Source organism: Eutrema salsugineum, unplaced genomic scaffold, assembly GCF_000478725.1.
Source record: "Eutrema salsugineum unplaced genomic scaffold, Eutsalg1_0 scaffold_11, whole genome shotgun sequence".
NCBI lineage: Eukaryota > Viridiplantae > Streptophyta > Magnoliopsida > Brassicales > Brassicaceae > Eutrema > Eutrema salsugineum.
Window position 1 is genome coordinate 1,547,485 of NW_006256901.1, and position 71,352 is coordinate 1,618,836.

The window sequence follows — 71,352 nt, forward strand, 5'->3', positions numbered from 1 at the left end:
AATAAGCTATAAGATAGAAACGATAGCGGTCATTTTTATGTAGTGGATAATGTTCAATAATTTCTAAAAAAGTACACAACATCATACTAATACCTTGAGGATGATCTTTAATAACATTTGATCTGGAGTTATGTGGCCGTAATCTGGAATCATTAGGCTCATTTCCATACTTTTGTAAACCCTTATTTTTTTGAGTTGTTGTTTGAGGTCTTGTTCGGATTCTCGTAACTGTTAATGAAAAAGATAAGAAAAGTATAATATAAGCTAACTTGTGCTGAAAGCTGTTTGTAATGTACATAGAGTTGATAACAAACCTTGAGAATTTGTGACGTCAAACAAAGGACTTCTAGAATCATCTAAGTTATTTAAAACAACAGAAATTATGAACACACGCTTAGAAAATGATAATCATATGAGATCACACATACAAATTAACAAAAAACCATTACGACATCTACCTGATTGGTTTGTTATATCGAATAATGTATCAGTATTTTGTTGATTTGTGTGGGTGATCATAGATGAGATATCAGCAGATGGTGAGTCTTGGAATTGCCTTCGTCTACCGCCTGAACAATATATACGGTAAATCATGGTTTTAATATGTTCAAAATAAAATGAGTAAATATTGGTTATATATGTAGAAAAATACTCAGCTTGATAACACATTACACTTTTGTAAGGGTGGTGAGGTTTGAGAAATCTTAGGTCGGCCACCTACAGAACATGATACGTAATAAGTATATTTATTTTAACAGAAGATTAAGTATTAAACATTAGGGATTTTGTTAATATGTATACACAAAGTTTAGTACCAGGCATAGTACTTACGTTTTCGGACGGATGAGAAATCATCTTCATGTTGAATGCATTGACTTTTTCCATTGTCACTTTGCGTTTCATTAGAAGATTGTCCAATACTTGAACACCTACGTCTCCCACCTGATTGGACATGCAATAGTTAATATCTAACGATCATATAAACAGCCATATGATTAAATATTAACTAATGTTTCAAGAGTGGAGGTGAGTTCTCCTTGTTAGATGAGTTATGTCCAGAAGCCATTTTTGAACTTCACATGCGTATGATTGTTTGAATTTTGAAAACAGTCGCCTAGAAATCTATGTAATTATTTTTCAATAAAAAAGATCTTGTTTATATTAATTGGTTTCCTAAGATTACGTATTGTTAATTCAAATTACGGTTATGTCATTAATTTTTCAAAACGAATATACCTTCCTTCTATGGGGAAAAATAAAAATTCTGTGAATTTATAAATAAATGTATATTTCTGGAAAAAGTCATTAAATCGAAATATTTATTGTTATCCCCATTTTGCTATCTTGGTATAATTGATATTTATTTTCTAATAATATGAGATATCTCATAAAAGCGTACGTATCTTAATAAAATGCATATATTTCTATTTTCAAATATATTGCTGAATATGATTGAGCCAGATTAAATTTCCATTTGACATACTTTTCTCCAATAATTACTAAACTTATAAATTTACATTTAAATTTAGTAGCTCTGCGATTCGGTGTACATGATTTGTTGATTCAAAATCTACATTGCGTTGTTAGGTTCGTAATTGCAATAAAAGAGGATTATCTAGAAAAACTGTAACTTTGAGCATCATGTAGAAGATAACATATGAGGATAATTATTTGAAGCAGGAATACAAATATTCAAGAACATCATGTAGAAGATAATAAGATATTTCTAAACCAAACTACATGCAGAGACATATTGCTCGATCTTTCAGAAATTTAAAATTCTAATGGAATTACTTCCTAGGATGCTTGTTACTCATGGATTTATCGGAGGCGTCTTCACAAATGTTGTGATTATTCAACTGATTGTTTGCATGGTGTGACGATCCAAAGGAAGTATTACAAATGTTCTGAAAACATTAAAGATTAATTGAAAAACGATTTTAAATTTAGCACAACTTCAAAATTGTTGTAAACCAAGCCGTATATTAATATATACATTTACGGAAGACATATTACCTCTGATCTAGAATCCCACTCGGTAAGGGTTAAATCCGAATAACCCTGATCAGCGTGAACAACTGCTTGGTTGTTTTTAGGCAAACCTATAATTAAAAAGAATATATGGTTAATACAATACTGTTTCAAGATTTGATAAGTGTATATATTACCGAAAACATACTTATTTTTGAAGTCTTTGTCAGTATCAAACATAATTTTAGCGGAGTTGAAAGAGTTCGATATTGAAATAACACCTAAAAAAAACATAATCAAATTAAAAGATTTCGCATAACTTGTTAAGAGTTACAGACAACTTTGTGGACTATAAGATATTGAGAACTCACGTTTGAACTCTTGAATACGGACAAAGCGCATCAGACAGACAATGACAGATTCCATATGCTGTTTAATGTACTCAACGGTCATCAATGCATATTCTCCACATAGTGTACATTTAAGGTGAAAATCGCTTGAGCATTAAGAAAATCAGCGACGCATGTTAAAAAGATTTTTAAAATATAAGAAAAATATTAAAACTTACTTGGTATCACGTAGTGTAATCCACAATTTGCCGATTCTTTTGCCTTTAATTTGAACAAATTCAATACTCTCCACCGTGATAATTTGTCCAATAACATCTTCAATAACAACATCAAGAAATTACTAATAAAGTAAAACATGAATGTTTAATAGAATTAACCAATAAAAAAAACATACTGAAAAGAAGATTTCTGTTCACCTTGCCGTCCTTGATACGCTTGAAATCAGTCAAATATTTTTTAGGCACTATTGCTGGAAAATCATAAATATCATACGCAACGGTTGTCCGCCAGAAATAAATCTTCAATGGCAAAGAAGTAGTCCTAAAAACACCATGGTACTCTCTTAATAAAAAGCAAGTAATAGAAAGAGTTTTCCCTTCAATAAGAAGGCCCATGTGTTTTTCGAACATTTGTTCATTGCTGGCAGCCTGAATCCTTGATCCCTATTATGTCGAAGTTTTTATCACTATGTAGTTCAAATATAAAATCAAGATGGCATAAAAAATTAAGAGTTAGTAAATGACGTACCTCCTCATCAATTAAAATCATTTCGACTCTAAAACATGAATGTTTGTTAATCACTTTCCAGATGTAACATATCTTAGCCCTAACTTGCTGAATGGTAGTAGGATCTAATTTAGCAAAAGGAACATTAGGAGCTCTATATAGGCGTACTATAGAAATTTTGAGAAGAGGATGGTATTGTTTCGGCCTTTTGGTATGATGCTATATATATGGAAATCAATTGAGCTGAAGAAACCTTAAACTATTAAATTCAAATTAGAGAATATTCGTATTGTAGTTAGAAGAAGTAGGTATAGTTCGGGAAATGTTTTTAAATTCAAATATTCAAATGGAATGAATTGCCATAGATGAGCGGTAATTTAGATACAAAATCTTACTAAATAAATAGAATTTAATATCGAAATATTCTATATAAGTGATAAATAGTTTTTAAAAACCAAATTTTCAAAAAATTTATAAATGGGCTTGTATGACGTATAAGGCCAAATGGTGTTTTTAAAATACAGATAAATGGGCCGGGTCGGGTATAAAGATCCGCGTGTTTATCCGTTTATGATTTTCTCTTTTTTTTGTTTTTCTTTAAATCAGAAAAACTTGGACATAAATTACACATCAGCATCAGCATCCAATGAAATTGCGCAGAGCTAGCACCCTTGCCATGTCACATTTGACGTGGAATAAATGTCATCATTGACGTTGGCAAAGGAACTTTTCTAAGCCAATTAAACTATAACAAATCGGATTTTTTCATTAAACTACATTTTCATTTAATATATAGCATACTAACAAATAACAAATGATGATTATATTAATTTTTATGAAAATATAAAAATATAAATTTGAAATAGTTGAAAAGAAAAATCTGTGTGTTATTTGCAGGTATTCACCTAGTATATAGAAAAGACGAAGAGTAATTAAAGAGAAGATGAAATACTCTTATTTATAGTGCAGCTTCATTATCTACATTATCCCAAGTTCTCGATGTGGGACAAACCAAAAGGTGAAATGTTCCTACAGAATTCCTACAGTTTTTTTACAGATAATATTTCATCGAAATTAGGTAGAAAATTTCTGACAAAATATTCACCATCATAACGGTCAATTAGATCCTATTATTTTTCTTCCAAATTTTGACCAAATTGTCTACGAATATAAATATGGTAGGTTATTGGTAGGAAATACCCTACCATTTTTGACGCTTTATTTTCGTAGAAAATTTCCTATCAATTTTCCATCACTTCTATTTTTCGTCATAATTGCTTAGAAAATTAGTTATAAAAATTTCCTAACAAATATTTTGTCAGGATTTTCGTTGGAATATGAGATGTTTTTTTGTAGTGTTCTAAACCAGAAGAGTTTAACATGGAGGAGGTTTCTTAGTTTGGTCTGTTTCTCAGTTTAACATGGAGGAAGTTGCATTGTTTTCTTCGGTCTGTTTCTTTAAAGTGCTTAATTTATGTTTATTGCTGCCTCATGAATCTATGTTTGTCATGGTGGCTTATTATTGAGGGAATGTAATAACAATTTCAAATAAAAACATGTTGGATGGAAAGATCTTATATATAAAAGTTGTTCAACTCTCTCTAGCTGAGTGACACATCAGCGCTGGAAAGAGTGACACCTGTCCCAAAAATTATCTCTACTATTAATGCATAAACAAACTATAATTTAATTTTCATTATGCTAAAAATATTAAATCATCAGAATAATTTAAGCTAAATTTAAATTTAAATTAAACATCACAATGTATAAACAAAAATAATTTGAGATTTTAGTTTTGTCTACTCTTTTTTTTCTATGTGATTTATTTATATTAATTAATAAAGATAATTTATTTATAAAAAATAAAGAAAAATGATAAGTAATAAAACCAAAAATGAGAATAATAGATAAGAAAATTTCAAACAACTACTGAAGAACAAGTTTTTTAGAGTTAGAAAACCACAAAGCACAAAAGAACATTCATTAAACAATCGAAAAGAAAATAAATTATCAAAAATAAAGAGAAAAAATGACAAAATAGAAAAGAAAAAGAATATGATAACAAATAAATAGAATCAATGATATATGTGAAAACAAAACATGAATATGGTAAACTGCAGAAAATAAAAATGATCGAAAAACAAGTTATGAGATAAAAAATAAAAAAATAGGTTAAGAATTTCAAACAACTGGAGAATAAGTTTTGAGATTGCTAGATTGAGATTTCAAAATTATTGCTAGATTGAGATTTCAATAAAAAAAAGTTAAAAAATAATAGATAGAAATATTATTAGAGTCATAAAAATATTTAAAAAATCACAAAAAAAAAATTGACAGTTGAACAAGAAAATTAAAAATATAAGTAAAATATACGCACGGATTCTCTCCTAGTAATTATTAAAAAGTGAATTGGCCAATTTTTTTTTTTTTGAAATGTTATTACATTCCTGCAATAATAAGCCACCATGATAAACATAAATTCATGAGGCAGCAATAAATATAAATTAAGTACTTCAAAGAAACAGACCGAAGATTAATACTTCCAAATTACTTCCATTTTCTTTCGGTTGAATTCCTTCCAATTTTTTACGAAACATTACCTACATATTTCTTACGAATTACTCCTACCATTTTCTTACCATTTTTCAGATTTTGTAAAAAAAATGAATTTTATAAAATCAAATATTAAAATTATTTTCAGAAATTAAATTTCTATTAATGATGAATACTTATCAATTTAATTATTAATAAATAGCCTATAGATATATATATATATTAAGTAAATCATTTAACTAGATCGATGTTTTTAGTAAAATTATAAACTTTTTATAAGTATTAAGTATTGACCAAATGATGAACCTACTAATTAAAAGCTATATATATATACCAGTCATTATAAATATCTAGTTAAATATCTAGGCGAAAAAAATAATCAGCTTGAATATGTCAAATTTTCTCCATTAACAGTAGTTAATTTCTCATTTATTGCCTTAATTGTTTTAGAAAATAGTGGTGCCATTAAAAAATATATTTATTTGTTGCCAAAATTATATTTCTATCTCCGTTTTTGTCTCAAAATTAACTAAATAGATTTTTTTTACATACCCCCAATCTCCTCTTTCTACGTATGCCCACAATCTCCTCTTTCTATGTACGCCCACAGTCTTCTTCTTCTTCCACTAACAATCCTTATTGCTATATTATTTATGAAAATAGTTTCTGACATAGTCTTTAAAAATATAGGTTTCGAAAACGATGAATTCTCGTTCATCTTTTAAAACCTTTAGATGCATATATTCTCTCATTTTATATCCTCTTCTGTTCTGATTCTTTAAAATATTTTCTATGTTATTTTAATTTTTATACTCTGAACATGTTTACTGCAGTTTCTAGTTGGGTTTCTTATTGAATAAAAGGGCTAAAAAAATAGAAATGAAATAAGCAACAAGGAACCTTTCTTATTTTCGGCTTACAAAAAAGGGTTTCTACTGCCAAGTGTGATCAAATAGAGATTCAAAAAATTGTTCTTTAATGTCAGGTTCCTTAATGACAGGTGTCACACAGTGCAAGAGAGCAAGAGCCAAAAAAAGACTGACTCATTTCTCTTCTTCGAGGCAGTGAAACAATTTTTTCTTTTTTCATGAAACCCTGCAAAAAACATGATTTTAAGCAGAGTTAAATAAGTTTCTTAATTTTCATTTACTATTAAAATATTCATTAAGAAACCTTCATATGGTTTTTTCATTACATAAAAGTACCCCAAAAAAAAATTCTCTTATACTAATGGTTGTTCTAAAGCCAGTTAAAATTATCATGGATTTTTTCAGAGATTTATAATTATGTTATTATATTTTGAATTTTGTAGAATGAAGATGTATTCATACACGATCGTAACTCAAATGATTTTCTAGACGTGGAGAACTTATCCTTATTTTACAAGTGGATGAAGTAAAGAAAACAAGAGATATTGAAGTTTTGAAGATGAAGGAACAATGTTCAGAATACAATGGAATTATGAAATATAAAAAAATTATAGTTTGATTGTGATCTCAGTTCTTAACTTATCAATTTTTTTTTTGTGATATCAATTTTTTTAATTTATATTCTGATGTATTTTTGTTTTTAAATTTTAATTCTTATCTTATCAAGATCTTAATAGATAAATATTTTGTTATAAAGAAAATAATAATTAATTAATAAAAAAATACGAATATAATTTAAAATAATAAATTTGTCATTAATCAAATAGTTATTTCAAAAATAATTATTAGAATCACTTATAAAGATTGATTTTAATTTTAACATCAATTACTTATAAATGATACAAATAATAACATCATTTATATTAACTGATGCAAAAGTTAACATCAATTATTTGCAACTGACACATATTAAAATCAATTACAATATTTATGACAAGTGAAGTAAAATATTTGCATTATCACTTTCAAAGTCACTTTTATAAATGATGTAAGTAATGAAAATATTTAAAATAAGTGATTTTAAACACACTTTTTGTAGTTAAGTTATTGTAAGGTGAAATAATTATTGGTGTAAGTTATAATTTTTTTTTAATAATGATGAAAAAGATATTAAGAAAAAATTGTTAACGAATGAAATTCACTTTTTTTTTTTCTTTCTCAACAACTATTTTTCATTATCCAATTTAATTTGTTCATTACATCGGTTTAATTTATCAACAGAACTACAAAGAGATTTGTACCCAACTTGGAACTTTGATAATGTTTGACATCGAGATGAACAAGTCCAGAATTTTTTTTTTAAAAAAGATGAATGTTAAAATATCTAGTAATATTAAAAACTGTATAACATAAACTGATTTAAAAAAAAAATATTCCATGCATATGCTATACAGAATAGTGATAAAAGAACACTATTAAATATACTACAAAATGCGTTTAGCATCATCTTTTACTTTTCATGGAAGCTTGATCCATTCGATAGTTTTTTTACCGGTATGTGGCCTTTCAAAGAAATGTTTCATGTAATCCGAATATACAGTGCTCTTGTACAATGGTTTCTCACCATTCTCTAGCACCTCAGCTAGTGGCTCGATAGCAGAATCATTATTCGGTCCACAGTAAAACGCAAACGAAATCCGGCTAAGAAACTGATTAGCCATCACCACATGTTCCACGCTCTTGTACCGATCGTTGCTCAAAATCTGTAGTATGTCTCCAATGTTAACCACAATTGCTCCCCTAACTGGAGGGACATGGAGCCACTTGTCACCGTATCGAGCATAAAGGCTGCCTATTATGTCGTCTTGGAGAAGAAGCGTGAGGGTGTTGATGTCGGAGTGACGACCAGTTCCTACGGCGAGCTTCGGCTCGGGACACTCGGGATAAAAGTTGATGTTCATCCTCAAAGTTCCCATTAGGATTTGTTCTTTGGAGTGGTCTATGCTTGCGTTTAGATTGTTCATTAGTATTTCAAGAATATTCTTACCTATTGGCTTCATCCTATGAGAATGCTTTACAACTTCGTCCCTGCCACATATCCATATCCTTGTTAAAACCTTCATCTACATTAACTATTCTTATTTCTTTACACGTAACTTCAACTGTTGTTATTTACAAAAACTAACAAATATATATAAATTTTAAGGAAAGATGAGTGATGGTTTTTTTTAAAGACAAAAAACCCCAAAACATTGTTTGTGTGGACAATTTGCTTAAAAACTAGGTTTTCGATTATATAAGAAGACGATATTCCAAAAGTTTCAATGGCCATAAAATCAAATTTTGAAAAAACTAAAACCACAAGGCCTAGATTTATAAACCTCTGAAATTTATCTAACCAAATAGCTAGTACGTATACCTGCACACAGAAGGCCACGTGGCAGCAAAGTCGACCAAGTGGGGACGAAACTCAAACTTGATAAAGTCCCTCCACTCCAACTTAGCCTCCTCGTAAGGATTGAAACTTGTCATGTACCAAGCCGTTTCCGACACCGAACTTCCTTTCCAATATCGTTTCTTCTCCTCCGCCGGCAAATCGAAAAAGCCACGACCAGCAGCTCTCAGCTCGTTTAGCTCATCCACCGACACTCCATGGTTCACTATCTGAAAAAACCCTAACGTTGCGGCTGCCTCGCAGATCTCCTCCGCAACATTTGGATTTTTCCAGTCAGAAACGTCTATTACCGGAATCACCGGTGATAATAAACCGTCTTTTCCTTTTCCGGTTTCTATTATGAGTTTCTCAGTGGTGACTCTATTCTCCGGAAGTTGAATGTATCGTGAGGGCAATGTCTTTGGGGATATAACGTTGACGAGACCTTTCACTCCGTTACGTTGGTTTACTACGAAATCAGTAACGGCGACGTCGTTGAGTCTGTTAGGAGGCATTTTCTTCTTCTTCTTCTTCTTTTTTTGTTTCTTTTGTTCTTAACATGAGAATCTATAATGAAAAGGCGAGTTTGAATTCTTTCTCCTAGTTGTTAATATATAGATCAATAGATGCATGCATGATCATCAGTTTGGTTAAAGAAATATTGATTGATTGCATGTCATTTAATTTGGACAGCTGGGCAACACGTGAATCACGTTCAAGAGGCCCACGACGAAGCTTAGGTGATGTATATTGTACGTAGTGTAATGACACGCGACACTGTTTTTCGTCTGAAAGCATGTAGCGATCCCCTTCCTCCTCCACGTACACTCAGAACTACGTACACCATTTAGGATTACAAGTTTTACTCATAGTATTACCTAGTTGCTCTTGGCAGTTATAGTACTCCTCATTTCTATTTCCAACCACTGCTGTTTATAATAGATTTACAGTAATATTTAAGACAAAAAAATTTCGTTCTATATTTATAAGCAAAAAAATATAACATTTCTTTTTTTTCAAGGATATTGATGTTTTGACAAATAAAAAAATAACATGGTAAGATGATTATTTGTAATCTATTAAGATCTCGATGGTTTTAAATGTGGATACAAACCTAATATGGATTTGGAAAAGCCTATCAACTGGAGGAAGCCCTCTCGATGGCCTCAGCATGAGACCAGAACCAGTAATGCCGTCTCCACCTTGTTCTGCTTGCAGCAAAAGGGCACTTCTTCTTGCCAATAAGCGAAAGAAACGTCTGATCAAACCTTGTCTCAAAAGGCGGAAGAGCAGAAGAGCGAATCCTGATCCTGAGGACTAGTAGTCATGACGTTTCCAATTTTTTTGTTTCGCTTTAATCTTATATAAATGTGTTTTTTCCTCTGTTGGTGGCAACCCTTTTTTTTGTTTGACATGGAACATCCCAAAAGTTGTTTAGGTTCAAAGATTAATCCCACGAGGTTTTGCAATTGGGTGGAAATATTCCAAATTTGAAATGCGGTTAGGTGGCAAGGGGACTCAAACCCAAGACTCTCCCATTTAGAAATTACCACTGGGCCAAGGCAACTTGGTTGGGCAACTCTTTGGTCGTACCATTCCATTCGCATGGATACGTGTTACTCTTTCCTATGATGTTAATAGTTGTTTTCGTTTTCTTTTGTTTGGTGTGCGCAAATAGTTTTGGTTATTTTGTTATGAAAAAACTGTTTTTGATTGATTGACATGGGCACAAGCTTATTACACAGCTCATTAAATGGAAGCATTAAGTTTATCTAAAAACTTTTTTTGAAACACATGTGCTCGATATGATATTATTGTTAAGGGGATCAACTTGGAAAAGCTTATCTAAAACTTCCGGAGTATCACTTGTGTAGTTGTAGGTAAACTCTGTTTAACTACAAATGTGATACTCAAAATAATGTCATTGATGGTATTTTTTTATTTCCTTCTGCACGTGATCGTATAGCGTTAAGAAAGTAAAGAGGATGTAAAAGGTTAGCAATACACAAAGCCATTGCAGAAAATGAGTATGGGAAAAATGATGTGATTGTCACTAGATTCTAATGGATGATGATGATTCCACGGCCATTTTGATCTCGTTTTTCCACCCGTCCATGTTTCTTGAATCTGTTGGCCTAGTGTTGGGTACGCTTTACTGTTGGGTAGGATTTATAAAGTTAATTACGAATTCAATTGCCAGAAACAGTGCTAATACTTTGTTGAGCTTAATGGACTTAGATCATTTGGGCCTCGGAGGTTGTGTGTTGGGCTTCTAAGGGTGAAGCTGGAAACGACGTCGCCTAGCTCTGGTCTTCTTCATCTCGGATAAGTCAAAGCCGACGTTAAGTTGCAAAGGATTTAAGGTCAACGGTGAACGGCGTCTTCAAGCATCGGTATACTTAGCTGGCTTGCGAGAGTGTATCGTGTAGAGTGAGAGATTTCTTTCTTGTAGAGAGAGTTCTAGTGAGAGAGTGAACAATCTGTAACAAGTGAGAGAAAATCTCGAGAAACTCTGTAATATTCTCCGACGTAATGGATTTTCAGGAAAGCGGTCCCGGCGTGAGTAGGCTGCAGTCGCATTGACGGTGGAGGCCGAACACGTTAATTTCTTGATGTTGTTTTTTATTTTCGCAAGTTCAATCTAGTTCTTAATTCAAATTAGAATCGTGATCGGAATTTAATCGGCGACTTCATAGAAGTGATCGGAGATGGTTTACCAACAAGTAGTATCAGATCCAGGTTCCACAGCAGCTCAGCGATCTGGTGCGATGTCGTCGTCATCTAAGTACGATGTCGATAAATTTGATGGATCTGGTGATTACCTAATGTGGCGAGAAGGATTGATCGCTCATCTTGAGCTTCTCTGTCTCTACAAGCCAAGCATCATGGATCCAAACAAAGCGAAGGCACTACAAGAAAACAGGTTTTTAGCGACGAACAAATCAATCGCAAATCAGTCGCTATAAGTGGTTTTGCGACTGAGTAGTGACTAAACAAATTAGTCGTTAATTTAACGTCACTAAAATAAAGAATCGCTAATCAGTCGCAAACTAATGACTAATTCGCGACTGCTTAACGACTACGTCATTCAGTCGTTAAATAGTCGGCACTTAGTAGTTAATTTAACGACTAATAAGTGACTGCAGTTATGACTAATTAGCGACTTTTGATTCGGTCGTCGGAACGTCGTGTAATGCAGTCGCTAATTAGTTGCGAACTTTGTGACCATTTTGCGACTGCTTAGTGGTCGTGAAAATTCAGTCGCAAAATAGTCGCAGTATATAACGACTGAATCATGACTACTTTGCTTTCACTTTAGCGACTGTTTGAAGACTGATATCACCAAAAACGTGATGTTTTGTTATGGTTTAACGACTGATTTCTGACGAAGTCGTCACTACTTTACGACGAAGTTGTGACGAATTTGCGACTACATAGATCAAACGGATTCAGGTTTGGTAATCCATTATATTTCCTATTTTCATTTGATCAAATTTGTTCATTACACCAAAAAGCTAAACTCGAAATCAAATAATTAGAAGAACTTGTAAAAGCAAATATATATTACATTAAACATAGGCATTGTTCCAAAATACCAAAATAGACATTGTACCAAAACATTGTGATCAAAATACCCAAATAATACATAGCATATCATTGTGATAAGTTCTTAAAGAGAATAAAGGAGCAAAGAAAAACAGAGGCCAACCAGAACCTACGGAGTTGTAGAGTGATTAGGTGAAGGCATTGGATTACTTGAAACTTGATTTGCAGCCACAAAATCTAAGAACCCTGGATCAGTTTGAGTCAAGTACCTTTCCACCAGAGCTAACTTGTCGATTCTGGCTTGTTGCTCAGCAGAAACTTTGAGAAGCTCTGCCTCACGCCTTGAGTTCTGATCTGCTTGTTCTTCTATTAGGCGTTGAGCTTCTTGAAGCTGCTCCTCGAGACCCTTGTATGTTGCCGAGGTTCCTGGGTACTTCCTTTTTCCAGTCGTTTGTGAGAGGCTTCCAATTCCATAAGGAATGCCTCTTTCATTTGTGAAAGTCGCCTGCAAAACAGTATTAGAATAACAGAACTGTCAAAATCCAAAGAATAAAAGCATATCATAAAAGACAATGTAAAAAAAGTATTTACCTGAAGAAAGAGTTCATTTTCCTCTTCTACGGACAGCACCACAGGCGGTGATGTACCATCTGAAGTCTCGGAATCTACCCCAAGATCAGCCATCTTTTCTTCCAGTTTCTTCTTATACGCTTCAGCCAGCGTCTTGGACTTTCGGTCTACAAAAGTGCCATCCGATTTTGTATGAGTCTTGATGAAAACTTCACCAAGACTCACCGGCCTTCCAAGTTCTTCTTCCTGCAATGAAAAAAAAAGTCAAACAAAAGAGTTTAAAGATGTATAGACATAAGTGATGAATGAAAAGGGAAGAGAACTAACCATCTCTTGTTGGATTTGTATGTACGACTTCTGGCCTGAGAAGTGGACATGAGGTCCAAGACCATCACGTTCAGACATCCTTGCAGCTGATGTAGTGGCACTCTTTTCCTTGGCTTCTTCAGTGTTCCAGTATTCATTCATTTGTTTCCAGAGAGTGTCGCCAATCCAGTTGGGCTGCTCCCGAGTAGTCCTTGCCTTGCTCACCATATCCTTCATCCGATTGAGACAAATGCTCTCAAACTTTTCTTGGACAACACCGGTTACTAATGGATCCCAGGTGTGTGTTTTCTACATTAGAAACATAGAAAATGGTATTAGCGAGTGAAAAAAACAAGTCAAATTAATCAAAGGAGAAGAAACGATGAAGTCTTATGCCACAAATGCCTAAAATGCCTCAAATGAATCAAATGAGTAGAAGATCTTTTAAGCGAGCCTAAACTAAGAAACATCTAATCTAATGCCTCAACTAACTCAAAGAATGAAATGCCTCAATAACTTCAAATGAAGCAAACAAACAATTGCTATAAATAACTCAAACGACTCAAACAAACAACTGCTTCAAATGCCTAAAATGACTGAAAATCATCAAAGAAACAAATGAGAATAAGAATGAAATACTTACCGAAAATTCAATGAAGTACCGTTCTTGTCTCTCTCGAGGCACACAGGTCCAGCTGTAAAAGGGACCGTCGAACTTGTTTGTAAAGATCTTGGTGATCTTTCGGGTAAGTTTAGATTTGTCCCGACCAAACCTACAAAGTCAGATACAAACAAGTTACCAGTTATCAAAACATACATAATTGTTACCTAATCTAAGCAACGAATTCGCATACAACACCTAAAATCAAGTTCCAAACCTAAATTTGTAAACTAAGCAATGAAGTCGCATACCATGTTGAAACCTAATCCGAGTTCCACACCCAATCAAGTTCAAACCTAAACAACTAAACTAAGCAATACAAGCTGAAAATGAAAGCATTACCATGTTGTATTAGGCTTCGGTAAAGGAGATAGCACTGTGGTGAAAGCTTCCCTTCCTGGTTGTGTAAGAAAAGCGTTCAGGATTCTCTGATGGTCAGGAGCGAGATCGGGGCTGAATAGAGCTTCTTCACCGTCGTTGTGGCCTTCATGGGAGTGCGAGTAAGTCCCTTCAGCATGCGGAGATGTTTCTTCTTCAGAGATTGCGGCTGGTCGGTGTTCGGAGTTATGGGAGCTTCGGGGTTGAGGCGGTTGAGTCGACGGAGCATTAAGCGGCAGAGAAGAGCTTTGATGTTGGCTGCGGTTCTGGAACAGATGCGTCGGTGGTGGATAATCTCTCACCGAGATCGACGGTGCCCTCTCCGGCTGAAGCAGTGGTGGAGACTGGTTAGACGGCGACGGAGTGAAGGCGTATCGACTTGGGAGAGGCATCTTTGCAGTCGATGCCTTTCCACCTCCTCTTCCTTTCTTCGAACGACGAGTAACCATCGGTTTGTGGGTTTCGGATCGGTGGAGAAGAGAGAAAGAGTGAAGATAAGAGAGAATCGGTGTGGGTTAGAATTTAGAATCGAAAAACAGGTTGAGAAGAGAGAATCGGTGTGAGAGAAGAGGCGGAATGATCGAGAGAAGAGAAAGAGGAATTAGGGTTTAGTCGTTTAGATCGACTAGAGGGAAGAAGAAATTTTGTTAAGTGTTAGTGGGCTTAGGATTTAGTTAGTGGGCTTCGGGTTAATTTAGGGTTAGTGGGTTAATTTTAGTTAGTGGGCTTAGGATTTAGTTAGTGGGCTTCGGGTTAATTTAGGGTTAGTGGGTTAATTTTGGTTAAGTATGGTTTAATTAGGTTTTATGGGTTAACCAAATTTTAATCTGGTTTGATATGGTTTAGTTTTATGGTTTAATTTTGGTTTTAAGATTAATCTTAATCTGGTTTAATTTTGATTTAGTTAAATTGATAATATCAACTAATATCAAATGATTTAAACAATTTAAAAAAAAAATGAAATTGGTAATGTTCATCTTAATCTTCATCATATTATCAACTAGTTTAAACAAAATAATTAGTAAGGTTCATCTTCATCTTCATCATCATCTGAGGATGATAAGTTACACTGAAATTCATCAGCTGGTTCTGCATCTTCAACATCAAAATCAAGATTTATGGAGTTTACTCCGAGTACTCGATTATCGACCACAAGATCCTCAATTGTAGTCAGCATTATAGCATCATCATTTACTTGTTGTAAAAGAGTTGGTTCTTTCTCTTCATAATCTCCATTAATGTTTCCTCTTGGATTTACTTTTACCACGTTCAACCACAATTGCTTCGGTTTCTTTCGGTATGGATAGGGAATATAACAAACTTGGTCAGCTTGAGAAGCTGTGGAAGATCAGCAAAATAAAAATATTCTTTCAACAAAAAAACATATATATTTTAAGTATATATATATATATATGTATCAACATACCTAGGATAAATGGTTCGTACTTATTGTATCTTCTTGATGAATTAACGTCAGTGACGCCACCATTGTTTCTTCGTGTGCCTCTACCAATAACAGGGTCATACCAATTACATTTAAAAAGTGTAATTTTCAAATTTACCATTCCCTCGTACTCGAGTTGTATGATATCAGTTAAGATTCCATAGAAATCGGCTTCATCAGATGCATCCGTATAATTTTCTCCTTTCACACATATCCCATAGTTACAGGTTTTTCGGCCCACACTATGCTTCTGCGTATGAAACAAATATCCCCTAGTGAAGTAGATGGGCCACGTTTTAGCCTTATTCACTGGCCCATGAATTATATCTTGAACCCAAATTGGAAAAGAATTCGTGGTATTCCAGTAAGTTACCTGCATATATATACATGAATGTTATCGCTTTTAAATTAGATAGTATGCAATATACATATATATATATATATATTGCTATATGTATATGAATTAGAGTTAAGCATATATAATCTTTCACCCATGCTGGATATTCGGCGGCTCGTTTTGCAGCGAGATCTTTTGTGAAAAGATCTGGAAATTTTGCACATATATAATCTTCAAACATTCTGTACAAGACAGACACATACATGTTTATATGAGAACTCATGTGGAATCTAGTAAACATGTTGAATCTAATAATGTTAATTCTATATACTTCTCAAATGGCTGAAAATATTCGCAATTTCGCAAAACATATGCATGTGCAATTTGATGGTCTTCTTCTGAAAGCCATATTTCGTGCATTTGCCCACTAGGACGACCTATATGAGTAAATATAGCAGGAACTCCAGGGACGGTAAAGATTGGGACTTCACCTTCATTGAATCTTGTTAGCCTGAACAAACAAGACAAAAGTTTTATTAGTAGAATTTGTTATCTTCTAACCCTATAATTATTTATGAATATAATGAGGACATAACCTTGATTTTGTTTGTATATGTGTGGCAAAATAATGCTCTGTAAAATAAGCGATCTCGTCATTGATATATGATTCAACAATCGATCCTGACGCATATCATTTGTTCTTTGCTTTTGCTTTCAACTTCTTGAAAAACCTTTCAAAAGGATACATCCACCTATACTGTACAGGCCCTCCAAGTTCAGCTTTGTATGGCAGATGTATAGGCAGATGCTCCATTACATCAAAAAATGATGGTGGAAAGTTTTTTTCCAAGTTGCATAGGATTAGTACTATGTTTCGTTTCATAATTTGGACGCGATTTTTTTGCAAAGTTCTAGAACATAAGTCACGAAAAAAACATCCAATCCCTACAATATTTCAAATAAATTAGTTAGTTTGTTTATATAGTAATCATATTGTAGAGATATAATTGCGCAAAAGAATAGGTTCGTACCTGATAATGCAAGGTGAACGTTCCGATCTAGGAGTTCTGCAAAGATAAACGGAAGTAACCGCTCCATAAAAACATGGCAGTCATGACTCTTCATACCAGAAAGTTTTCCCTTCTCTATATCAACACAACTAGCTAGATCAGATGCATAACCGTCTGGGAATTGTACCGCTTTCACACATTCTAGTAATCTTCTTTTGTCAGCTTCTTGCAATGTGTATATAGGAAAAGGAGCTGCACCATTACCATTAACATGTAAGTGTGCCCGATCACAGAATCGTTGTATATCCAATCTTGACTTGATTGTGTCTTTTGATTTACCCCCCACACTCATAAGAGTATTCATGATGTTGTCAAAAAAATTCTTTTCTATATACATCACATCAAGATTATGCCAGAGATTAAGGTCCCTCCAGTACGGCAACTCCCAGAAAATATTTTCTTTGTGCCAGTTGTGCCACTTACCATATCCAGCCTTCTTTTTTTCATGACCATTTCCACCGCACTCAAATGTTCTACCAGGATTCACAGATTCTATCCGCTCAGAATATATTTGCTCAGCAGTCAAAGACTCTGGTGGGTAGTCACTCATGCCTTTACCCTTCAAAAAGTCTTTTTTATTTTTTCTTAATGGATGATCTTGTGGAAGAAACCTTCTGTGACAATCAAACCAACATGTCTTCCTTCCATTAGGGAGATAAAAAGCCTTTGTATCTTCCATGCAAATTGGACAAGACAATTTACCATGAGTAGTCCATCCTGATAACATACCGTATGCTGGAAAGTCACTTATCGTCCACAGCAGCACAGCTTTTAAATTAAAGTTTTGTTTCAGGGACACATCATATGCATTCACTCCAGTAGACCATAGATCTTTTAACTCATCAATAAGAGGTCGGAGGAATATATCAAGACTGGCTCGTGGATGATTTGGCCCTGAATTCAATATTGTCAGGAACAAATACTCTGTCTTCATGCACATACCAGGAGGTAAATTATATGGGGTCAAAATCACAGGCCATAAAGAATGATTACGAGACATGCCAAATGGATTAAACCCATCTGTACATAATCCAAGATAAACATTTCGGGGTTCTTCAGCAAACTGAGGATGTAGATCTTGAAAATATTTCCACTCAGCAGCATCAGAGGGATGTGACATTTCTCCATCCTTGGCTTGGTGTTCATCATGCCATCTCATAGCCGCTGCTGTCTTCTCGCTCTGATACATTCTCTTTAATCTATCAGCTATAGATAGATACCACATACGACTATATGGTATTCTGGTTCTTGATCGCCGTCCTTCCTTGACTTGCTTATATCTTGGTGCTTGACAAAATTTACAGTTCTCCTAATGTTCGTCCTCTTTCCAGAAGATCATACAATTGTTGATACAAACATCAATTTTATGAAAAGGAAGGCCTAGGTTTCCCATCAATTTCTCTGTCTCGTAATGAGAACTGGTTGCTTGATTTCCATCTGGTAAATACTCAGTAAACAATGCGGCCCATGAATCCATACATTTTTCACTCATATTATAATCTGCCTTATTTTGCATGAACCGAGCAGCTAAAGATAACTGTAAATGCCCTTCATGACAACCATCGTATAATGGTTTTTTCCCAGCTTCTAACAAGTCGTAAAACTTTTTGGGATGGTTACGTACAGGTTCTTCTACATTTTCATTACTCTCATCTAGACAATAGCTATCATCTTGACGAAAATTATCACAAAATGCATCATTCACCATATCCACATATCTATCTTCAGCTATATTATCCATTTTTTCTTCACTCCCACTTAGATGACTGTTATTATAACTAGTTCCATAATCCATAGTTATTTCTTCCCCATGCTTATACCAAACATAATAATCTGGCATGAACCCTTTACTATATAGATGATTCCAAATCTTACTCCCCAACAAAAACTTGTTGTTTTTGCAAACACTACAAGGGCAGAAAAATTTACCACAATTGCTTTGTGTTATAGTCTGATTATTTGCAAAATTCATGAATTGCTCCACTCCTTCTATAAACGCATCCGAAAAATTACCCGTCTTTTCATCGATTCGGTTATACATCCAAGCTCTAAAATTATTATAATTATAATTTTCAGACATTTTGGAAATTAAAATTATAACTCTCTTTCTATTATAAGAGTTTTTTTTTTCTTAACTCTTTTTTCACCTTTTTTGTAAGAAATATTTCTTACAGCTAAAGGAATTTTATAAAGTAACTACCAAAATGATAGCAAGCATACTAATGAAGTAGAACGTAGATGGGATCTCAATATATAGAAAATTTTGTGACTAATATGCGACTGTTTTGTCACTATATTGCGACTGCCAACGGTTCGTCGCGAAAAACCGGTACAACCACCCTAAAACGTATTACACGTGTTAAATAATACCGACTCGCCGCATATGTTGCAAATTAATCGCAACTTTATCGACGTTTTAGCGACTGATTAATCGTGACTACATATTAGTCGCTAATCCATCGTTAGATAGCGACTAAGAAGTGACGACATTCGCAATCACTATTTAGCGACATTTTGGCGACTGATTTTCTGCAGTTGTAGGGTCGTCGTTAATCAGTCATTAAGTAGTCACAAAATTTAGCGACTACATTATCAGTCGCAAACCGTAGTCGTTAATTAACTGTTTTCTTGTAGTGAGGGGAAGGGAGCTAAAGATGGAGATACATGGATAGATTCAAAAGGTGATGACGCAGAAGCCTGGCAAGAAGCGCGGTTGTGTTGAGTCTTACAAACACCGTCCTCAGGAAAGTCGTCAAAGATCAATCGGCAGACGGTATGTTGAATCAACTTGATGAACTATATAGCTCAAAGTCTCTTACAAGTAGAATTCATCTGAAGAAAAGGTTATTCGGTTTTAAGTTGCATCATAGTCTTTCATTAGAAAGAAATGTAAATGAATTCTTGAGACTTATTGCTGATCTAGAAAATGCGGAAGTAGTAATCTCGGATGAAGATCAAGCAATAATGCTGTTGATGTCCTTACCTCCAATGTTTCAGAGTTTAAAGGATACTCTGAGATACAGCAAGGTCACCTTGACATTGAAAGAAGTTATCTCTGCGATCAAGTCAAAAGAGCAAGAATCAGGCTCAAATTCTAAGGAACAGAAGGGAGATGCAGAGAGACTCTATGTCAAAGATAGACTTATGTCTAACTGGGCCAAGTCGGATAAACAAAACTTTCTCAGAAAAATAAGAAGGTGAAGTACAAGGATAAGACTAAGAAAACCTGATGGATCTGTGGGGAAACCGGGCACTTCAAACTGCAGTGTCCCAAATGTTTTAAAGATGGTATGAAGAATCAGCAGCAACGCGGTGAATCATCATTGATAAACGACTCTGGTGAAGTTAAGGTTGATATGTTGTTTGTTGAAGAGGTTCTGAATATCACTGTAGCTGATCTAGAGACAAGATGGGTCATTGACTCTGGTTGTTATTTTCATATGACATTGAGAAGAGATTGGTTCCTGGACTTAGATGAGAGCAGGTCTGGGGAAGTTAGGATGGCCAATGATACGGTATCAAAGGTGAGAGGTATCGGTTCTGTGAAAATCATTAACGAAGATGGATCACAGGTCATTCTGATTAAAGTCAGGTTTATACCTGAGATGAAAAGGAATCTGATGTCTCTGGGAACTTTGGAGGAGCAAGGATGCTCGTATTGTTCCGAGAATGGAAATCTCAAGATTAAGAAGGATGGCAGAGTGGTTTTACAAGGCAAGAGACATCAGTCCTTATATTTCTTGTGTGAAAAAGGGAAACTACAAGAAGGTGGAGCTTGTACAAATGCAGTAAGAACTGATGATACTCATTTGTGGCACAGCAAGCTTGGACATATGAGTCAAAAAGGACTCAATTTATTAGTCAAGAGAGGATTACTAGACGGTAAAAAGGTTTCTCAGCTCAGCTTCTGTGAAGATTGTGTTTTCGGTAAAGCTCATCGGCTAAAGTTTGAAACAGGGAAGCATATTTCAAAGTGTCCTCTAGACTATGTGCATTCGGCTCTGTAGGTTCATCTTATGTACCGAAGTCATTGGGAAGCTGTCAGTATTTTCTGAGTATCATTGATGATCATAGCCGTAAGGTGTGGGTTCAGTTCCTTAAGACTAAAGATGAAGCGTTTCTTAAGTTCAATGAATGGAGGATAATGGTTGAAAACCAGACAGAGAGGAAGCTTAAGAAACTTAGAACAGATAATGATCTTGAGTTCTGCAATATTCAGTTTGATACTATGTGTAAAGAGAATGAAATTCTGAGACATAAAACAGTGGCTTATACTCCACAGAAAAATGGAGTGGCAGAGAGAATGAATAGGACTATTATGGACAAAGTCAGAAATATGCTCAGTGAATCAGGGTTACCAAAGGTATTTTGGACTGAAGCTGCCTCAACTGCAGTTCATCTGATCAATAAATCACCATTTACGGCGATAGACTGCAGAATTCCTGATGAAGTTTAGTATAATACAAAGCAAAACTATGGTTATCTTAAACGGTTTGGCTGCATTGTCTACGTTCACCCAGATGAAGGTAAGCTAAACCCACGAGCTAAGAAAGGGGTCTTTGTGGGATATCCAGCTGGTGTAAAAGGGTTTAAGGTGTGGTTAATCGACGAAAAAAAGTGTGTGGTCAGTCAAAATGCAATATTCAAAGAAGATGTGCTGTATAAGGATGCAATAAAAGTTCAAAAGGAGAGCACAGAAGGTAACCGAATGGTGAAGCTAGAAGTGAACTCAGAGAGGAACATGTCTGCAGGAAATTCAGACCAAAGTGACAGAGTTCAAGAGCAATCTGACACAGATAGTGAGCCAGAGGTAAATGAAGATGGGGAGATCATTGAGATGCCTCCAAGTCTCGAAGACTATCAGTTGGCTAGAGATAGAGCCAGAAGAGAGATTCGTGTTCCGATGAGGTACAGGGAGAATCAGATGGTGGTGTATGTGTTTATGACCACTGATGAAAGAGAATCTTCTGAACCTAAGGACTATTTTGAAGCTACAAAAGACAAGTACTGGAATAAATGGAATGGGGCTATGAATGAGGAAATGGTCTCATTAGCTAAAAATGGAACTTGGGATGTGGTTGAGCTTCCTGCAAAGGCTCGGGTTATAGCAAGTAAATGGGTATACAAGTGGAAGGAAGGCATACCTGGAGTGAAAGAGCCTCGTTTTAAAGCCAGGTTAGTGGCAAAAGATTTCACACAAAAGGAGGGCATAGATTACAATGAAATCTTTGCACCTATTGTGAAACATGTCTCTATAAGGGTTTTGCTTGAAATTGTTGCCCATGAATACATGGAACTAGAGCAATTAGATGTTAAGACAGCTTTTCTGCACGGCGAATTGGATGAAACCATATACATGAGGCAACCAGAAAGATTTACAGAAAAGGGTAAAGAGAATATGGTGTGTCTGTTGAGGAAATCTCTTTATGGTTTGAAGCAAAGCCCCAGATAATGAATCATTCGTTTAATCAGTTTATGAAGGGGATCAAACTCAAAAGGAGTGGACATGACAGTTGTGTATATGTGAAGAAGCTTGCAGATGGAGAGTATATATACTTGTTTCTCTACGTTGATGACATGTTAGTAGCTTTTAGAAACAAGCAAGAGGTCAGTTCATTGAAGGCACAGTTAAGCGATGCTTTTGAGATGAAGGATTTGGGTACAGCCAAAAAGATTTTGGGCATGGAGATCAAGAGAGACAAGACAAACTTCAGAATTGAGTTATCTCAGAAAGGGTATATCGAAAAGATTCTAAAGCTGTTTCATCTTGATCAAGCTAAGTCGGTTAAGACTCCCCTCGGAGCTCATTTCAAGTTGAAGACAGCAGCTGAGGAGGAGCTTGAAAGTCAAATGAAGTATATGAGGGATATTCCTTACGCAAACGCCGTAGGAAGTGTCATGTACACTATGATTAGAACAAAGCCTGATCTTGCATATCCGGTGGGTATGGTGAGTAGATCTATGGCAAATCCAGTTAAGGATCATTGGTTAGCTGTAAAGTGGGTGCTGCGGTATCTGAGAGGGACTTCAGATACTAGACTGGTGTTTGAAAGAAGCAAAGAGCTCAAGCTAAAGGGTTATTGCGATGCAGATTATGCCTCTGACTTAGATAGGAGGAGGTCTATAACTGGGTTCGTGTTTACTTTCAGAGACACTGCTATTAGTTGGAAGTCAGGTCTACAGAAAGTTGTGGCGTTGTCAACCACAGAGTCAGAATACATTGCTCTAAATGAAGCGACTAAAGAAGCTCTTTGGCTTCGAGGTTTATGTGGTGATTTGGCTATAAACAGGAGCAGGTGGAGTTGTTCTGTGACTCTTAAAGTGCTATTGCATTGTCAAAGAACAATGTCTTCCACGAGAGGACAAAACACGTGGAGACGAAGTATCATTTTATTCGAGAGAAGATCGAAGAAAACAAGATACAAGTCACGAATATTCCAACTCAAATAAATCCTGCAGACATATTTACTAAGGTCATTCCAGTGACTAAGGTAGAAGAAGCATTGAAGATGCTTTGCATCTGTTCCGAGTAGAAGGAACAAGGTTCCGGGACCGCAAGGAGAGCTATGGAGAAGAAGGAAGAAGAGTTGAAGCAGAATTGCAGAGTTTTGAAGATCAAATGACACTAAGTCATTAGATGGAGATTTGTTGAGCTAAATGGACTTAGATTATTTGGGCCTCAGAGGTTGTGTGTTGGGCTTCTAAGGGTGAAGCTGGAAACGTTAGACATTAAGTTGCAGAGGACTTAACGGTCAATGGTGAACGGCGTCTTCAAGCATCGATATACTTAGCTGGCTTGCGAGAGTGTATCGTGTAGAGTGAGAGATTTTCTTTCTTGTAGAGAGTTCTAGTGAGAAAGTGAATAATCTGTAACAAGTGAGAGAAATCTCGGGAAACTCTGTAATATTCTCCGACGTAGTGAATTTCCGGGAAAGCGGTTCTGGCGTGGATAGGCTGCCGTCGCATTGACGGTGAAGGCCGAACACGTTAATTTCTTGGTGTTGTTTTCTATTTCCGCAAATTCGATCTAGTTCGTAATCCAAATTAGAATCGCGATCGGAGTTTAATCTGGTGACTTCATAGAAATGATCAGAGCTGGTTTACCAACATACTTGAATCAAATTTAGATCATCAGATATCGATCATATCAAGTCAAAGTTGAAATAGAACAAAAATTAATATAAATATCTCAAACATGTACAAGAAATTGAATTATCTTGTTTTTTTAAGACGATTATAGTGAACCATCGTAATTTGGATTTGAATCCGATTTATAACATCGAAACATCACTAATACAAATCAATAAATTATAATCATTATCAAAAGAATTATGTATTATTATTACTCTGTTATAAAGATCTTATTAATGAATAATATTCTATTTAAATTATTTGGGGCAATGATAAGCGCAAATACACCCAGCGCTGGTTTTCGTCTGAAAGCATGTAGCGATCCCCTTCCTCCTCCGCGTGCACTCAGAGCTACACCATTTTTTATCACAAGTTTTACTCATAGTATTACCCAGGTGCTCCTGGCAGTTATAGTACTCTTCATTTCCATTTCCAACCACCCCTGTTAATTAAAGTAATATTTAAGACATTAAATTTCAGTTTTCATATTTAAAGTAATAAATAGGGATATAGCATTTCTTTTGTTTCAAGAATATTGATGTTTTGACAAATAAAACAAAATCACATGGTAAAACACTATTTGTAACTTATTTAAATGATTTTAAATGTGGATACAAACCTAGGACGAAGATGGTGAAGACAACTAAAACGATGAATGTGAATTGAAAGTGGTTGCTCATTTTAGATGTTGACTGTTGATTTTTTAAGAACTTTGAAGATAAATAATAGATTAGTCATTAGTGTGTGTATATATATAAGGAGTTAGGTCTATATTATTTTTAGACAAATCTATTTTAATTACTGTACCTCCTTAAATAGTGATTTGATGAATCTGGTTCTACGCAAAGTCCATATAATTGGCTAATCAGATATGTAAATGCTTTTTTTTAACACTGATTTATTATTATTCTATTATAAATTAGGGCTTTTAGTGAAAAAACCCCTCAACTAAGTTTGAATCGGATAAAAACCCCTCAACTATTTTTGTAACGTAAAAACCCATCAACTAAGTTTTTGTAATGATTTAGCCCCTCCGTGAACAGCACCGTCAAATCTTAACAAATCGTTCTTTTTTTAGCAAAAACTACACGATTTTACTATAAACAACAAGTTTTTTGAAAGCCAGATATAAGAATCCAATATTAAAACATAATCACTCTAAATCCTAAATTCTAAACCTAAACTGATGAATCCTAATTTTGAAAGTGTGATTCTAAGTAGTTTTTATGGTTTGTAAGTCAATTGGGTGAGATTGGAAATGATTTGTTGTGTTGATTTAAACGAATTTGAGAGAAAAACCCTTGAATTGAGAGAAATATTTTCGCAAATTGGGAGAAAGAGGAGAAAGAATCACAAACCTGAAGCTTGGAAGAAGATGAGGCAGCTGTTTTAATTTGATGTTTAAAACCTTGTTCTTCTTCCTCCAACAAATTTATTTAGAAGAAGAATTTAAGAGTTTTTCAAATTGAATGAGGAACCCTAATTTTTAAATTGAGGATTTTTAGTTTCAAATCGATTTGGGGTTTTCTTTTATTGAAGTCATTTCGTTTTTTAATAAAATACAAAACATCATGTTTTCATTTAACTGTAATCCGTTAAGATTTGACAGTACTGTTCACGAAGGGGCTAAATCATTACGAAAACTTAGTTAAGAGGTTTTTACATTACAAAAATAGTTGAGAGGTTTTTATCCGATTCAAACTTAATTGAGGGGATTTTTCACTAAAAACCCTATAAATTATGAGAACTATTACATCGACAATTCTTCAACGGACAAGTTTCTCGCCTGCAAACACGCCAAACGGATATGTAAATGTTGCTACTTCCTTATAGAGTATATTTCAGATTTAGTTAAAAATTGTGAAATTTTGTCAAAAACTATATATACATCTAGTTTATAATAGATACTAGATTACATTATGCATAATACATGGTAAAAGATAAAATGTGTATATACAGTAGAAACTTTATAAATTAATACTCGATAAATTAATACACCATAAATTATTAAATGTTCATGGTTCTGAGTTGGATCAGTTCAAAATATTACACAATTCAATAAGATAATAAGATAATAACTTTAACAAAACTCCTACGTAAATATATGGTCTCATTGTTATCATAAATTAATAATTACCATAAATAAAAGTTGATATAAACGTGAGATAATCAACTAAAATATGAGTTTAATGATATTTATTATTTATTTTATATTGAAGTCTTTTTAGAACTTAATTTTAATTTTTGAAAGAATTTTTTAAATATTATAAATTCAAAGAAATTTTCTTTTAAAATTTAAAATTAATAAAAATTTTTACTTAAAATCCATAAATTAATAATTTTATAAATTAATAAAATACCAAAGTCCCAACATTATTAATTTATAGAGTTTTTACTGTACTCTTAAATTAATAACATATGTAACTATAATCTGTATAATTAAGTTTGAAATTAAGACACCGTTTATCTATTAATTAAGTTTTGTAACTTACAATAAAAAAATTTAAAATTGATTTATATTATACATAAACAATTTTTCTAAATGAATGAGAGGAATCCAGAAACAAATTTCAAAACACCTGAAATACCCAAAAATATATCCGAACTATCGGCTATTTTCTCCCGAATCATCCCAAAATACCTGAAAAAAAATTAAAATTTTTGGGTTTACAATTGTAATTTTAGATATTTTGGTTATTTCAAGTCAAATACACCTAATAATTTTGCGTATATAATTTTACTTGGGATACAAATTTTGATATTGATTTGGTTTCAATTTTCTTCAGATATCCAAAATGTATTTAAAAGATAAACTATTCGATATGAATGACTATCTGATTCGATTTGATTCGGTTATGGATAATTTGCTCAAGGAAACATGGTAGAAACACATTGGGTCTATTGGCTTTTGAATACTTGGCCTAACGTCAATGCTTACCCCTCTCATCACATACTTTTCTTTACTTTGTGTAAAAGTTCCTAAGAAGGAAAAAAAAAACAACATTGGAGGCTAATGTGGCAAATGTTCTCTGTTTTCTATCAAACCCATACAAGGTCTAGTTTCCTCGTTATAATTTGCATAAGAAATCAAAAGAGATCAAAAGAAAGGTTTGCAAAGAGAAGAACATAATTTGTCCTAATCTTAACAAGAAAGATGTTCAAGAGCTTGTGTTATCATCTCAAAGTCAAAGATTCTGTATATCGACATTCTCTTTTAATGAGTTTTTACATGATTTAAAACTTACTTTTTGGATTATAGTTTATTCTTATAGATATAAGGTTAGTCCTATATAATGTCAAGAAGAAGGTTTGTATATGATTTAAAACTTACTTTTGGATTAGACTTTAGTCTTTTTGATTGAAGGTAAGTACTTTCTATTTATAATTTATATATGCAAAAGTTATGGAGAAGAGAACAAAAATTAATACTAAACAGGACTATTGTTCTTTAAGATTAAAAATAACATTAATATATGAAAGCATGAGAAAAGCTGATTTATCTTGTTATTTAAGATGTTTGTAGTGGCCAACCATAACTGAAATCGCAGTACGGATTTGAATCTAATTTATAACAAGGAAACATCACCGATACAAATCAGTAAATTATTATCTTATTTTTACTCTATTATAAAGACTTTATTAATTATATCGATTTGAGTTTAGGGTTTAGGACAATGATAAGCACAATAACACGGAGAGAAGGTTTTTCCTTTTATGCATGTAGCGATCCCCTTCCTCCTCCGCGTACACTCAGAGCTACACCATTTTTTATCACAATTTTTGTTGTTAAGATTATTCAGTTGCTCCTGGCAATTATAGTACCTGTCTCTTCCAACTATTCCTGTAAATTACAATAATATTTAAGACATCAAATTTTAGTTTTTATATTTAAAGTAAAAATATAGCATTTTATTTGTTTCAAGAATAGAGGCTGATGTTATGATAAATGAAACAGAATAACATGGTAAGACAATATTTTGTAATTTATTGAAATGGTTTTAAATGTGGATACAAACCTAGCACGAAGAAGGTGAAGACAAATAAAACGATGAACGTGAAATGAAAGGGCTTGCTCATTTTAGATGTTAGAAAATGAATGATGATGTGTTAAGAACTTTGAAGAGAAAAGAATTGATTAGAGTGTGTGCGTGTGTGTCTGTGTATATATATATAAGTTAGATCTATCTTATTTTTAGACAAATCTATTTTAATTCATGAAACTCCTTAAAACTGTGATTTGAATGGATCTGGTTCTACGCAAAAGTCCATATTGTTGGCTAGTCAGATATGTAAAAGCATTAGATCCGCTCTTATTGGTCTTTCCTTTAAATATTTTTTTCAATATAATAAAAAATTGTGAAATTTTGTTCAAAACTACATATCTAGTTTATATGACATTACGTTCTGGATAATAGGAGGTGAAAGATAAAATTTCTATATTATAAAATTGATAATCTGCATAATTAGATTCTAAGAAACTGTTTAGTTATCCAGAAAGTAAGTTTTATAGTTTGCAGTTAGAATATTATTAATTAATTTGCATAAATAATCCATGTAAGGGGTGTCATTGGGAGATTGATTTATGAAAATTTTTAGAGTAAAATTCTATAGCTATTAGTTTGTAGATTTTTATATTCATAATAAATTTCACTGTTATTCGTAAATGGATTATAAAAAATTTATTATTATTAATATGATGATTTTCATAATCTAATCAAAATTTATTATTATTCAAAAAATTTGTATTCTATAATTCTGTTATAATATAATGTTATTGGGATAATGTTTCTTTACAATTTAACTCATAAATCATAATTTTCAAAATACTACCTATATCTCTTGAATTCTCAAATTCTGTCATATCAAATCTATTATTAAATCCACAAAATTTCTTACAAATTTTACAAATCCAATAAAACTCTTGAAGATTTAACAAATTTCATGACTTTTAAAATCAATCAAAATTTTTATAAATCCAACTCCCAATAACCCTACCTAAGTAAATGAGAGGATTCTAGAAACAAATTTCAAAATACCTCAAAAAAAACTTAATTATCTGCTATTTTCCCTTATTACCCAAGATTCCTCGAAAAGAAAATTAAGATTTTTGACTTGATAATGATAATATTTGATATTTCTGTTATTTCAAGTCCAAATACATCTAATAATTTTTTGCGTTATAAATATATTACATATACCCATATGGATCGAATTGGTTTTAATTTTGTTCAAATATCCAAAATGGTTTTAAAAGAGAAACCATTCGATATTTATAACTATCCGCATTTTATTCCTTCTAATAATTTGATTCGGTTTTGATAATTTGTGTAATATTCCAATTTTTATTATATATGAAAAGACTTATAAGAATTGATTTGACTATTTATGTTATCAAAGTGCACTTAAGAGAATTCTAGAGTTAAGCGTACTTAAAACTGGAACAATTTCACGATAGGTGGTTTACCGGAAAGTGGTCTGCAGTATCGTGTGAGTGAGGACAAAGTATGGAGAAATATCACGTGGTGATTGCAAGGATAGTAAACAAGTCTTACGAGCCTCCCGGACTAACGCACCGATCGTCAGACAATGGTAGGCCAGCGAGCCTAGAAAATAGGATGTTGGGCTCACAAGCCTAGAGAGAGGACGGTGGGTTTACTGGGAGGAATGGTTAGGGCGTTCAGAGTTAATAGACAATCCAGATGAAAAGCGGAATCAGAGTCTCATAGATTTGATAACCAGTCTGGTTTCCGGAAGGGAAAACGGAAACGGGGTTTCACAATTTGGTATAGAAAAAACGGTTGAAACATATTGGGTCTATTTGACTTTTAAAGACTTGGCCTGAAGTCAATACTTACCCTCTCAACACATACATAATTTTCTTCACTTTGGGTAAAAGTTCCTTAAAAAATATGTAAAAACAACAATCGCTGGAAGCTAAAGTGGCAAATGCTCTCTGTTGTCCTATCAAAACCATACAAGGTCTAGTTTCATCGTTATAATTTGCATACGAAACCAAGAGTGATTAAAAGAAAGGTTTGTAAGAACATATTTTGTCATAATCTTAACAAGAGATGTTCAAGAGTTTATAATGTCATCTCAAATTCAAAGATTCTGTATATCGACATTCTCTTTTTATTAGTTTTTCCATTCTTTAATCAGAAATTAAAAGGACAAACAACACAATTGTGTTGATTCATCATTAGGAAACAAAACGTCATAATTTTTTTTATTACATGACTAAAAAAGCAACTGAAAAAATTTCTAGTAAAAAATTTGTCAAAAGGCTCAAAGCTAAATTCTCTTAGGATTAAAATTTACACACAAAAACAAAAATCAAGCAAAAGTAAAACAGAGCCATTTCTTGACCGTTGGTTTATCACCGTCTTGTTTCCTCTGAGAAGTCGTCTTCGTCGAACTCCTTCCCGTCTTTTTATCTTCACCGGCTTTGCTGAATATCACCGTGAACCCATCCGCCGTCGCCGGATCATTCACATCCCATTCCCCGAATTTCGGCAACGGCCTTCCAGCGTCGTTCGATGCCATTTCCGATCAAGAAAGTAACAATGTCTCTAATCTCTTGAGAACACACAAAAAAGAAAAACAAATCTTGTTCTTCTTCTTCGATGAGTTGATGTTTTTGTTTAAAGGGTCTGGCCCACGATGCAAATTTATAATGGAGAAAATACAGATAAGTAGGATTTGTCTTTGAAATCTTCCTACGAATTGGACTCGTTTCATACACGGAAGAATATTCCATTAGCTCCTTTGTTTTTCTTTTAATGTCTTTAAAATCTTTGTGAGGTACAAAACCGTTGGCCTTTCCGCGTATCAAAGCTAATTAAAGCAAATACCATATCCATGGCTGATCTGTTTTCTTCATTAATCACACGGTAGTTTTACAATCCCTCTCATCTTTCTTTCCTTATATATATACCAAAAGACAAAGCTTTTTAAGTTTTCCTTTAATGGCGATCACAAGCTTCCCATTTCATTAGCTCTTTTCCTCAACAGATACTTTTGTACTTTTCCTGTCGAGGTTTTAGGTAAGTCCCCGAAAACAATAGTCTTTGGAGCCATGTAATGAGGCAAATGATCTCTACAGAACTCAATAATCTCCTCCGGTTTAGCACCATCAAACCCATCTTTAAGCTTCACGAACCCGCAAGGAGTCTGTCCCCAATGATTATCCGGACGTGCCACAACAGCAGCTTCAAGAACCGCTTGGTGGCTACACAAAGCTCTCTCGACCTCAACGGTGCTTATGTTCTCTCCTCCTGAGATGATCACATCTTTTAACCGATCTTTGATCTCAATGTACCCGTCCTGATGCTTCACAGCGAGATCACCACTGTGGAACCAATCTCCCTCGAAAGCCTTTTGTGTAGCCTCTAAGTCCTTGAAATATCCACTCATCACTGTGTTTCCTCTAAACATAACCTCACCCATGGTTACACCGTCGTTTGCTACAGTCTCCATTGTCACCGGATCTTTCACCTCAAGCCCTTCTAAACCCAAATGCTGCACTCCTTGTCTAGCTTTAAGCTTAGTTCTCTCCTCCAAAGAAAGACAATCCCATTCCGGTTTCCACACGCAGTGTGTCCCTGGACCGTACGTCTCTGTCAAGCCATAAAGATGAGAGACATTGAAACCTAACTCTTCCATCTTAGCAAGGATCTGAGGTAAAGGCGGTGATCCACCGGTCATAACCTCGACTCTATGAGGAAGCGGTTTATGTTCGGTCACAGGAGAGTTCACAATCATGTTTAGCACCGTTGGTGCTCCTCCCATGTGTGTCACATTGTGCATAGCAATGTTCTTGAAGATGAGCTTAGGAGTGACTTTCCTGAGACAGATGTTTGTACCTCCCTGAGCCGCTACTCCCCAAATGAGACACCATCCGTTACAATGAAACATCGGTACTGTCCATAAATAGACAGGAGAGACAGACATCTGGTGAAGAAAAACAGTAGCGAGAGAGTTGAGATAAGCTCCTCTGTGACTATACACTACGCCTTTAGGTCTCGAAGTCGTCCCTGAAGTGTAGTTTATACTGATTGGATCCCATTCGTTTCTCGGTTTGATCACCTCGAAATCGCTGTTTCCTGATTTAAGCAGAGATTCGTAATCATAATCAAACGAGTAGTTTGATGCAAAGCTTGATGATTTATCATCATCTTCATCATCATCATCATCATTAGACTGAGAGATCAAGACAAGCATTGGAGCTTTTCTAGTTCTGTCTGATTTAGCAAGAAGATCAAGAGCTCCATGTGCACGCTCAAGTAACTTAAGATCAACGAAGAGGATTCTCGCCTCCGAGTGTGCGAGCAAAACCGACAATGTCGAAGCATCGAGTCGAGTATTGAGCGGACAGAGAATTAATCCAGCCATTGGAACAGCGAAATGAAGCTCTTGCATTGCTGGAACATTCGGCGCCAAAGCTGCAACCTAAAGGATCCACATTTACCAAAAAAAACCTAACCTTTCGGATTTTTCAAATCGAAAAATCTAATCGGAGCAAGAAATTGAACAAATTTAGAGACTTACCACGTCACCGGGAGAGATTCCGAGGTGGGTCAGAGCAGAGGCGAGACGGAGACAGCGTTGATATGTTTGGAACCAATTGTGCTTGACGGAACCAAACACAACAGAGGTTTGGTCTCTGTAAACCTTGGCGGATCGCTCCAAGAACGTGATTGGGGATAAAGGGGAGAAATTGGCCGGGCAACGGATCAGACCCTCCATCGTTCTCCATGATTCCGGCTCGGAATCGTCGGAAAATCCGCCGGAATACGAGGTTGAGGAGAAGGAAGGACGGGTCAAGCACGGTCTCTGAAAACGTGGGCTGAGGATTTTCAATGCTCTTTTGGTTAACAAGAATCTCATGGTTTAACACTCTGAAATCTGAATTGCCTCTGCTTGACTTCTCGAATTCAAAGTAGAATTTGATCTGATTTTGTTGCGGGATCCAAATTAGTAGCTTTATGAAGATAAATCATGCCTCGTGATTAACGTTATTAACTTTGTAATGTGCACGATAATCTGACAGGAAAAATGCCAAGAAAATCTTGGACTTTATCCATTTTTTTTAACAAGAGTCTCGTACTAAGTTGGCAGTTCGATAGACGTTTCTTCATTGCCATAGAGTCCGACAAATCTTGCCAGTGAGTGATTTTTTCGAGATGATTTTTACCAGACAATTAAGATCTTTGAGAAAGGTTTAAAAGCTTGGGGGTTCTAAGCGAAACTCATCTCTGATTGTCTTTTCTTTACGTCCAAAATTAATCATGGCCCCAAGCACAATCTTGATTCTTGAAATACCAAATACCATAACTTTTTCTAGGATTTAATTGGTTGCATCAACAACTGCCGTTGCAAACGAGCTGCAGAAAGTATCACCAATCAGCAAGACTAATTGAAATCTATTATATTAAAACAGAAGTATATTTAGTACTTGCTTTCAAACACTCTTAATTTTTTTTTTAAGTGTTTAAAAATAATTTTAATAATTATTTATATTTAATTTCGAAATTTAGTTATTAATTTAAATATTTTTAGAATTCCTTAAATATAGGTAATTTAGATTTGATTTGATTTGATTAAAAATACTAAATTAGATATTAATTTAGATTTGATTTAAAGATTCTAATTTAAATAATTTCTATACTATTAAACATTTTTATCAAAAATATCTAGAATTTTCGAAAAAAAAATTCACATATGAAAAATAATTGTCATATTTAAAATATTAAATATTGATAATAATGTAAATGATATGATATTTATGTTGTTTATATAATATATTTACGATTATGATTTATTTACAAATTAATAATAAAATAATAGGTAAAATTCAAATGTATAATTTAAATATTAAAAATATATTTTTTAAAATTTATAGAACTAAAAATATATATAAAAAATTGGGTTAAAAATATTTTGGTAACTAATATCACTAATTTTGAATTATACATGTATATCGAAAATATATTTTTCATACAAAATCAAAACAGAAAAAATTAAAAATTATTGTATACATTATAATATGGTTTGAAAAACCAGTTGTACACTCCTTTCGTTGATTAAATTTTAGAAAATTATAATGCTAAATAATACTGTTAATACATCTCAAACTTTTAATAAATATTTATATTATACGGTAATATGAACGGAAAAATTAGAATTATATTTTTATAATAGTTCATTTTGAATTAATATTAGCAGACGGGTTAAAATTATATTTTTATAATCATAATTAATTTTAATACTATAAAAATATATATAAACACAAAATCAATATTTTCGCATATTAAAAAATATATTTATAAAAATAATTATATATAAACTCAAAAACACAAATTATATTACAAAATTTGTTAAACAATAAAAAATATTTCCGTGCGGATGCACGGGGTTAGAATCTAGTAAGTGTTTAAAACCGTAACTTAAAAAACATTTGAAATGAGTGGTTAGTGTTGGTGATATGCTCCGCAATCCGGTTCGACCCGGTACAAATCCAAATCAGCTCAATTGAATCTGGTTTACGGCAATTTGTGTTAGGATGGACCAAGCCCGACCACGCCGGCCCAACATCGAGGAAAGACCCAACAAGTTAAGTTGGTGATCAAAGGAGCTAAACCTAAGAGCCTCCTAATCCGCAGTAGTATAAATAGAGAAGATCTGGAAGGGGAGCTCCAGATCTCCGAAGGTGAATAGTAGCCAACTCATTCATCTTGTATTAGTTCCCGACTCGGGTCCAGTTGTACTCATTATCTGAATTAATAAGATTACTGAATTACCCCTTTTTAGTTGATTAACCGCATTCAACAGTTAGAAGTTAATTTGGGTGGTTAAAAATTAATTTGAAGACGTTTACAAATAGCTAAAAAATTGACCATTTGGAGCATTAACCAGGAGTTGTGGACAATGTTTTTTTCTTCTTAATTATATTTATAGTTTTGTATTGTTCTTTTTTGTAAATTTTTAATGATGCACTGTAAATTCATTTTTTTTGTGTATATGTGTGTTGTTTTTATTTTTGCATTTTGAAAGTATTATTGCAGTAATAATAATAATAATTTATGTTTACTCAAATTTATATTATGAAATTTAAACTATATATCATTGCATTATTTTAATTAAATTATAAACAAAAATCACTAATAATTTTATATAATAATACTATTCAACCACTATAATGTTATCAATCTATTATATTAAAACAGAAGCACTTTTAGTGTTTGTTTCCAAACATTCTCAAATTTTTTTTTTAAATATTATATATATAAATTTAATTTCGAAAATTAAATATTAATTAGATAACTAAAAATTTCCTTAATTATAGGTTATATCTATAGTCTATAGATATTAATTTAAATAGACTTCCTTAAATATAGGTTAGATTTAATTTAACATTTGAAATTTAAATAAGATTTTCAGAATAACACATATGATTAACAAACATCTTATTATATTTTTTAATCATATTCTATCAAACTAAAATTTCACATATTGAAAATAGATAAATATAAATATTATATAATAATTTGATGGGACAAGTTAAATTTTTTTTTATAAATGCGGATTGAGTTATCAAAACATGCAAGATGTTAGGAGAAAATAATTTCAAATTTTTAAATATTTATACTATAAAGTAATATAGACGGGTGTGTTAGAATTATGGTTTCATAATCATAGTCCTTTTTAGATTAATAAAATAAGCGAGTTAAAAATATATTTTTATAATAATGATTATTTTTTATTAATAAAATAACCGAGTTAAAATTATGTTTTTATGATCATGGTGGTCATAATAATACTGAAAAAAATTTATCTAAACACAAATTTATATCACTTATTAAAAAATTATATTTATAAAAAAAAAAATTAAATTACAAATTTTGATTAAAACAAAATTGAATCGTTTTTATTTTGCACAACCATTCAAAATATTTAAAAGTGGTCACTAATCAAATCCTTAAATATCGAATTTTGGTTAAAGATTGCATACTTTTTTCTCAAAACAATAGTCATTAGACCATAATAAATTTGACTAAGGCTCATTGGGAAGCTGTAAAATGGCATATTTATTTGTTTCACATAGTTTATATTTTGCTATTCTCATAACTTATTCGTACGACAATTTTTCATTTTGCAGATTTTATCCTGCAAAAACATTATTCCGAAGCTTTATTCGTCCATCATTCTCGATTATGCAGTGTTACTAATTGGAGCCTAATTTTTAATTTTTATTAGGTCTGCGTATTATATTTTAAGTACATTTGGTTGACAAGAAGCATTTAATATAATCTAATATTGTAAACTATAAACAACTTGGCACCATTAGTGGGTCTCTCTCTACCTTGTACAACATTCATATTCCACTTCTCCAGGAATACTATTAAGATTCAACTAAAATTATCTCTGGATTAAAATACAATTATCTGTCTAAGAGACCCTAAACACATTACGAACTTGGACTCAATTACGGCCGCGACCAGATAAGGCCAAAGGAATAATAAAACAAAATAAGGGGTTAAATGATATGATATCGTAGAACCACCATTCAAAGCGGTGAACACACTGACACAACACCAAGACTTGAAATCAAAACGAGAAACCAAACAGCAACGACCATCAGGAGCAGAATCAGAGTGAATGAAAGGACCCGCTTAGAAAAGGAAAAAAGGGCTTCTTTCTCAGTTTCTCATCATCATATCCATTAAAGTAGCCTCCTTTACCTTTCTCCGTCTCTTTCTGTCAAATCAAAAGAGTTGTGATTGATCTTCTTCGTCTTGTTCTTCTATTCCTGGAATTGTATTCTCCGGAGATGAACGGCGACGAGCGTCCCTTTGAGAATGGTTTCGATGTTTACACCAAGGGAACGCACAAGTCGGAGTTTGACCCGATTTTTCTGGATTCTGGTTCCGATCCTATTTGGGATGCTATAAGAGAAGAAGCTAAGCAAGAGGTTTCCTCTCAATTTTAACACTTTATGTGCATCATCATCGATTGTCATTCAGAAGAAAAGAGAAATGGTTTTTATGGTTTCAAGACTCCATGTTAATCCACAGTTTTCTTGTTGGTTGATGACCCTACAGAACAACAAGACTTTTATTTTTGTTGTTTAATTGTAACAGTGTCCATTAGGGTTTAGTCTTGTTTGTCTCGTTGAAAGTTTTGATTTTTAGTCAACCACTGATCATCATCACATATTGACTTTGTACAATAGTTTAGTAAACGAAATATTTGAGGTTAACTTGATGTTTTCAAGTGAGTGTTAAACATTAGAAAAGTTGTTTGGTTAAAAAGGAAGAAACTTGGAGAATAGTGCTAGTGTTATACGCTATCTTTGTAGATGTTGCGAATCTTACAATGATGAATCTTGTTGTGGTTACAGGCAGAGAAGGAGCCTATTCTGAGTAGCTTCTTGTATGCGGGCATCTTGGCACATACATGTTTAGAGCAAGCTTTAGGATTCGTCCTGGCAAACCGTCTCCAAAACCCGACCTTGTTGGCAACTCAACTCTTGGATATATTTAATGACGTTATGATGCATGACAAAGGTATTCAGAGTTCGATTCGCCATGATATTCAGGTACAACACTCATCTAATACATGTTAAAGACATGGTTTTAGTTTGTTTTTGTTATGAGCCTCAAATCAATGATTGCAGGCATTTAAAGACCGGGATCCCGCTTGTCTGTCTTATAGTTCTGCTATTTTGCACCTGAAGGTAGTAATTCTTTACTTGAGTCTTTAGAGATGAAACAGCTCTCACATGGATACGTTTTGTTCTTACAGGGCTATCATGCATTGCAAGCATACAGGGTTGCTCATAAACTGTGGAATGAAGAACGGAAACTATTAGCTCTTGCATTGCAAAGCCGAATAAGTGAGGTAGATTTGGTGATCATTGTCGTTTGGTTACTGAATTGGTTTGCATTTTTCAGCCCAATGTCTGATCTGTGCTGTGGGTTTCTCTCAGGTTTTTGGAATAGACATACATCCAGGTAAAGTTTGATGAGCCTTTATGTATAAACTCTGCAACTAGGAAGAAAATGGAGGAACTGATTGCTGGTTATACAAATTGCTTTTTTCTTGTAGCTGCAACAATTGGCGAGGGTATATTGTTAGATCATGGAACTGGAGTGGTCATAGGTGAGACTGCTGTGATAGGCAACCGTGTCTCGATCTTGCATGTAAGCATCTCTTCTCCAAACCTTTGCCTTGAAGTTACAATGCTGAGATCATGATTTTTCAGTTTTATCACGGCTGGTTATTACTGTCACAGGGTGTAACTTTAGGAGGAACTGGAAAGGAAACCGGCGATCGTCACCCAAAAATAGGCGAAGGTGCATTGCTTGGAGCTTGTGTAACTATACTTGGAAACATAAGCATAGGTCGTGGGGCAATGGTAGCTGCAGGTTCACTTGTGCTAAAGGACGTTCCTTCGCATAGGTATAAAAGTGAAAATATCTGAAAAAATCGTTCATTGAATATTTGTTTATAATGAACCATCCGTTTTGGGTTTTTGAAGTGTGGTGGCTGGAAATCCAGCGAAACTGATCAGGGTCATTGATGAGCAAGACCCGTCTCTGGCAATGAAACACGGTGAGTTTACAGATTCTTGTATTCTTCTTGCTCTGTGTTTCTGTCTCGCTCGGTTTTAGTTATTGCCTATTCGTGGATGAATATGCAGATGCTACGAAAGAGTTCTTTCGACATGTAGCTGGTGGTTACAAGTCGGCAATATCTAACGGTAACTTACAAAACTCGCAATGAACTCCCATGACATGAAAGAATATATGAAATGACTGTTCATGTGGGATCTCTGAACTTCTTAAAAACAGGACCATCAGCTTCAACAGGAGTTACAGAGAAAGGACACACTAACTGCACAACATGAGATCCCTGTATACATTTGCTTATCATCAAAAGCTAATATCTCAGCATTTTCTCAATAAGTTGTTTATTCAAAGATTTTGATCTCTGGAAGTTTTTCAGTTTATCTTCCTTAGTCTCAACGAAATGAGACTAGCATAACAGTGTAAATGACTCTTGCTTGAACATGAAATCTAGCATACGCCTAGATATTATTACTGAAAAAAAGTCCGCAGACAATTGGAATTCAAGTAACAAAAACTCAAAATCATAAGCATCAAAGCTTATAAACACTCGAAAAGATGACCCAGAAAGCAAAAAAAAGGAAGATGAAGAATTCAAGCATGCCTTGCCTGGAAATCCTTCATGAAAGCAACAAGCTTTTCGACACCAGCCAAAGGCATTGCATTGTAAATGGAAGCTCTCATCCCTCCCACTGATCTATGCCCCTTGAGCTGCACCATCTTCTCCTTAGCAGCTTCCTTGATAAACTCTGCTTCAAGTTCCGATTTCTCCAACGTGAAAGGAACATTCATCAAAGACCTCACAGACTTCTCAACGGGACACCTGAAAAACCCTCTGCTCTCATCAATGGCGTTGTAAAGCAGCTCAGCTTTCCTCTGGTTCTTCTTCTCCACTTCCTTTAATCCACCTTGCTCCAACAAATCATCGAACACGAGACCACACATGTAAATCCCGAAACACGGAGGCGTGTTATACAACGAGCTGTTCTCGTCGTGGGTCTTGTAATCAAGCATCACCGGAGTGATATCACGAGCGTTTCCGATCAAATCTTTCCTGATTATCACAATGGTGACACCGGAAGGACCAACGTTCTTCTGCGCACCGGCGTAAATCACACCGAATTTCGACACATCCACTGGCTTCGAGCAGCAATTGGAGGACATATCAGCGATTAAAACACCATTAGGGTTCTTAGGAACTGGGTAATCTTTGAATTCGACTCCATGGATAGTCTCATTGGCGCATATATGCAAATACTTGGCGTGCGGATTCTGCTCCAATCCATCAAAAGACGGGACTTTGGTGTATTTCTCGGATTTGCCTGACCAAATCACTTTCGGGTTGCAATATTTCTGCGCTTCCTTGAACGCTTTGTCTCCCCAAGATCCGGTAACAACGTAATCGACGGGATCGTCAGATTTGCAGAGGTTTAGCGGCAGAGCGGCGAATTGGGTGGTGGCGCCGCCTTGTAGGAACAAAACGGAATATTCCGGAGGGATCTCGAGGAGCTGACGGAGATCCGATTCGGCTTTTTGAATGATTGAGAGAAACTCTTTCCCACGGTGGCTCATCTCCATTACGCTCATACCAGATCCACGCCAGTTATAAAGCTCCGATTGAGCTTTGAGCAAGACATTCTCCGGTAATGCGGCTGGACCCGCCGCGAAATTGAAGACTCGCGGCTCGGATCCGACGGAGCTGGCTCGAACCTGCGTCGACGAGGAAGAGCATCTAATCGAGACGGATTTGGTTCTTGCGGTGAGGTTGACGGTGGAAGCTTTGTTGAGGTGAAGAAAGGATTGGGAAATGGATTTGGGTTTCAAGGAAGGGATCTGGGTTTGTTTTCCGACAAGGAAAGAGTTCGTTGACGCCGCCATAATCGTTGATTCTGAGAAATCTCGAAACTTTATGGCTTTTTTCCCCCAAAAGATGTGAAGAGTGTAACGAGAAAAGTATAGTGACGGCCAAAAAGACAAACAACTAAATATCTGAAAATAGTGAAGTGTGAAGATAGTTGGTTGCAGAGATGATAATAACAGGTCAAAATTTAAGACGATGAATCAAACGACGCCGTTTTTGGTAGGTATGATCCCAACCAGAACCGAATTTTGTTCCGATTCGGTATATTTTGATTTGGTTGAAGTCCGGGTTACTATAAAAATTCGGCTCGGTTCGATTTTATTTCTCACCCCTACATTCACAGAATCATGTCTAATTTGCGTTTCTCGAAATCGAACTTAAGTGAATCGGAATATTCTTTTTTTGGTCATTGGTCGAATCGGACAGTATGACTCATTTTGGTCAAATAATTCATATATGCAATGGTTTTTTTTTTTCCATTGTAAAGAAAGAGTAAATGAAGTCAAAGAATGATTGTATCCATATCATTCATCATGGACTGTATTGCTGAGAAAAGTTAATATTAAAGTGAATAAGAAAAAGAGATCAGAATCAAACTTCAGACAAATTGAACTTTTCTTCTTCTTTTCTTATGTTATTTGTGCTTAAGAGGAAACGAGGAACTATGTCAATAGAGCCTGTACAAACTACATATTGTGCTTTTGGCTTAAGGATGATCATGAGACTCAGTAGACACAAGAAAGTGTGCAGCTTCACACTTGGCTATGTACCCAAATTTGGATGTGCTGTACTTCCTATATACTCCTGTCAACTTCCCCGTCGCTGCCTTCTGATGAAGATTCACCATCTTCCTTGAACATTCTCTGCAAAACCCGCAATGACAATTAGTAAAAGACTGATCTTTTCTCAATACCCTATTGTGTTTACTGATAAAAGAATCAGCTTTATTGAAATGAGATGGAGAAAGACTTGCATGAGCTGTTCTTCAGAGTAATGAGAGTGGTATTCACATGTACTGTTCCACTGCCTGAAACCATCAAGTGTACATTGAGCAGTGTAAACAGCTGTGGCAGCTAGTAATGATGGTGGAAACCGAAGCATCTCATACTCCACAAGTGCAAGCTCGATCAAGAACGATGCCAAGATCTCACACTGTTTTTGTTTCAGTTTCACAGTTAGTTCCTATCTAATTCCAAAATTTTCAAGTTAAAATGATTCAAGAAGCTATATTGGTTTTTAACTGACCTTCTTATCTGCTTGAGCTGCCTTGAGAGATCTTTTCAAGAAAGGGTATTGTGTCGGCAACGAGACATTGAATTGCAAAGTACTCAACATTGTTTTCTCCTGCAGAGAGTAAATAGAATCAATTCATAAGAGATTTGTTTACAATATAAAGGAGACAAGATTGAGTTCTTCCAAGCCTTTACCATCTCTAGAACATCATTCCTCGTATAAGCTTTGTCTGAAATGAGTACTAAATCTTCGACAACGGGAACCGAAACCTCTTCATACTTGCAAGCTAAGAGCAAAGCCACTAACCCTACTAGCTGAAGCTTCTTTCTCATAACAGCTTTCTTGGACAAGAATCTATCTATCAGATTCACTGTGAGAAACAACGTCTCGTTCATCAGATCAAACTTGTCATGTACCTGCAATTTTACTCAAGTTTCTTTAGCCTCTATCAAATTACAAAGTACCATTCAAGAGTGATGACTGTCGAATTTCGATGTCTACCTCGATTAGCCAGTCGATTAGTATTGCTCTCATCTTCTCGTTTAAGTCGATTTGTTGCATCATATAATCTACTGGAACACAGCTAAACCTCTGCAAATTCAAAACAAGGATCGTCTTAAACAAGCTCTCAAAGACTCTTGCTCCTTGAGAGACGGATTAAACCAGACTAATTTACCTCCATTTTCCGGTAGAATGCGTAGAGATCTTGGACATATTCAACAGCTGCAAGTGAGTTCTTCGCATCTGAGACATCTATATCCAAAATTGATTCTTCCACTGTTACATCTTCCATCTCAACTTCCTCCTGTCCAATCAAAACCGAACAAGATTGAAATTCAGCATTATGCAATTCTACAATATTTTATTTGCATTCAAAGCTAAGATCTTTTATGAAGTGAATTGATTTATGTTTACCATTGGATCAGAGTCAGAGATGCTTGTGTATGGCTTCTCCAGCGACATTGGCATGGGATGGTCCAATGTAACTTCTTCTTCATCCTCAAAGAATTTACAGTCAACGAAATCGTTTGCACTTGGAACTGATTGCTTCAGCTTCTTCGTCTCCTCTTCACACAATGGCTCTTCAACACGAGATCTGCAAAGATCAAAACAATCTCAGATCTTTTCTTTCGAATCAGATATTTTCTTTCGAATCAGGTCAACACAAAACACACAAAAAGGCTCAAGCTTTATACCTTGTAACCGAGGGTCGCAGAGACTCAAGCTTCTTTTTTTGACATCCTTCTTCTTGCTTACTGATTCAAATCACCCCAAAAAAACCCATAAGCACAATCAAATCGACAATAATCAAAGACATTAAGTTGTGAGAGATTATGAGATTTTGTGAAGTTTACTTTGATAAGCTTCCTCTCTTGGTGACAACACAAGGGTAATAACCTCTTGCACTAACTAGATTCTGGTTAATCACACCCAAAACTCTTCTCTTGTTCTCTCTCTTCATCTCTTGTCCGAATTTTCTGCTTCTCGTTTCATCTAAACACAGCACACATATATCAGAATTTTTCCATTTGTAAGACCTTGAAAAACTCTCATATCACCAGAGACAAATGCGACTACCTTGAATCATCATCGTTGTAGTGGGTTTAACGGCGATTTTGTTCTCACCGGAGTTAACCATTTTTGTTCGTTTTGATTACTCCGAGAGAGAAAAAACAAAAAATAAAAACAAAGAGGCTAGAAAGAGAGCATTAAACGAAGAGAATCTTAGTCTGATACAGTCGAATATGGAGAAGGGGATGAAATAAGCAAATTGAGACAATGAAAGATGAATAAAAAAGGTGTAATTTTTAATTTTCAATTTTTTGTCTTTTAATTAAAAGAACGGCTAGGATCAGAATATGACCGTTGGATTCATGACAGAAACGATTTACTTCCAAGTCTGTATTAACGGTAACTTTGGTTCAAGGCATGTGGCTTATTCGTCTCTTCTTTATTTTTCAAAAAAAAAATATTATTCTTTTTTTTTCTATTGGGTGGCTTCGACTTTTACAGACAAAATTGTGCGCTCCATAGGCGCGGCTCTAACAAACTTTTGAGTTTAAAATATGGTTGATTATTTTAAAAATCTAAGTATTATTAACAATCAATATGCTTAAGGTTATTTAATATCCGTATTTACAGAGCTAATCATATGCTCTTTCAGTCTAATTTCAGAGAAAAATTCGTAGGAGACAAAGACCAGATTCCGTACCGAGAATTATGCTGGCCCGTGAGAGTTCTTTCCATTTGAAGTAATTTCTTGGTCAATAATATATTTTAATATTCCATTTATACTAGCCAAAAATTAATTTCAAAAAAAATTGGGGAAGCTGTAAAATTAAAATAACAAAATAAACAATGTTTTTGTAACAAAGGACTGTTGAACCGGAACTAAAAATGTTTTGATGTTTCAAGTAAAAGCATTATTGAAAATGTTTGTCTAAGTCATATTGGATCTGCATTCGACAAGGTTACTATGTTGGAAAAGAAGTTTCTGTTATAAACAAATGGACTTCTAGTAACCGGCCCATTAACCATCAGGTTAATGTCTTATGGCCCATTAGAGTTTCTGATATATTAGTTATGTAATGTATATATACATTGTTTGTGAAAATAATAAAAAAAAAGAGTTTTTCTCTTAATACGTTATCAGTACGAAGCTCAACTTCAAACGATCATATCTCTCAAAATACAAGGAGTTAGAAGGCGATCTACATATCATTTTGAAGCCCTGGAAGAGAAGAATCTAGTGGTGAAAACCGCTCCTCAATCCGACACCAGACGCGCCCTCAAGACTCAAAACAATCGGCGCTGTCCCACCTTAGCGGGTGATTCTTTCCAAGCGGTGGTTCCTCCATTGTAGCAGCTGTTCGTCCTTCCTTCTGGCCATCATTTTCAGGAGTTTCCAGTAGATATCTGTGGTCTTTAGCTCCCAGATCATAAGCCGGTCAGAAATCCATTTGGCGAAAAGGTATTATCTAAAACTATAGATCCTAATGTTTTGTTCAAACCCTATACCGATCGGTCCTAGCATCATCTAAACCAAACACTAAAATTCCTTGCAAACCGAAACCTAAATCTTTGCAAAACCCTAGATCTAAAAACGTTTTGGTTTGTCTATCGTTAAACCGAGATCGATCGGTTTAAATCCTAAACCGATCGGTTATTTATCTTAGATCCGATCCTTGAAAACCCTAAAACCGGTCAATGCAAGCTCCTAAATCCTAAACCAATCGACCCCTTAAACTCTAAACCAATCGATCCACCTAAACCGTTTATAAACCGATAAATTCTAATCCTAAATCGATAGGGTTTAAGTTTAAACCGATCGGTTTTTCCTAATAAAAATTAAACCCTAGCAAATCCGTTTAGTTTAATCCCTTAACCGATTAATAACCCTAATAACCGGTTTCCAAAATTAAATCTAATTTAACCGGTTTTGTTGTTTAATCGATCAATCCGATCGGTTTAAGCTTAATCGGTTAATTTCAAATTAGTTTCCAAAAAAAAAAAAAAAATTAATTTCAAATAAGTTTATCTATTAGAGCTAAATTTGGAAACCCTAGTAAACCGGCTAGGTTATAAACCCTAAGGTTCGATTTTAGAGTTCCCTTATATAGCAAGTTTCCTAAAATAGCAAGTTTCCTGAAATGGAAAGTTTTCCCAAGAATACCTTAAATCCCTTATTCCAATGATCATAGTATCATACTATTGATTATTTAACATAAATTATTATATGTTTCAGATGTCAAACATTCAGAAGGTCGAATATGAGGCACTCACTGTCTCCGGAGATAACTACCTCAAATGGGCCCTTGACACCAAGATCTACCTCAACTCAAAAAGTCTGGGTGAATGCATCCAAGATCCCAACACCGCGACTCAAACAGAACGGTACTCAGTGATATTTATTATCCGCCATCACCTCGCTGAGTCTCTCAAGCAACAATACCTCACTCTTGAGGATCCACTCGAACTTTGGGTGGCACTGAAAAAGCGATATGACCATCAGAAAACGGTCATACTGCCCCAAGCCAAGTTCGACTGGAAGAACCTACGGTTCGAAGATTTCAAATCCGTCGAAGAATTCAATTCCGAACTCTTTCGGATAGTTGCACTCATAAGACTATGTGGCGAGGAGGTCACTGATAAGGATATGCTAGAGAAAACATTCTCTACTTTTGGCACTCCCAATGTTGTTCTCCAACAACAATACCGTGCCATGAATCATAGCACCTATGAGGATTTGATATCTTGCTTACTGCTTGCTGAGAAGAACAATCAGCTTCTGTTGAGGAACAGTGCCATGCGGCCTCCAGGATCAGCCCCATTGCCAGAAGGAACCAGAAAAGAGTCCAACTTCGTCCAACGTAACAGATCCTCAGATCGTGGACGTGGACGTGGAAATGGACATGGACTGCACGGCAGAGGATGCGGTAGACCGAACCAAGATAACCGACCTAACCTCAGTTTTGGTCGGGGTAAGGGTCGTGGTATCAACAAACCGTCCCAAAGAGGCAGTTCATCTAGACCAACTCCTTGCTCAAGATGCGGAATGACTAATCATTGGGTCAAGATCTGCCGTACTCCCAAATGTCTTGCTGAGCTCTACCAGAAGTATGGGAAAGATAATCATGAGGCTAACCTGGTTCATCAAGTCAATGAAGATGACTCAAAGGATGATAAGATTGATGGCATGGATTATGAGCTCTCCGACCTCCTTGATTGATCTCAAAAATCTGAATTTGTTTTTCATTACTCCTTAAACTTTTATCTTTTGTTTTTGGGATTTATTGTCTTTACTTTGGATTTTTAAGACCTTTTGCTTTTACATTTTTATTTATGGAGTAATGTTTTATTTACATCTCATTTTTGCATGTTATTGAATTATAATTCTTGTTTAATGAAGATATGCAAGACAATATGGATATCATTGTGGATAGTGGATCGAGCCACACCATTCTAAAAGACAAGAATTACTTCATAAATTTAGTAATCAAAACCGCAAACATTAGCACTATAGCGGGTAGTTCGAGCCTAATAGAGGGCCATGGCCAAGCTAATGTGTTGTTATCAAATGGCACATATCTAGACATCTCTGATGCCTTATACTCACCCAGTTCTAAGAGAAACCTATTGAGTTTCAAAGACATAAGATTGAATGGTTTCCATATCGAAACTCAGGATGAAGGGAACAAAGAGTTTTTAATTATCACTAAAATGATAAATGGCCATAAACAAGTTTTTGAAACTATACCCGCCGTATCTACTGGCATTTACCATGCTAAAGTCAGTATGATTGAGGCTAATGCTGCTATCAAAGCACGGTTTTTAGATTACACTATTTGGCATGATCGCCTGGGTCATCCCGGTGCGAACATGATGCGTAAATTAGTCCAGAATTCTAAAGGGCACAGCCTTAAACCAAATGGTATTTTCCCTCAGCACCTCAAGTGCACAGCTTGCTCACAAGGGAAACTGATTACCCGACCTTCACCAGTCAAAGTGTCTAAAGAGACCTTGAACTTTCTGGAAAGAATCCAAGGAGACATATGTGGACCAATTCACCCACCTTGTGGGACATTCAGATATTTCATGGTCCTCATTGACGCATCGACCCGCTGGTCGCAACCACAGAGGACTAAAATGAATATTGTATGTCCAGGGGGTAAGTGTTGAACATCCCGTTCCACATGTCCATACACAAAATGGATTAGCTGAATCCTTCATTAAACGAATTCAATGGGTTGCTAGACCATTACTCATGAGGTCACAACTCCCGGTCTCAGCTTGGGGACACGCAGTCTTACATGCCGCTGAACTAATACGCATAGCTGAATCCTTCATTAAACGAATTCAATGGGTTGCTAGACCATTACTCATGAGGTCACAACTCCCGGTCTCAGCTTGGGGACACGCAGTCTTACATGCCGCTGAACTAATACGCATACGACCATCTAGTGAGCACAAATATTCACCATCCCAATTGCTAACGGGTCATGAGCCAGACGTCTCCCATATTAAAACATTTGGGTGTTCAGTCTATGTACCCATTGCACCACCACAGAGGACTAAAATGGGACCTCAAAGGAGGATGGGAATATATGTTGGTTTTGATTCTCCCACCATCATAAAATATCTCGAGCCAACTACAGGAGATCTGTTTAAAGCCAGATATGCAGATTGCCGATTTGATGAATCGGTATATCCTAGATTAGGTGGTGAGACAGACAAGCTGGTAAAAGAACTTTCATGGAATCAAACATCCACACAATGGCAAGATCCTCGGACTCTAGAATGTGATTCAGAGGTCCAAAGAATTATACATTTACAAAAGCTAGCTAATCAATTGCCAGATTCCTTTGCTGACCCGAACAAAGTTACCAAATCGTACATACCAGCTTGTAATGCACCAGTACGAATAGATGTCCCCTCAGGGAAAAGTCAAGTTGCTACAGAGTCTGACGCACGTAAGAAACGTGGCAGACCACCAGGTTCCAAAGATAAGAATCCCCGGAAATCAAAGAAAGGTGCAATGATTGAAACCGGGATTCAAGAGAACACGGATACAGCCTCAGCTGATACTTACCCTATCGAACCATCTCAAGAGGTTTGGGACGCCAAAACTCAAGGTTCTGAAGGGATTGATAATAATGAGATCTCAATCAATTATATCATATTCGGTTCTCTATGGAACAGAAAAGATGTCGACATCAATGAAACTTTTGCATACAAGGTAGCACTTGAGATTGCGCACACGCAAGAGGATCTAGAACCCACGTCTATAATTGAGTGCACTCGTAGATCAGATTGGCTGAAATGGAAAGTAGCCATAAACGTGGAGTTGAATAGTTTAAAGAAACGGAATGTGTTTGGTCCGATCTTAAGGACACCATTCGATGTTAAACCAGTGGGAAACAAATGGGTCTTTGTGCGTAAAAGAAACGAACTCGGCGAAGTCGTTAGATACAAGGCACGCCTTGTAGCACAAGGATTCTCACAGAGACCCGGAATCGATTATGAGGAGACTTATTCTCCAGTGGTGGATGCAACTACATTTCGATTCCTCATAAGTCTGGCCATAAGAGAAAACTTAGATTTGCGGTTAATGGATGTTGTAACCGCATATCTTTATGGACCACTGGACAGTGAAATCTATATGAGATTACCAGATGGTATTGAGCTCAAAGATAAGCATGCATCTCGTGATAAACACTGCATTAGGTTGAACAAATCCTTATATGGACTGAAACAAAGCGGACGTATGTGGTATAACCGGTTAAGCGAATATCTCATCAGAGAAGGCTACGAAAACGATCCGATCAGTCCATGCATCTTCATCAGAAAATATCAAAACAAAGGATTTGTAATCATAGCAGTATACGTGGATGACTTGAACATCCTCGGAACATCTGGTGAAATCGCCCAAACAGTTGAATGCTTAAAAGCAGAGTTTGAAATGAAAGACCTAGGCAAAACTAAATTCTGTTTGGGATTACAACTTGAGTACGTCAATGACGGAATCCTTGTGCATCAATTGGCATACACTGAAAAGGTACTCAAGATATTCAATATGGACCAGGCCCACCCATTGACCAGCCCAATGGTTGTGAGGAGCCTTGGATTGGATAGTGATCCATTCGGTCCAAAGAAGGACGATGAAGAAATCCTCGGTCCTGAAATGCCATACCTCAGTGCCATAGGAGCATTAATGTACTTGGCTAGTCACACTAGACCAGACATCTGCTTTGCCGTGAGCCTCTTAGCTCGCTTTAGTTCGTGTCCAACTCAAAGGCACTGGAACGGTATTAAGCACATCCTTATATACCTTCAAGGTACTAAGGACTTGGGATTATTTTATTCTAACCATAACAAGGATGGTCTAGTTGGTTTTGCTGATGCAGGATATTTGTCAGATCCGCACTGTGCCCGGTCTCAAATCGGTTATGTTTTCACGCATGGAGGAACAGCCATATCTTGGAGATCCACGAAGCAGACTATTGCCGCTACCTCATCCAACCATGCGGAAATCTTGGCCATTCACGAAGCTAGTAGAGAGTGTGTTTGGTTGCGGTCCATGACTCAGCATATCCGATCAGATTGTGGTATGGGCGAAGATAAGGAGCCTACGGTGATGTATGAAGACAATGCAGCTTGTATCGCTCAACTCAAGGACGGCTACATCAAAAGTGACCGGACGAAGCATATTCTGCCCAAATTCTTCTTCACTCATGAGCTACAGAAGGATGGTCAGGTCAAGGTTCAGCAAGTCCGATCAAGCAAAAATTCAGCCGATCTATTCACTAAATCATTACCGACTTCTACACTCCGGAAGCTCATTCATCAGATAGGAATGCGTAGACTTAGAGATCTACAGTGATGCCTAAACCAGGGGGAGTAATGCGTGTTGTACTCTTTTTCCTTCACCATGGTTTTTCCCACTGGGTTTTCCTGGTAAGGTTTTAATGAGGCAACGTTCCCCAGCGCATTATAGAGATCCCGGTTTTGTGACAGGCACGGTTACCTTGTCCAAGGGGGAGTGTTATAAACAAATGGACTTCTAGTAACCGGCCCATTAACCATCAGGTTAATATCTCATGGCCCATTAGGGTTTCTGATACATTAGTTATGTAATGTATATATACACTGCTTGTAGAAATAATTAAAAAAAAGATTTTCCCTTAATAGTTTCAGTTTTTTTTCGAAATTTTACCAAGTTCTAGAAAGTTACCGAAAAGAGGTATTGAAACATACTCCAACTAAGAGTTATTATAATTTACAGCTATCAAAGAATTAATCATTTTACCATAAGCATAGAATTAGGAATAGTCAAATGTTTACGAAAATCTAGGCATAACGGGCAATGCCAGAGAATGAAGCCGTGAACATGGGGGAGCCTTCTTATCTTCTTGCTCAAATTAATTACTTAATTAATTAGAACTTCACTAAAGTATTATATGCTTAAAAAGTCACTGTTATCGTAAGCCAAAAGCATCTTATATCTTCTTTTATATATATATATATATATATATACTAATAAAAGTTGAAGCTAAATGCTTCTAAGAGTGTCCACATAAGATTTAAGAAATCAATTTAATTGGTCTACATTAACATTTAAAAATTTAAAAATTTAAAAATAAGAAAAATTTACAAATTGTAATATTATTGCTAAAAAAAGAAATTAAGAATGTATCCACATAGGATTTAAAAAAATTAATTTTATTGGTCCACATCAACATTCAAAATTAAGAAAATTTACAAATTGTAATATTATTGCTGAAAAAGGAAATTAAAAAAGTTTATTGGTCTTATAAAAAAATTTATTGGTCCACCTCAACATTGAAAATTGAAAAATTTCCAAATTCTATTATTGTTTTTAAAATTATTAAAGTAAAAAAAATTATATATAAAATTGATATTAATAATAAAAAACTAAACTAAACAATATTAAAATAGGAAATTTTAAATATAAATTAGATATATACACACATATTTAGAGACTCTTATATGAACATCCAATTTTTTGTCACATAATTATAATAATTTCTAAGTTTTTTTTTCTGTGTGTGCAACCATGTAAAATGAACTAAGACAAAATATAAAGTAAGGTTTCACTAAAAAATTAGTTATTATAACGTAAAAGAACTAACTTGACTAAACTATATGTTTAACTATTAGCTAAATTACAAACAATATAATGAAAGAAGATATAAATAAAGTCACTACAAGAACAAACTTGACTAAACTATATGTTTAATTATTAGCTAAATTATAAAGAATATAATGAAAAAATATATAAACAAAGACACTATAAGCCGCTTTAATATTGAAAAAGATATCATAAAATCTCCAAAGCTTGGCCACCAAATTTGAAAACAATGATAAATTTCAAGCAATCCGAGAAATATGTCAAGTGATTGATACTCGACACTTTTGAAAAACCAAACACTGAAAATAGAGAAAAAAACATAGCGGAGGAGACTGAGGTATCTGAGGAATTTTTTTGAAATAACATAGCATCTAAATGGGTTTTAACAACCCAACATGAACCACAAAAGTAACAATTAGCTGACCAAGCAGCATCTGAATACATTCGATAAGCCTCATAATAAAGAGGAGAGACTAAAATCACTTGCCCCAATGATTTAAATAAGTGAATGTATAATATTTTATTATCATGTTAATACTATGTTTAAAAAGTAACATTTGATTAAGTTGTAAAAATTTTAGTTGGTTTTGGTATATTAACTTATAAGTGTTTGACTAAATAATATATTTTTGAAATATGATATACTGTATATAGATTCAAAACGAAACCGTTAAAATATCACAATGTACATAAAAATTATTAGATCAACACTATAATATTTTAATATATTATTAAAACACTAATATATAAAATTTATATATTAATAAATATAACTAATTGCATATTATTTTTATTAACAAAATACCTACGCGTAGCGTGGGTGCAAAATCTAATTATAAAAATAAAAGAGGGTACAAACAATGTCATGCCAAAAAAAAAAAAACAATGTCATGCCATTATCAATCGCACACTATATATATCATTGTTAGTTTTGTTCAAAAAGAAATGTGTGGTTCAGTTGTGTGATTCAATTGGTTTGGTTCGTTCCTTGATGTACGTATTAGGCTAATTAAATTACTATGGCCTAGGCCCAAAAATCCTAAGGCCTGCTAGGTTTGTATTCTCATTTTTTCTCATGCTTTTAATTGAAAAAAACCTTTGATAAACAAAGAAAACGAAAAAAAAAAACAAAGAAAAGGAAAGAAATGGACCAAACTTAGCTATACCTTATATTGGTCGTTCGGATATAATCCCTTTTCGGATGTGCTTATGTATATAATATATTGGTTTAGGGTAGTTTATGTATCTCCTCGCGGCTGCAGTACAAGACAATTGACATTAAATATTGTCAAAAATTTTTTGTAACCATGAAAATTTAGGAAAATTCTTGGGTTCACCTCTAAGGGTGAATTCATTCATTCACCCCTTTTCATTTTAACCAATTAGAATCTGCTATGTAATATTATGTTTAAAGAAAAAATAAAAAAATAAAATTAAAAGATTAAATATTTAATCAAATATTTTGATAATATATATATATATATAATGTATATAAAGATTAGAATTAGGATTTAGTTTTTATTTTAATTTTTTAAGGTTTTGTAGATTGTGATTTAGAATATAAAAATTAGAATTTAGGATTTAAAAATTAGAATTTAAAGATTAGGATTTAAATTCCAAAAATAAAACGAATAATTATATATATATATTCAATAAATATAAATAAAATTTAATATTATGCTTGGGTTCACTATTTCTAATTTAGGTTTTAGTTTTTCTTTATTTAAAATTCCAAAAATAAAACAAATAATTATATAAAAAACTTAAAAAAAAAACTAATTCTACATAAACTTCAATATTATGCTTGGGGTTCACTATTTTCAAATTAGGATTTAGTTTTTTTTCATTAAAAAATTAATTTAATATTATGTTTGGGTTCACTATTTCTAATTTAGGGTTTAGTTTTTTTTTTTTAAATTTCGAAAATAAAACAAATAATTATATAAAAATATATTTTTATTAAAAATAATTCTACATAAACTTTAAAATTATGTTTGGGTTCAATATTTCCAAATTAGACTTTAGTTTTATTTTGTTTAAAAAAATATTTAAAATATATTATTTTGGTAAGTTACTTTAATTGATTTTATTATATGGCAGATTCTCATTGGCTAAAATGAGAGGGGGTGAATAAATGAATTCACCCCTAGGGGTGAACCCAAGAATTGTCCGAAAATTTATTCTGTTGCGCATTCCAAGTGTGCAACGCATATCTATTATATTAAAACAAAAGCATTTTTAGCATTTGCTTCAAACACTCTCAAAGTTTTTTTTTTTAAAACAATTTTAAAATTATTCTAATTTATTGCAATATTTTTTTTAAACATATTTTCTTTTATATAAAAATTTAATTCCGAAACTAGATATTAATTTAGTAACTAAAAATTTCCTTAAATATAGGTTATATTTAATTTAAAATTCAAACTATTTTTTTCTAATAACATTAATTTTAAAAATAAATATTAATTTAAAATACTTTAGATTTCCTTAAATATAGGTCAGATATAATTTAACATTTGAAATCTAAATAATATTTTCAGGACAACAAATATGATTAATGAATACCTTATCGTACTTTTTTAATCATATTCAATCAGACTAAAAATTTACATATTGAAAACAATAAATATTATTATTATATGATAATTTGATGGAGCGGGTTATGTTATTTTATAATTGTGGACCAAACTTTTTTAAATATTTTTAAAAACTATTAAAGATAAAGAAATTATATATAAATTTTTTGTTAATAATAAAAAACAAAAATAAATAATATTAAATAGAAAATTTTAAATTTAAATTAGATGTATAGACACATATTTAGAGATTCTTACATTGATATCCAAATTTTTGTTACATAATTATAATAATTTTTAAGTTTTTTCTGTGTTTACAACCATTCCAAATTATAAAAAAACAAAAAAAAATAGAGTTAGATTTCACAAAAAAATAAGTCATTACAACGTAAAATAACCAACTTGGCTAAACTATAATTTTAACTATTAGCTAAATTACAAAGAATATAATGAAACGAGATATAAACAAAGCCATTACAAGCTGCTTTAATATCGAAAAAGAGACTGAAAAATAAGTTCAGCCACCGAATTTGAGAAGAATGATAAATTTCAAGCAATCCAAGAAACATGTCAAGTGATTGATACTCGACACTTTTAAAAAAAAAGCACTGAAAATAGAGAAAGAGGTTCCGTCATTAAGACGAAGGAGATTAAGGTATTTGAGGAAGATTTTTGAAATAACATGGCATCTGATACGGTTTTAACAACCTAACATTAAGCACAAAGGTAACAATTAGTTGATCAAGAAGCATCCAAATACATTCGGTAAACCTCAAAAACAAGGAGGCGAAACCAAAATCATGACACTTTTGAAAAACGAAGCACTAAAAATAGAGAAAAAGAAGTTTTGTCATTAAGCCGAAGATTGAGGTATCGGAGGAAGATTTTTGAAATAACATGACATCTGATGGGGTTTTAACAACCTAACATTAACCAAAAAGATAACAATTAGCTGACCAAGTAGCATGCGAATACATTCGGTAAGCCTAAAAAAAAAAAAAAGATTGTGTTTTTTTTTCTCATGCTTTTAATTGAAAAAAACCTTTGATAAACAAAGAAAACGAAAAAAAAAAACAAAGAAAAGGAAAGAAATGGACCAAACTTAGCTATACCTTATATTGGTCGTTCGGATATAGTCCCTTTTCGGATGTGCTTATGTATATAATATATTGGTTTAGGGTAGTTTATGTATCCCCTTGCGGCTGCAGTACAAGACAATTGACATTAAATATTGTCAAAAAAATTTTGTAACCATGAAAATTTAGGAAAATTCTTGGGTTCACCCCTAAGGGTGAATTCATTCATTCACCTCTTTTCATTTTAGCCAATTAGAATCTGCCATGTAATATTATATTTAACGAAAAAATTAAAAAATAAAATTAAAAGATTAAATATTTAATCAAATATTTTGATAATATATATATATATAATAATGTATATAAAGATTAGAATTAGGATTTAGTTTTTATTTTAATTTTTTAAGGTTTTGTAGATTGTGATTTAGAATATAAAAATTAGAATTTAGGATTTAAAAATTAGAATTTAAAGATTAGGATTTAAATTCCAAAAATAAAACAAATAATTATATATATATATTTATTAAAAATAAATATAAATAAAATTTAATATTATGCTTGGGTTCACTATTTCTAATTTAGGTTTTAGTTTTTCGTTATTTAAAATTCCAAAAATAAACAAATAATTATATAAAAACTTAAAAAAAAAACTAATTCTACATAAACTTCAATATTATGCTTGGGGTTCACTATTTTCAAATTAGGATTTAGTTTTTTTCATTAAAAAATTAATTTAATATTATGTTTGGGTTCACTATTTCCAATTTAGGGTTTATTTTTTTTTTAAAAAATTTCGAAAATAAAACAAATAATTATGTAAAAATATATTTTTATTAAAAATAATTCTACATAAACTTTAAAATTATGTTTGGATTCAATATTTCCAAATTAGACTTTAGTTTTATTTTGTTTAAAAAAAATATTTAAAATATATTATTTTGGTAAGTTACTTTAATTGATTTTATTATATGGCAGATTCTCATTGGCTAAAATGAGAGGAGGTGAATAAATGAATTCACCCCTAGGGGTGAACCTTAGAATTGTCCGAAAATTTATTCTGTTGCGCATTCCAAGTGTGCAACGCATATCTATTATATTAAAACAAAAGCATTTTTAGCATTTGCTTCAAACACTCTCAAAGTTTTTTTTTTAAAAACAATTTTAAAATTATTCTAATTTATTGCAATATTATTATTTTTTAAACACATTTTCTTTTATATAAAAATTTAATTCCGAAATTAGATATTAATTTAGTAACTAAAAATTTCCTTAAATATAGGTTATATTTAATTTAAAATTCAAACTATTTTTTTCTAATAACATTAATTTTAAAAACAAATATTAATTTAAAATACTTTAGATTTCCTTAAATATAGGTCAGATATAATTTAACATTTGAAATCTAAATAATATTTTCAGGACAACAAATATGATTAATGAATACCTTATCGTACTTTTTTAATCATATTCAATCAGACTAAAAATTTACATATTGAAAACAAATAAATATTATTATTATATGATAATTTGATGGAGGGGGTTATGTTATTTTATAATTGTGGGCGTATGCGGCTTAGTTTATCAAAACACACAAGATATTAAGATAAATATTATTTAAAAGTAGTAAATATTTATATTATATAGTAATATGAACGGACAGATTAGAATTATGGTTTTATAACCACTGTTCTTTTTTTATTAATAGAATGAGTGAGTTAGAAATATGTTTTTATAATTGTGTTCATTTTCGATTAATAGAATGATCGGGTTATAATTATGTTTTTATGATTGTGGTCATAATAATATTAAAAAATTTTTTAAAAAAATTTTATCTAAACATAAAAATAAATCTTTGACACTTATTAAAAATTTATATATATATATATATATAAATATATTACAAATTTTGATTAAAAAAATAACTGTGTAGATGCACGGGGTAAAATCTAGTGCATATTTTAATCGGGAGAGAACTCGAATGGGCAATGCAAAATTGAAGTTTGTTTACTTTCATTGACAATGTATTTTGTAACATAGATTTTTGGGTTGGAAAAATGTAACATAATATATATCAAATACTAAAAACTCCAAAAATTGATATGTAACTTACGGTTCAGAAAAGAAAACTCGGAAATCTTAATCAAGTGAGCTGAACAAATTCCTTAATGGTCTCGACAATTTAAGTATCAATCTTTTTTTCTTTTTAATTTAAGATATTAACAATTGGTTTAGTACAATTTATTTTCTATCATTGGGATTATTCTCTATTTAACAACCAACTCCAGCCCATTATGAGGAGGAACGTCCCTGCCTATCCAAGCTCATCTTCCTGAGCAGAATTGAAGAGGAATACTTTATGCAAAGATCTCAAACACATAGGCTTGCTTAATCACAGTTAGATCTCAAACAAGTCCGGTTCCTTTTTTTTTGATATCTTGTATCTCTTCCGGATTTTTGTATTTTTGTATATTAAATAAGTAACAAACACTAGAAAATACAAAAAACAAAAACAGAAAACAATTGAACCATATTGAAGCCCAAACCCACTCTGTAGATAGTCAATGGTTGCGAGAGGTGGAGAGGATAGTTTAGTTTACGTCGATTGCTCCCTCAACATCTCTACTAATCAATGTTATTAGTACCGTATAAACAAAGACTTTTTTTTTGTTGTTTTGTCAACAACAAAGACTTATCTTTTCTTTCTACTTTATCACTACTGTTTGAGATAATGGACAATTTGGAGACAGTTCATGGAGGAAAGATTAATTTACAATTTGTATTCTGTCATTCTTAATAATATAATTCGTACTTGAGACTTGTTTAGTCGTTAATTAGTTAACTTGTGTGCACATTCATTCAGTCAAGTCATCTCCACACGATGGGAAAAGTGAGGAGCATATTATCATTCAGACAAACATATTCGATCATAAACCAAAACAGCAACTAAAAATATACCAAAAAATGGCAGCTAACGAAGAAGTGCAAATATGTCGTTTATCTCATCCAACTTAACCTCACATCCTCACACATAGAGCCGGGAAAAATCCTCCATCGGGTTGCTTCGCGTGTGACAAAGAAGAATTCTCACCAGTTTCTACTTTCCATTACTACTGCACCACTTGTGATGTGGAGTTTCACCAGTTTTGTCACGGCTATCCGAGGAAGCTCACACACCCTTATCACCTCCAACATCCTCTCACTCTCACCACTCAAAACACTGAAACAAATATCATATCTAGTTACATATTCAAAATATGTAATTGGTGCGGAGATGACTTGAGAGAGGGATCTAAGTTTTATCGTTGTTCGATATGCAAATTTTGCTTAGATCTCTCTTGTTCATACAACATTCCACCTCTTACTATCACAAATCCAAAAAGCCATCACCATCCACTCTTTTTATTCCCTTGGCCACTTTCAATACCATGTCAAGCTTGTGGACTGGTTAGTTTGTTGGAACCAAGTTATGCTTGTTTTCCAATGTAACTATATGGTTCATGAGAGTTGTATCAACTTGCCTCGTGTCATAAAAATCACGCGTTACCCTCATCGTCTCTCCCACACTCCTTTCCTTCCCACCCGTGGCCTCACTTTGTCGGATTTGCTACAAAATTGTCGACATCAAATATGGCCAATATTCTTGCAACCATGAAGGTTGCTCTTATGTAGCACATTCCAAATGTGCTGAAGGTGTAGCTGTACTTGAAGCAGTTGCTGTACCAGATGAAGTGAAGGATGGAATGCCACAAGCATGGAGTACGTGACAAGCGAAACATTTGGAATGAGGAGCTGGATGAGTAGCTGAGCTGGACTAGTAGAAATGAGAGTCTTGGAAAGAAAGCAAAGCTGGATGGGAATAATGGAGCAGATCAGGAAGAATGGAAGATTTCCTTAAACAAGCAAAAGTTTAATGAAATAGGAAATATGCACCAAGCGACAAAAATGGAAGCTGGGGTGTAGGGTTTTCGGCGTGTATAGCCGCTTAGTCTACTAGGTATAAGTAGACGTGGTGAAGCATTGTAGAAGCTTAACACAAATACTAGAGAACACTTAGCATAAGGGTGAGAGATTCAAGCATTAGGGTCTGCATCAAGGGTTAAAGGTTTTCTAGGGAAGTTCTGAGATCAAGTACAGATCGAAGAACAGAGAGAGCTAGAGCGACAGATCAAGGTGTGTCTTGAGTCTGTTCTAAAATCATGTTACAAACTTGTAAGGTGTGTTAACAGATTTACTAGCAATAAAGTTCAGTTAAAGGAAAAACCTTGTGTTAAGTTGCGTTGTTGTTCTTGAATTAAGACTCTTGCGTTTACATGTGCAACACATAAGAACGTTTGGGACAGGAGAGAACTTGAATGGGAACCAGAGGAACCCGATGAAACTGAAGATAACGCGTCATTCAAGAAAGTAGGTGATGGTATGATCAAGTATTTTAGTCATGAACATCATCTCAAGCTTGAGAAGTATGATAGTGTTCGAGACGCAAAGAAACAATGTCAAGCGTGCATCCTTCGTATCGACTCTAATGATCAGTTCTACAATTGTATGCAATGTGACTTCATTCTTCACGAGGTATGCGCTGGTCTTTCTCGAAAATTGGCTCATGCATTGCATAGACATCCTCTTGTCCTAGACCCTTCTCCTATACTCGACTACAATTCCGCAGGTTGTTCAACTTGTGCCCGTGAGTCCACTGGTTTCAGGTACAAATGCTCGGAAAATGACTGCGACGATGAGATTCAGATAGATGTTCGATGCATTTTAGTTCCTGATTGTTTTACCCACAAAAGTCATGAACATCCTTTATTCATCTCCACATCATTATCAAGAAAGGGTATGATTTCTTGCGGTGGTTCATGCAAAGATAGTGTTCGTGATGAGTATTATCTGCAGTGTACTGAATGTACATTTGCTATGTGTTATCGGTGTGCTACTATTCCACATGAGCTATACTACAAATATGATGCACACCCACTCTCGCTTTGCTACGGAGAAAGTACAGAGAAAGCATATTGGTGTGAAGTATGTGAGAAGCAAGTGAATCCAAAAGAATGGTTCTACACATGTAACAAATGTTGCATCACTATCCACCGTGAGTGTATATTCAGATCCTCCGTTATATCAAGTCAGATTACACGTTCTATTTCGGCTCTGATCCGATGAAAATTCTTGGCAACAATAGTCATACTCGACCGATTTGTTACAAGTGTAACAATCGCTGCCCGCATTATGTATACTACAAGTTGTTTGAGAGGGATTTTTGTTCTTGGGATTGTGTTTGGACATCCGACATAGCAAATTGTAATAACTCCGAAGAGGAATAAGGCATTGGATGGTTATCTAGACCATGAAAGGTAGTTCTTTTGTAATGGATTCGATTTTTTTATCCAAGATTTTAAAGTTTATGTTAGACAATAATATAAGTTTTTTTATTTTATTTTGTTTAGTCAAAGACGATATGATGAATGCTAAGTAATTAATAAAGTTAAAAAATTTTGCAAAGTGTTAACCAAATTTGTTGAATTTTAAAATTATTAACCAACAATACGTTTTGTTGCAAGAATGCATTTAAAGAATGAAATAACTTCTGCAAGTTTTAGGTTTTTTTCCAAAAAAAAATGGCAAAAAAACAGAGCTAAGTGAGAATTTGATTCAGTGTAAAAAGTCCAAATCGGGCAAAATTATGTGGCCTGTTTAACCCTTGCCCGCTTAAATCCGCTCTATTTAACTCGTTGAAAACTGTTTATTTTTCAGATTTGGTTAAACCTCCCAATTAGACCCGTCATGATTAGTATACATGTTTAAAGTTTAAACATTGTACAAGTATAAAGTTAGTCTCTAAATAACTCGTAATTAACTCTCTAATAGCCAGATTTTATTAATAAACCCTATACAACATTGTAAACCATTTCCCAGTTAGATTCCAACATGTGCATATGCGCAATTCATGGAACCATGTCGAGGCCCACCTCCACTATATCATCAAAAGTCAATGGCCGTGAGCTGGAGAAACGTTGGCGTATTATGTATGTCACGAAATAAATAACGACTTTCTTTCTTTCTTCTTTTTTTGGGTAGAACAACGACTTTCTTTCAAACATATATAAAGACTTTAGAATATGTTACCATTTAGAATATTTTTAAAAATTTAATATCCTTTATAGTCACTTTAGTTTGATATATTTTTTGACACTATTTCGTAACTATTCACCAATAAAAAAACGAAATTGCTTCTAATTTCACTCATAAACTGCTTTCACACATTAAAAGATATAGGACCTACTAACTTATCTTTATTTTTTAAGTATAATACCATATAGGATACTTTTTCAAAGTGTAATTACCAAAATGACACTTTTTGGAAATATGACACTTATCTTATTTTGCTCCCATTTTTTGACTTTTTTGTCATTCTTTTTATTTTATCTTCCATTTACCTTATTTTTTTTTAACATTTTGTCACCGTCCTATTTACCTCTATTCCGACTTATCTCCGGGAGACAAGTCATTACAACTCTTCCGACTTATCTCTCTCTGCCCAGGAAGGAAACAGTTTTTCCCGACTTTCTGACTTATCTATCTCGGCTCGTATAGACTTTTTCCGACTTATCTTTCTATGCAACCTTTGTGGAGCTTCCGTTGGTACCTCCGTTTATAACAGGTCGCCTTCTGTATCCTGTTTCATTTCTGATTTGTTATCATATCACATTTATGATTGTTTTATGACTCTTGTTTTGTTGTTCAGTATAATATTTGTTTTGCCATTTTTTCCGGTCCATTCAATCATATGGGTTCCGATCTACATACTGGTTGGGAGAATTTTAACCAATTCTTTGTGAAGTGCCTGCAAATGTTTCTTAAACATTCCATCCACGTGGATGCTTTTTTTCTCAGTGAGATATGCAGTAATTATTGTCATATGTTGTTTGCATGTAGACAAGAGAAGACAATGCCGAGTTGGTATAGTGACACCTCATCTGAAGGCCCTGAAATAGACCTAGGCTGGGCATATGCTGATTATGGCATCCCAGAACGCTGTTTTTGTGGGCAGAACATGAAGCTAGAGTCTTCTACTGATACTCAAACTGGCCAACCAGGACGCAAGTACTACACTTGTCCAGACTGGTTGAAAGAGGTTATATATGTGTTTGTTTTGTTCATTGTATAGTATACTACCACTGATTTTTAGCTTTATAATTTACAATCTTCTAAATGTAGGGAAGTGGCCCCCATATTTGAAAATAGTGGGATGAGGCAGTTACCGAGCAATGTGACAGATTGACCATAAGACTTCAGACGCAAACAGAAAACCTGCGAAGGATTGATAGAATCTAAGCATTTGATCCTCGTCTTGAAAGGCGTTTTGAATCCTTGGAGGGAGCTCTTGACAACAATTCTTTCGTTGCTGACCTTGTGGTACTGAAGGAAGAGTTAAACGTTATGCATAGAGAAGTTGGTATGTTGAAGGAACAATATGCTAGTAGAGGTGAAAGCTATATGATCATGGCCTTTTTTGTGTTTTATCTCTGATCTGATACCTTTTTAAGTAGCATTTCTGAGTAGTTCCAACGGCGTGTGAAAGCTATCTTCTTATCCGCGATAAGACTCTAACATTCTCTTATCTGAGTGTTCTTTGTTTTAATCTTCTCTTATATGTTTCCCAAACTCCAAGTTATGAAGATCTCCTCGTTTTATTTATCGATGTATGATCTAAGTCATATTCTCGCTCATATTCTTATCTCGCTCATATTCTTAGTTTCAATATTACTTATCAGACATTAAGTAACTACATAGTGTCATCCATATGGTCCGTCAAAATGCAGTTTTACATTCCATCAACTGATTTCTTCATGTGGAAAAAATTTAAAACTTACCAAAATAAACTATGCTCTCCAAATTCAGCAGTATTTTCATTCTACATGGATTGCCAAAAATGAGCACAATTCCCACCTACACATTACATAACTAACCTTACCTTCCTACAATTTGATAAAGTTCACATTTACCTAAACTGACGAGCTCCATGTATGAGGAATCCATGTCTACAAATATACAAAGTGTGAACCACACTTTGTAACGTTACATAGCTACATTTACCAAACTCAATATCATAAATCTGGAGTTGTCTGAATAATCTCTATATTATTATTTGAGTAGACATTTTAAAATATAACCTTTATTTTGTAAAATATTACATGATATGCCATTACAAATAACAAAGAATAATTAAAATAGGAAATGATATAGTTGTCTTTCAACTCTATTGCTAAAAGTATGGTAAGTCTTTATTTCTCATTTAATAGAGTATATTTATTATTTAATTTCTAAATTCAAAAATATGATAGTTTTTATTATTTTTATTTTCAAATGGTATTATAAAGTATATTAAATTAAAAAACGTGAAAAAAAATTTTGAATTTAGAAATATTATAAAAGTCAAAATTAAAAGTTATGATATTAAAAAAGTGGTGAAGTATTTTTTTCAATAATTTGCTACATTTGATTGATTATATACAAAAATACTTTTTTGTTATTTTACTAAAAATTTGATATGAAAAATTAATTTTTAGATAAAAAAAAGTTTGTGGTGAAATGAGAGTTATTAAACGGTGAATATTATAATTAATTATTAAATTATAATCCAATACAAATATGTTAAGTAAACGGGTTAGTTCGATATGAACAGATTATAATTTTAATTTTTTAATGCCCACAAAAAAATCTCAAAATTCAAAATATTAATTTTTTAAAATAGGTAATATATTCAATCTACTAAATTATATATTTTGTAAATTAAATATAATTTGTTGTATATTTATTTATTATATATTATACCTAAGTGTAAAGAATATTATATTATTTTTATATATAGTTAAAAAGATAAAATTAAATTTTTATAGTTAGTGAACAGATTATAAATGTCAATTATTAAACGATGCAAATTAGAGTTGATGATTATATTATTATAATTTTTATATAATAGCCTAGATAATATTTTAGTTTAGTGCCAACGGTTTAAAACAACTTATTTTGCTTTACACGCTTATAAAATAACTTCATATACGGATTAACTCATTTTTTATAATTAAAAATATATATATATATATCATTGTATATATACAGATCAACTCATTATTTAAAATTCACAAAAATATGCACTATATTATTGTAAACTTTATAACAATAACTGTTTTTACAAAATAACTGTTTTCATCAAATTATTTAAATTAGTTAAAGATTAAAAATATATCTCCCGCGCTATAACGCGGATTAATCCCTAATTATAAATCATAATATCCATCATAGATGTCACAACCATAAAGACCCCTTCAAAATATGTTTTCACGATAAAACTATATCAAACATAACCACATCGACCTAGTTTGTATTATCCCCAACTTTTGATTTTCACCATTCCTCCATTATCAGCCCTCTCACTACCAAAGCGATGTACATAAACAACTTACAGCCTTCTTTAGCCCAGAAACATGAGCGAGAATATGACTTAGTTTCTGGGTCTTGTCGTACATTCTTCATGAACATTCTATACGTGTACACAACTCTTTTGTAACTCTTATCAGCAGCTTCCTTCATTAGTTCTATACCTTCTTCCTTCTTGTATACGAAGTAGTCCTGCATGCCCCTGATGTAGAGTACTCCTGGATTACAGACTGCATATATTTTCTGGAATAAATCTAAATACTCGCTGATGCCCTCTAGAGGCATTGACAGTCCGATCGGGTCAATGGATTTTAGAAAATGCTTGCTTTTTGAGCAATCCCTGAAACATGTGCATATCAAAGACACATTAGCAATTTGGTTCACATTCTTGCAACTCCTTCCAAGGATTTTCGCCAACAGTTTATCCGAGAGGTCCATCATATTTTTTCATTAACAACCCTCCGAATATTGCTAACGTGTCTCCGCTGATGTCGTTTATTGGCCATCACCTAATCGAATCACATTTTCGTTAACACATATTCAAACACACTTATTAAAAAACACATCCTACAGATTAGAGGAAATAGATAAACTATGACCCTACATAGAAACATATAATTACCGATTTTAAACGCACAGTACAAAGCAATACAGTAAGGGATTCTCACAAATATTGAACATATACAACTATCAACACAAAGTACAACCCCTTTAAACGATTCTAATTTGAACTGGTTTACCTCCATTTTAACTACGTCGGTTGTAGAACTTCGCACCCCCCCCCGCCACTGTACTAGATTATTTCGCATTATGTTCAATTGGTAACTGAAACGTCGTTACCGTGAAAAGCTTACGGCCCAACAATTCCAGAAATGTTTACGGCCTAAATTAAGCAAGTCATTATAACTTTAATCAACTTTTACATTATAAATGGTTATCTGCTATTCTATATGTGTTATGTAACCCACATATTTACAGTTTCTGAACATATTCCCAATAATTTTTACTATACACGTGATTATTATTTCTTAGTTATAAATTTTTTTTACTCTTACTTGTGTTTGTATACATGTTTTAAATATATTCGATCCAATTTAAGTTATCCACGTGGTTACTGTTCCTTAGTAACCGAAAAATGTCCAATTACTTTTCACTATGTGTGATGTGACACTACCTCTCAAAACCAAACCGCTAAAAATACATGGTTATTTAGACACTTAATTTTACTTTGTTACTATCTATTACAGCTCTATCCATATTTCTTACCGGCTTCTTGAATTCACTGTTCTTGTTACCCACAAAAATTCCCAGATCGCCGTAACCCTCCATGTTTCCGAGGACGGACACAATCATGCCAACAACAGCTCCATTACTCAAATCGATTCACCAAACAAGTTCCACCAACGGTTAGTTGCTCTCTTTTCTAACTTCATAAATTCCTCATAACCCATTCTCTTATCTGATTTTTATTTCGTTTGTAACACTGCTGCACAAAGTTACGAACCCTAAAAAACACCTATTCACCTTTTGTGCCAATCATCCCTTCCCCTAGCGCCATTGTTAAAAAATTGATCTTTAACACTTAGGCTGGGCAGAAAAAATAATTTAAAAAAATACGTCTACTTAACCAAGCAATGTTGCAAAGCCTATTATAGCACCTTCTATATAGCACCTTCTATATAGCATTTCTGTTTATTTCATATAGAAACTTCACATTTACTATCGTGGTAATTTCTACCATAAAATTGACCATTGTAGGACCAACAATGGAACCGGATTTGAATCTTCCCACCAGACTCTTTGCCACCGACAGATTCCCAAATAACTGACTCAATATCTACTCGTAAACAGATTACCTTCCTGTTCTACGTGACATCCTCAAAGGAACTCCAGAGTTTGATCTCATCAAGCAGTTATGTTTTGGCTCTCTCTTCGACCTACCACCACTTAGATGTCCTGTTTCTTGCAAACTCATATATGCCTTACTAACCAGGCAACTGGTAACCAAAAAAAATATAAAATATGGATAGTGTTTGGTGGACATCCTTTCCGTTTTTCCCTCCAAGAATTCTGCAGTGTAACGGATTTACCTGCCGGGGAATACCATGAAGACTACGTTCTGGGTAACAACACATCTTCCCACAAATTAATGGACGACACATGATTGGATCTGATAGTTGACGACCCTGGGACGTCTTTGGCTGACATTGCAGAACTCTTACAAGAAAAGAAAGACATGCCTAGTGGGAAGAAATTACGTTTAGCTCTGCTACTTATTGTTGATGGTGTCCTCATCGCTAACACGCAAATTCACAGGCCAACTTCTAAATACGTCAGAATGCTCGGTGATCTAAACGGCTTCCTCAGTTTCCCATGGGTAGAGAATTTTTCTTGAAGACAATATCCTGTAAGCATCCAGCAAAAAAGACTAATACTTCCAACGAAGATCCGATTGCTCTTTTTCGCCAACAGATGAGACAGTCTTCGTTTAGACTCCAAGGTTTTCCCTTAGCTCTACAGGTGGTTGCCTTCTGCGCTTGCCCAGCACTTCCAGCCATGTTACCCAAGGATTCTTACCACCCTACATTGTTAGAATGGCCTAATGTAAAACTATCCCCTAATTGGTTATCTCAGATATGCTATATGTGGAATTTGCAACCAACGTAAGTTCTTTCCCACATACTTCTCTAATATAATATGATAAAATTTTGTACTAACATCTTTATACTAAATAGCTCGTTGTCCACCCATATATTGTGGACAAGCACTACCCAAAAGACAGTTGGGGTGACTGGAATGACGAAATAAGGGATAAGAAGGTTGTTCATCTGGAAAGCCTTATCAACCAGGATCATCCATTCCAGAAGGCTAATTGGTCAGGTGGAGACGCTTCTGAACCTATGACACGGCTGCTTCAAAAAAAGCGTGAACACAAAAGACACATTCTTAATAGGAAATCATCCAAACCTGATGCAGAAGTGAATTACTCGTTACGGCCAAGGAAAAAACAGACACAAAAAGTCTACCCGTAAACAGAAGCGCATTGATGACTATCTCAAACCTGACCCAGTGGACTCACAGGCTCAAATATCCTACTTACTCAAGCAGGTCCAGGATCTAACTTCACGTGTTCTCAAACTTGAAGCCCATCCCTACTACAAGAAACCATCATCTTTCACTCATTTCTCCAAGATGTCTACTTATTCTTCAAGGTTTTCTACAAGACGGAAACGCCAACAGCCCAACCCAACGACACTGAACCACCCTCAGCATTTACCAAGGTATGCGTATACTTGATATTCATCATTCATTTTCATACCTCCTTTCTCACCTTGGCTTCATCAAACATTTGTCTATAGATCTCCCCGGTTACTTCCTCACCGCAGGCTGCAGAAATCAAAAGCCAACATCTGACTGTTGGTGAACCGTGTGTCAACATTTCACCTGACGACTCTGCATTCAACCAGGTTATCATATAATACTATCATTAATATCATCTCGATCAGAATATCTACCTCACCATTTCTAATAAACCACAACCATATGGATATAGGATGACCCGATGCTGCACGCATATAGGAGAAAAGGGACTGCAGATACTTATGTGAAAGAGGTGCTTGCTTTATGAGACTTCTCCTTTCTACCAAACTCATAACCAACACACTAAAGATACACAGGGATTACCGCAGCTAGGGGAGATAGATCCTCAGGTATGGACTGATATAATTGGTTTGTTCTTTAACCTCTATTAATGTAATATTTTGTAAAAAACCGCCCGAGTCGCCATTCCTATCTTATTACTCGCAGATGGTCTTTCTAGTTTCAACCAAGGGGGTTGTGACCCACAAAACCCCAGTCAGAAACACAGAGGTAAAATGTGTTATCTTCTCTTATCTTTCCCTTACACCGTTTCAAAACTCGCCTTAAACCAAACTCTTCCAAATGTCTTTGTACCACTGGCTCCGACTTGGCCGCCAGCTGTGGGATAAATAGTATGCAACTTAGTAACCTACCATTAACTTCCTAGCCCTTAATAGTACGAAACTAAGTACCACATTCTAACTCTTTACCATTACAGACTTTGGCAGCAAGCAAGTCTACTTCCTCGCCTGTAACCTTCACGGAACCCATTGTTCAACTACCGCCTCCTTCACTTCCGAAGAAAGCCGCTGTTACATCCAATAACGTAAGAGGTGACCATGATGTTTTTAACTCATGCGACGATATATTCTGGATTACATTTCGGAGTCATCATTTCACTAGGTTCTAGACATCCTTTCTTAGTTAAAGACATAGTTACTACAAACGAACCACTGTCTATGTCCACATCTTCAATAGTCCACCACCAAACATCAAGCACACTTTCAGACCAATTAGTCCTCAACAACTCACACACTGCTGCACTGAACGCCCTGGTCCCACAAAAAACATTTATGCGTACTCGCTCAGATTACAAAGTATATCCAAAACTCATCATTTTTACTTTCCGCTAATCTAACAAGGTATATCCATAACTCTACGCTTATTTGGTTGCTATACTGTTATTTCTAACATCTTTCATTTCTCTACCTTAGGACCTAGCATTGTTGGAAGGGTTACCAACTCAGACCTCCTCACAAAAAAAAACCCCTATGAATTTCAAGATAATGACTACATTGTCGAACAAATAACATAACTCAACAATGGTTCTACCTGCTCCAAAACAACCACTGAACCAATTTCTTCAGATGAGCTATAGTTGGCTACACACATGGTCAAGAATGCACCCATCCTACAAAAGCCTTAATTCTGAAGGTAGATGCCAAGCTGTATAGGTGGTTCAACAAAACATTGGTCGCAAACAGACTAAGGTATGATTTAATATACTTTATACCGCCAAAGGTACACTAAACTTACTAACTATTCATTTTACCCTGTGTCAGGACACACTACCAAGGCCATCAATTCCTGCTTGATAACAACTTTCTCATACAGCTAGCAACCAAGCAACATTGGGTTACTACAATGGTAAACCGATCAAACTAAAATACGATTCATCACATTTTTTAGATTTTAAGCACTTATTTATAGTTCAAGAATAACTTTACCATGCAGCATATGGACCTACTTATGAAGTTCCTCGGCAATTGACACAAAGACATCCTCTCCAGTGAACGTGCTTGCTTTGCTTCTGCCTGGATACTCAACCATCTTCATGGCAAATATCGATCCTTCAAAGCTGTTTTAGATAAATTGAAGCAACGTTGGGATACCCAATTTTCTACCTATATTCACGCTCCATGGTTTAAATGGGATAAAGACTTGGATACTATATACGCCCCCATGTGCTGGGACGACTGCCACTGGGTAGGCTTATCTATTAATCTATCCGGGAGGTTTGTTGAGGTTATGGATCCTTACCATTCCTTAAACACAACAAAACAAGTCTCTGAGTTCATGGAGCCAGTCACTCATCTCCTTCTATACATACTAAGCAAAAAATGTCCTCAGTATGCCACAAATGAAGATGGCCTCCACCTTTCATCCACAAACTTTTACAAGGCCTTTACGAGAAAAACAGAGCTGGGGATTTCGGACCAGAAGCAGTTAAGTTTATGGAGCTGCACGCGCACGGTGAATGTGTAGAAGAAAAAAGAACTATTGGGGATAGAAATGTCAATTCCTTCAGAAAGCAATACGCTTTGGACATTTACCAGGAAATCATTTCTCCACTTTATGTGGATACTTCTCCGACTGCCTGTGATATGATCGTGTCCAGCTCAGAGGAGGAGGAACCAGAGGTAGCTGGCAGGATTACTCGTTCCAGAGCTAGAGAGATGGCTAAGGAGGCTCACACACTCATAGCTGCAGAGGACATCGATCAACTGGAGGCTGGAGCTCACATCTTCAACATCTCTATCTTGAAGAATGAAGATTCCAGTAACAATGACTAGGTAACTTAGGTGATGATTCTGTACTCTTTTCCTTGGTGAGGATTTTGGAAGGCAAGGAGGTTCTTCTCCAAGGTTTTTAACGAGGCAGAAATCATTGCTACGTCGAGTTACTTAGAAGTTGTTACTAATGGGTAATAACGTGCAAAGTCACAATGACTTGTGCACTAGTTGTTTTAGGTGCACCACTTAGGATTTAGAAGGGACGCCTCGCTGTTTTATTTTTAAATCAAACTTCGTGTTGTTTTTATTTCAAACTTCATGTAGTTTTGTATTAGGGCTGCGATTTTCTCTCTTAGTCTATAAATTAGAGAAAATCGCCTAAGTGTTATTGAGTGAAGAATTTTGATCAAACTTTTAACGTGTTCTTCTCTCGTTTTGATTTCTGAGAACTAAAAACTCTGAAATTCGAATCTCTTAAAAACTAATATGTTTACAAGAGATTCTTCTATCTCTCCATCATCACCTAATCGATCATCACACCACGTCCACCCTCTCATCTCACTCGATCCGCCGCATCACACCACCATTTCCCCTCATCGATCCGATCTCCATAGTTCTATCACGACATCATCAAACCATCATCGCACCTGTAGCCTTTATTCTTCAGAGTAGA

General features: G+C 34.3%; 8 protein-coding genes and 1 pseudogene across 9 annotated transcripts; 3 read left to right on the top strand and 6 right to left on the bottom strand.

Annotated features, from left to right (window-relative positions):
• Nucleotides 1–7,860: 7,860 nt before the first annotated feature.
• On the bottom strand, nt 7,861–9,468 carry LOC18026257 (feruloyl CoA ortho-hydroxylase 1). Its single transcript, XM_006409206.2, has 2 exons — nt 8,889–9,468; nt 7,861–8,557 (listed from the first exon to the last, which is right to left on the bottom strand). Exons 1-2 carry the CDS (start codon nt 9,416–9,418, stop codon nt 7,987–7,989), a joined length of 1,101 nt encoding a protein of 366 aa, XP_006409269.1. The 5' UTR covers nt 9,419–9,468; the 3' UTR covers nt 7,861–7,986.
• Nucleotides 9,469–15,837: 6,369 nt separating this feature from the next.
• Nucleotides 15,838–18,404, bottom strand: LOC112089929. Its single transcript, XM_024160796.1, has 6 exons — nt 17,639–18,404; nt 17,236–17,407; nt 16,477–16,656; nt 16,300–16,387; nt 15,927–16,181; nt 15,838–15,870 (listed from the first exon to the last, which is right to left on the bottom strand). The coding sequence occupies exons 1-6, from the start codon at nt 18,402–18,404 to the stop codon at nt 15,838–15,840; spliced, it is 1,494 nt and encodes a 497-aa protein (XP_024016564.1).
• A 12,192-nt stretch (nt 18,405–30,596) lies between these two features.
• Nucleotides 30,597–30,987, bottom strand: LOC18026259 (RPM1-interacting protein 4). The gene has a single exon (XM_006409208.2). It carries the CDS (start codon nt 30,887–30,889, stop codon nt 30,680–30,682), a length of 210 nt encoding a protein of 69 aa, XP_006409271.1. The 5' UTR covers nt 30,890–30,987; the 3' UTR covers nt 30,597–30,679.
• A 124-nt stretch (nt 30,988–31,111) lies between these two features.
• LOC18026260 (probable acyl-activating enzyme 2) lies at nt 31,112–33,402 on the bottom strand. Its single transcript, XM_006409209.2, has 2 exons — nt 32,894–33,402; nt 31,112–32,794 (listed from the first exon to the last, which is right to left on the bottom strand). Exons 1-2 carry the CDS (start codon nt 33,230–33,232, stop codon nt 31,319–31,321), a joined length of 1,815 nt encoding a protein of 604 aa, XP_006409272.1. The 5' UTR covers nt 33,233–33,402; the 3' UTR covers nt 31,112–31,318.
• A 3,523-nt stretch (nt 33,403–36,925) lies between these two features.
• LOC18026261 (serine acetyltransferase 2) lies at nt 36,926–39,459 on the top strand. 2 transcript variants are annotated; one of them, XM_024160685.1, is made up of 11 exons: nt 36,926–37,072; nt 37,176–37,316; nt 37,746–37,943; nt 38,022–38,081; nt 38,150–38,245; nt 38,334–38,358; nt 38,453–38,547; nt 38,640–38,806; nt 38,886–38,959; nt 39,048–39,107; nt 39,199–39,459. In XM_024160685.1, the coding sequence occupies exons 2-11, from the start codon at nt 37,176–37,178 to the stop codon at nt 39,252–39,254; spliced, it is 972 nt and encodes a 323-aa protein (XP_024016453.1). In that variant the 5' UTR covers nt 36,926–37,072; the 3' UTR covers nt 39,255–39,459. The 2 variants fall into 2 exon arrangements, with proteins under 2 accessions (XP_024016453.1, XP_006409273.1); XM_006409210.2 differs by having other exon boundaries at nt 36,926–37,316.
• Nucleotides 39,411–40,954, bottom strand: LOC18026262 (phosphoserine aminotransferase 2, chloroplastic). The gene has a single exon (XM_006409211.2). The coding sequence runs from the start codon at nt 40,849–40,851 to the stop codon at nt 39,568–39,570; it is 1,284 nt and encodes a 427-aa protein (XP_006409274.1). The 5' UTR covers nt 40,852–40,954; the 3' UTR covers nt 39,411–39,567.
• A 489-nt stretch (nt 40,955–41,443) lies between these two features.
• LOC18026263 (cyclin-B2-1) lies at nt 41,444–43,800 on the bottom strand. Its single transcript, XM_006409212.2, has 10 exons — nt 43,646–43,800; nt 43,423–43,561; nt 43,264–43,323; nt 42,983–43,163; nt 42,744–42,872; nt 42,569–42,658; nt 42,262–42,483; nt 42,080–42,178; nt 41,808–41,986; nt 41,444–41,697 (listed from the first exon to the last, which is right to left on the bottom strand). The coding sequence occupies exons 1-10, from the start codon at nt 43,704–43,706 to the stop codon at nt 41,541–41,543; spliced, it is 1,317 nt and encodes a 438-aa protein (XP_006409275.1). The 5' UTR covers nt 43,707–43,800; the 3' UTR covers nt 41,444–41,540.
• Nucleotides 43,801–45,812: 2,012 nt separating this feature from the next.
• LOC112089930 lies at nt 45,813–46,796 on the top strand. The gene is made up of 2 exons (XM_024160797.1): nt 45,813–46,265; nt 46,344–46,796. Exons 1-2 carry the CDS (start codon nt 45,813–45,815, stop codon nt 46,794–46,796), a joined length of 906 nt encoding a protein of 301 aa, XP_024016565.1.
• An 11,533-nt stretch (nt 46,797–58,329) lies between these two features.
• Nucleotides 58,330–60,689, top strand: LOC18026264 (annotated as a pseudogene).
• The last annotated feature ends 10,663 nt before the right edge of the window (nt 60,690–71,352 follow it).

Bases quoted from the DNA above. Each gene is read 5' to 3' on its own strand.
- LOC18026257 (XM_006409206.2), bottom strand. From the start codon at position 9,418: ATGCCTCCTAACAGACTCAACGACGTCGCCGTTACTGATTTCGTAGTA. The intron at 8,558-8,888 runs GTATACGTACTA...GATATGTGGCAG, and splicing joins ACGTGGCCTTCTGTGTGCAG to GGACGAAGTTGTAAAGCATT.
- LOC112089929 (XM_024160796.1), bottom strand. From the start codon at position 18,404: ATGTATCAGAGCGAGAAGACAGCAGCGGCTATGAGATGGCATGATGAA. The intron at 17,408-17,638 runs GTAAGTGGCACA...GTAATGGTGCAG, and splicing joins AAAAAAGAAGGCTGGATATG to CTCCTTTTCCTATATACACA. The intron at 15,871-15,926 runs GTAAATTTGAAA...TGTTATTGGTAG, and splicing joins AACTCGAGTACGAGGGAATG to AGGCACACGAAGAAACAATG.
- LOC18026259 (XM_006409208.2), bottom strand. From the start codon at position 30,889: ATGGCATCGAACGACGCTGGAAGGCCGTTGCCGAAATTCGGGGAATGG.
- LOC18026260 (XM_006409209.2), bottom strand. From the start codon at position 33,232: ATGAGATTCTTGTTAACCAAAAGAGCATTGAAAATCCTCAGCCCACGT. The intron at 32,795-32,893 runs GTAAGTCTCTAA...TGGATCCTTTAG, and splicing joins GAATCTCTCCCGGTGACGTG to GTTGCAGCTTTGGCGCCGAA.
- LOC18026261 (XM_006409210.2), top strand. From the start codon at position 37,176: ATGAACGGCGACGAGCGTCCCTTTGAGAATGGTTTCGATGTTTACACC. The intron at 38,548-38,639 runs GTAAGCATCTCT...TTACTGTCACAG, and splicing joins ACCGTGTCTCGATCTTGCAT to GGTGTAACTTTAGGAGGAAC. The intron at 38,960-39,047 runs GTGAGTTTACAG...ATGAATATGCAG, and splicing joins GTCTCTGGCAATGAAACACG to ATGCTACGAAAGAGTTCTTT.
- LOC18026262 (XM_006409211.2), bottom strand. From the start codon at position 40,851: ATGGCGGCGTCAACGAACTCTTTCCTTGTCGGAAAACAAACCCAGATC.
- LOC18026263 (XM_006409212.2), bottom strand. From the start codon at position 43,706: ATGGTTAACTCCGGTGAGAACAAAATCGCCGTTAAACCCACTACAACG. The intron at 42,659-42,743 runs GTAAATTAGTCT...TTGAATTTGCAG, and splicing joins CATTCTACCGGAAAATGGAG to AGGTTTAGCTGTGTTCCAGT. The intron at 41,987-42,079 runs GTCAGTTAAAAA...AAACAAAAACAG, and splicing joins CAGCTCAAGCAGATAAGAAG to TGTGAGATCTTGGCATCGTT.
- LOC112089930 (XM_024160797.1), top strand. From the start codon at position 45,813: ATGTCAAACATTCAGAAGGTCGAATATGAGGCACTCACTGTCTCCGGA. The intron at 46,266-46,343 runs GTTCTCCAACAA...CTTGCTGAGAAG, and splicing joins CTTTTGGCACTCCCAATGTT to AACAATCAGCTTCTGTTGAG.